Genomic DNA, 69,096 nt, shown 5'->3' with positions numbered 1-69,096 from the left:
GTGCCTCAGCAGGGGACAGAGCGCCTGGCAGCCGGGCACTCAGAGCAGCACCGGCAGCATGCAGGGCAACGCGCTCTGGGATAGCCTGCCGCACCGAGAATAGCCAGGGCTGGCCCGCCTGGTTACACAAACACCCTTCGGGAGGCCTGGTTCCGATGCAGAACAACAGGTAGGACCTGGCTCTCAAAAAGAATCCTGTGTCCGCTGAGCCCTCTGGCCAGGTGCCTGCCCGCTAACGGTAGCCAGCACCTGGGGGGTGGACAGGTGACGTGGCGAGCGCCAGGCGCACCGAGCTGTTTACCGGATCAGACAAACGTGACAGGCTGTCGCCAGAGCCTCTGGGCAACAGGATACAACCCCCCGGCCAAAACCAGCAGGCAACGGGGTCCCGTTAGACCAGTGTGTCTGTCTGACAAAAGAGACACGTGTGCAACACAGGAGTGATGAATAATTCTTCCACTTGGGCTATGCCAGTCCAGTGATGAAACCTGTTATATGGAGCAGAAACATGGTCCACAGGTGAGTCTCTGTACGCGCGCAGCGTCTGCAGGGGGAGTGACCCCTGGTGTGGGTTCTTGCCTTAGAGCTCTCAATCCATCCGCAAACCCTGTGGTGACAGGGGAGTTACGGATGCTTAGCCGCACTTTGTACCCTTCCAGAGCAGGCAAGTTGGCAGCCAAAGTAGATCTGAGGATCAGAAAAAATAACTTGGCCACACAAGATAATGCACCAAGCCAGGCCATTATAAGCTCACGGCCTGGTCTCTGCGCTTTGTGCTGTGTCCCCCACCCTGCTCTCCCTGCTGCATGTCTGCGATATGCACCAAGCCTGAATTTAAAAACAGGACATTTCGGGGCAACTGTATCTCCGGAACCCTTTGATCAAATGACCCCGGGGTGGCCCCACCGAGCTGAACTAGCCTCTGATCCGGCATGCCAGATTTCACTCTTCCTGTGCATTTCAGAGCACTTTGAAACGTTGCCTTTGCAAAGAAACGCTGCCCCAGCCTGCGTCGCTCAGCCCGCTCCTGCTGGCACGCTGGACCTGTCGCACTCACGTGCACCCCTCGGACAACCAGACACCAAAGGCTCCTCACGGCTGACCCACGGGGTTTTGAAGCTGGCTCTTGGTGGCCAGGGCCAGCTGAGATGAGGGGCAGCGCAGTGATAGAATCTGTATGTGAGTACTCCCTCTAGTTTTCGCCTAGCTCTGGGCAAAAAAGTGTAGTCAGAACCAGCAGATTCTAAAAAGGAGGTCACGGCGTGGGGGCGGAATCTCAAGAACCCCTGTACCAAATGCCCCAAATTTCCAGTGCTAACGCTCTCTGGGCTCTCCATTGGCCCAGCAGTTCTCTGCCCAGTTTGACGACGTGTGCAGATTTTAGTGCACTTACAAAAATCGTCTCTCCACAGAATACACAGAAAGCTCTGTGCAACCTTAATGATGGATCTTTTAACAATTTTCACATCTCTCTCAAAAGCTCTGCTGACTGTATTCCTAGATAATGTCTCTTTCCACAAACACTAACTGCGGTCAGGATTGTTTTGTTTCTGATATTTACACGGCAAGGATTTGTAAGTCACATTGTTAAAACAAAGAAAACAACTTCCATCAGCACCCAAGAGTAAGGTGACTCAGCTCCCTTCCATGACTGAAGGGTCTTTGGTCAATCATGCGTAGATCACAAGTGATTTGTCTGGTTGTCTAGCAAAGTGCCCAAGGTCTCACTGGGGCAGCTGGGACTCAGTGCAGTGGTAACCATTGATTTTAAGTTCCAGAGATTCTACAGGTTTTTGCAGCTCATCCAGCATTAGCTGTAGTTGGTCAGTGGCTCTCCCAGTGAGACAAAACCATCCGCATTGTTCAGATCCTCTAAATTTGATTAATCTTTATCTTTCTCACCTCCTACTTTGGCCTACATCAGCTTTCTCACTGGGTAGTCTATCAGAATATTAAAAAACGAAGGTGAGAGAATGCACCCCTGGAGTACTCCTGATTCTACTGAAAACCGATCTGTAAGGCAGCTGTCGACCCTCACTCTGCTCAACTTATCACAACACAGTTTTTTCATGTGGCACCCTGAGGCCTAAGGCACCCCACACTGGGGTACCAGCATTCAGAGGGCAGACTGATGCACTGAGTCAAAAGCAGCTCCTCTCTCTTTTACTGATCCTGGTGTAAATCAGGAGTAACTCCTCTCTATGTCTGGTATATATCATCATGACTCACCATAGGCACCAATTTTCCTTTTCCCCGAGGGCTCTCCACCCCTGCTCCATCCCAAGGCCCCAGCCCCCTCTGCCCCCCCTCAAGGCCCCTGTCTGACCACCATTCATTGCTTTCCCTCCTCCCCAAGCCACCAAACAGCTGTGTCTGGTGAGTGCTGAGCACCCACTTTTTTTTTCCGTGGGTGCTCGAGGGCTGGAGCACCCACGGAGTCTGTGCCTATGTGACCCACTCGTCAGAAACCTGGGTCAGCAGGGTTTATAGGAGCAGCCCTGCTCCAACCCTCCATCTGACAGCCTGCATACCTGGGACCCATGAAGCCCAGCTCCGCCTCTGCAGTCCTATTGGTGGAGTCCCAAGGCAGCTGATTGGTCTGCTAGCCCTACTTAAGCCAACAGCAGGAACAGGAAGCTGTCCACACTGTTCTGGAGTGTGTGCTCCCTGCCTCATTTCCTGGCATCTGATTTGTGGTTTTCACCTCCAGTTTGTCTCCTGTTTCTGACCTCCTCATATCCTGACCCAGCTGACTCCTGTCTTGCGACCATGGCCTCTGGCTACTAGGTCTGGCTGCCCACAACCCCACTGTGACACTTACAGTGTCTCAGCATCTCACAGTCCTGAATATATTATCCTCACACACTCGTGTGGGGCAGGGCTGGGCTGGAAGTCCCATTGTACAGATGGAAACTGAGGCAAGAGAAGCTAAGTATATTGCCCAAGGTCACACAGGAAGCCTATGGCAGAGTTGGGACTTGAACTCAAGTCTGCCATGTACCAGTCTAGTACCCTACTCATTGGGCCATCCTGGTGCTATTTCACAGTCCCCAGTCATGTGCCAGGCAGGCCCCTCTTGATACAAGGCCCCCTGCAATTCCACTGGGTGGTCTTCTCTCACCCCCTGGTGTAAATGAGGGTCACCCACTGGGTGACACCAGTGTACAGTTGGTGTAAGAGAGATCAGAACTAGATTCCTTGGTTCCACCTTAGGAGGAGTGTGGCTTGGAAGGTGGGGCAGGGGCGGAGCCTGGTTCATTTTGAGCCCCAGGGTCAGGGTGAGGGCCCTCTGAGCAGCTGCCCCGGTTTGCTTGTTAGCATGCTTCCTGCTCCTGCGAGTGCTGGCGCGACCTTCCAGTCATTAGAGCCAGGAGGATTGCAAGGCTGAGCTGGGAGCACACACAAGCCAGGCATCAGCAATTATTTTTAATGTGGTTCAACTCCCCATGCTCTGTAGCAGGGTATCCACATCAATTATCCATCAATTGGTGCTCGTTTAAGAGGATTATTTCACTGTGTGCACCATCACCGCACTGGGCAGCACACACTTGCATTTATCTACTTAACAGCTTTAGCCAGTCCTGGGTCAGCCGATTGCCATCTCTTGCTGTCAGCCCTGCACAATTCGGCCTCTTTTAATTCCTTAATCAGACATTCTGGAGCTAATGTCTTCCAAGGACATCAAAGATTTGCGTAGACTGCCATTCTGGGAACAAGCTTGTCACAGACACACGCCAGTGCCTCCTTATCACATTTTTGGGAGCCAGGGGTCACTAGGGCAAGGATAATTATTATATAGATCATCATGACCCACCATAGGCACCAACTTTTCCTTTTCCCTGGGGGTGCTCCACCCCCACTCCACCCCAAGGCTGGCCCCACTCTGCCCCCTCCCCAAAGCCACCCTCACTCCACCTCTTCCCGCCCCCGCTCTACCCCCTCCCCAAGGGACCAGGTACAGTGACGGTTGGGTGTAGCATTTAAATGCACAGAAGTTAGGGTATTAGAGGCTCATGGTCTCTCACACCAGCCATCTCTCAGCACACCCCTCTCCCCCAACTGGGATATCTCAGCCAAGATTGTCCACAGTAACTAGAGATTTTGGGGACATCAATTTTTGGATGCCCAACTTGAGATGCCTTAAGGGGCCTGGTTTTTAGAAAGTGCTGAGCACCTGTCCTCTGAACGCCATCCCTTTCCTGTGTCTCAAGATCAATCTATCCATCAGTCTCCCTCTCCCGCCACATCCACCCATCTGTCTACCGCACAGTGTGCCAGAGTTACCATTCCTGGGACAATCTCGCATCCATTCACTTTCGCGGATGTCAAAGGTGTTACTCCAGCTTTACAATGGGGTAAGTGACAGTAAAATTGGGTCCAGTAACTCTGCAGTTCCTGGCTTTTGCGCATTAAAATAATTAACAAAATAATCACTGTTACTGTCATTTTTGCACTGCTTTCAAGGAAAGAAAAGAAAGCTGATTAATGACATACTGAAGTGAACCCATGTAGCATTTAATGGGAGAGTGACATAGACAGAGATTCAGACAGAGCCAAGTTGGAGTGCATGTAAATTCCCAGCTGGATGATGGAGCATGGGCCACTGGTCAGTGCTCAGGATTAAGAGTCAGGAAACGCATGGTCTATTCCCAGTTCTAAATCTCCGTGACCTTCGGTAGGTCACTTCCTAAATCTGTCCCTCAGCTTCCCCATCTGTAGAATGGTAATAACACTACTCATGCACCTGTGATGCTAGGAGAGCAGAAAGAGAGTCAGGACTCCTGGGTTCTATTCAGTTTCTGCTGTATGCATACCATGTCACCTTGGACAAAGCATTTCTCCTCTTCTTCCCCCCCCCCCCACGCACCTGTGAAATGGGGATAGTTGATTTAAACTCTTCAGGGCAGGGACCGTCTCTTTCTCTGTGTCTGTGCAGCACCCCACACAATGGGGGCCTGATCTCAGGGTCCTGGGCCACAACTTGTGCTTCTAGGCACTCTGGTAATACAAATGATAAATAATAATTGTAATAATTCCCTGCAATGTCCCTCCTCCAAACATGCGCAAACCCGAGTCACTCTCTGACCTCTGGCACGTCTCACACGCTTGTGACTATGATACCCGTAAGTGTGGAGCAGCAGTGAAGAAGCCCTGAATGTGCCTATAAAGAATTATTATCTCATACTGGCAGAGGCACCTGCCTGGTGGCATTTCAGCACTTCTGTTTCTGACCACCCCCAGGAAATGCATAGGGGGCATACGTTCCCCTCTGGTGTTATGCAGACCAGTGATCTGCTCGGTCACTCCAATCCTTGACTCTGGGAGCCAGCCTTACCCTGCTCTTCTGTGAGAACCCTCACTCCTGGGCTGTTCACACACAGCCTCTAGCATGTAAGCTGCTCCTTGGATTGTGCAACCGAATGACACTAGCTAATATCTCCCATCCCAGACACAACCCTAGGAACCTCCGTCTTGCCGTGTCCAGTTATACCTGCTGGACGCTGCAGGTTTATATGAATTCATCAGTTTAACAAAGAAATTCACAGAATCATAGAATATCAAGGTTGGAAGGGACCTCGGGAGATCATCTAATCCAATCCTATCATAAATATAAAGGGAAGGGTAACCACCTTTCTGTATACAGTGCTATAAAATCCCACCTGGCCAGAGGCAAAATCCTTTAATCTGTTAAGGGTTAAGAAGCTAAGGTAACCTCGCTGGCACCTGACCTAAATGACCAATGAGGAGACAAGATACTTTCAAATCTGGAGGCGGGGGACAAGGGGTTTTGTCTGGCTGTGTGATACCTTTGCTGGGAACAGATCAAGGATGCAAACCCTTCAACTCCTGTAAAGTTAGTAAGTAATCTAGCTAGAAAATGCATTAGATTTCCTTTCGTTATGGAGCTGCTCTGTCCCTAGGCAGAGAGACAGAATCTGCAGCTGCAATCATCTTTTACAAAACCTTTTAAAATCCTGCTGTGCTTCTGGTTCAAAATGATCCCACTGCTCTGCCACCATGTCAAGGTTCCTTCCCCATTCTGAACTCTAGGGTACAGATGTGGGGACCTGCAATGAAAGACCCCCTAAGCTTATTCTTACCAGCTTTGGTTAAAAACTTCCCCAAGGTACAGACTTTGCCTGGTCCTTGAACACTATGCTGCCACCACCAAGCGTTTTAAACAAAGAATAGGGAAAGAGCCCATGGAGACATCTTCCCCCAAAATATGCCCCCAAGCCCTACACCCCCTTTCCTGGGGAAGGCTTGATAATAATATCCTCACCAATTGGTACAGGTGAATGTCACGGAGTGTGGGGGAGTCCAGGCCCTGCACCCCTCTTCCTGGGATTCACTGAGACTCTCAGCCAGCCAGTAAAACAGAAGGTTTATTGGACAACAGGAACACAGTCCAAAATAGAGCTTGTGGGTACACCCAGGACCCCTCAGTCACGTCTTTCTGGGGGAGCAGGGAGCTTAGACCCCAGCCCTGGGGCTCCCTGTGTTCCTCCACCCAGCTCCAAACTGAAACTAAAACCCCTCCCAGCAGGCTCCCTCCTGCAGCCTGTCTTCACATTCCTGGGCAGAGGTGTTACCTCCCCCTCCCCCTCCTGGCTCAGGTGACAGGCTCTCAGGTCTCCCATCCCCAGGGCACATTCCCAGGTCAACACTCCCCCCTCCCTGCTGTGTCACATCGTCACAGTGAACACAGACCCAAACCCTTGGATCTTAAGAACAATGAAAAATCAATCAGGTTCTTAAAAGAAGAATTTTATTTAAAGAAAAGGTAAAAGAATCACCTCTGTAAAATCAGGATGATAAATATATTACAGAGTAATCCGATTCAAAACATAGAGAATCCCTCTAGGCAAAACCTTAAGTTACAAAAAGACACAAAAACAGGAATACACATTCCCTCCAGCACAGCAAATTTTACAAGCCAAAAAACAAAAGGAAATCTAACGCATTTTCTAGCTAGATTACTTACTAACTTTACAAGAGTTGGAAGGCTTGCATCCTTGATCTGTTCCTGGCAAAGGTATCACACAGACAAAACCCTTTGTCCCTCACTCCAGATTTGAAAGTATCTTGTCTCCTCATTGGTCATTTTGGGTCAGGTGCCAGTGACGTTACCTTAGCTTCTTAACCCTTTACAGGTGAAAGGATTTTGCCTCCAGCCAGGCGGGATTTTATAGCACTGTATACAGAAAGGTGGTTACCCTTCCCTTTATGACAAACCCCCTGCTCAAAGCAGAACCAATCCCCAACTTTTGCCCCAATTCCCTAAATGGCCCCCTCAAGGATTGAGCTCACAACCCTGGGTTTAGCAGGCCAATGCTCAAACCACTGAGCTATCCCTCCCCCCAGGCTTGTTATCCCAAGGGGAATCTCTTACATGCTTCAAACCAAGCACACTGCTTCAGGTAGAATAAACAAATAGATTTACTAACTATAAAGATAGATTTTAAGTGATTATAAGCCAAAGCACAACAAGTGAGATTTAGTCAAATGAAATAAAAACAAAACGCATTCTAAGCTGATCTTAACACTTTCAGTGCCCTTACAAACTTAGAGGCTTCTCACCATAGGCTGGCTGATTGTCCTTCAGCCAGGCTCTCCCCTTTGATCAGCGCTTCATTCGCTTGGTGGTGGAGTCTGTAGATGTAGGTGGAAGAGAGAGGAAGAGCATGGCAAACATCTCTCCCTTTTGTCATGTCCTTTCTTCCCTCTTGGCTTTGCCCCCTTCGCTCCTCCCCCCACCCCTTCAGAGTCAGGGGAGCATTACCTCATCATTGTCCCAAACTGACCAAAGGAAGGGGGTGTCATGGAGTCCCTGGGCGATGCTCTGGAACTGCTCCCTACGAAGACAATCAGGACTCTGGGGAAGTCTCCTCTCTGTGAGCAGCCTGTCTTCAGGACACACAGCTCACACAGCTTCCACCTTCCTGGGTCTGACCTTGGAGCCTTCAGCATCCTCTGCCCCTCCGTGCGCTTCCCACAGCGAGTCCACCCAGGCAGAGTCTTGGGGAAGCCAGAGGGTCCTGCCCCGCAACTCCGCAGTCAGCCGTGACTCTCAGCCAGCCAGTAAAACAGAAGGTTTATTAGACGACAGGAACATGGTCTAAAACAGAGCTTGCAGGTGCAGAGAACAGGACCCCTCAGCTGGGTCCATTTTGGGGGGGCAGTGAGCCAGACAACCACGTCTGCACTTCACTCCATGTCCCAGCCAGCCCCAAACTGAAACTCCCTCCAGCCCCTCCTCCTCTGGGCTTTGTCCCTTTCCTGGGCCAGGAGGTCACCGGATTCCTTTGTTCTCCAACCCTTTAGCTCTCACCTTGCAGGGGGGAAGGGCCAGGTCATCAGTTGCCAGGAAACAGGGTGTCGGCCATTCTCTGTGTCCAGACCCCTGCCCACACCTGCCCTCTAGGGCTCTGCAATGATCATACACTCTTACCCCACCCCCTAGAGACTTAAGAACTGCATAGGGGAAACTGAGGCACCCCCACACTATTCAGAGGAAACATTAAGAACAGTCCCACTTCGTCACAGGGGGTGACTCACTCGAGAGTCCAACAGATTCTTTTGTTGCTGCCTAGGCCAGCGTCCTTTGTTCCTGTGAGGCTGGGCAGGTTTGTCCCATACCTGTCCTTATGAGGTGTGAACTGCTTCTCTGCTCTTGGAGAGTTTTTGCCTGGGCTTATTTTAAGCCATGAGGATACATTTTCAGCCTCATAACTATATAGATGAAATTATAACCTATAACATTACTGTAACAATTACTATAACATCACTATAGCAACAATGATCAGTGTATCATGAGCCTTTCGAAGACACCCGACATGACAAACTTTGCATTGGATACCACAGAATCATTTTACAAGGATGAACATGGGGGTGCTGGGTGTTCCCCTGAGGTACAGAGTGTCACAGCATGAACTACAAACATTGGGTTGATGATCCAGTACAGCAGGCGGCAGGATACTGGACTATATAGGCAGCCCAGTTTCACATGCAAATTTGCATCCACCCAAGAAGACCATACCAGAGGTAGCCAAACTTTTCAGAAAGTCAAAGAAAGACTTGGCTCTGGCTGAAGATTCGGTCTGGTTCTTGTTGTCTCCAACCCTGTTCAGCAACCCCTGAGCCTTGCACAGCTATTTATATAATTCTGCTCCATCCAATTCCATCTGGATTCAATAGGTCAAATTGTGCCCTCAACTGCTCATCAAAGTCAAAGCGGTTTCCACTGCTGTCCCTGAGAGAGTTTAGCCCAACATGTCTCCATCAACTCACCGCAAGCCCATGATTTGTAGCCATCCTTCCCGAGCCCTCTTCTGAGAGAGAGAGAGAGGATTAATGCTGTGTTTTGGGGCATCTGTGCTGGGAAAGATCCAGTCCCATAAGTGACATGAAAATTTAAAGGCACTAATAATTTATGACCTTTAGCAATTTCCTTGATGTCTCAGTTAAAAGTAACTTTGGAAACCACAACTAAGATGAAAAGTTGGCTGCTTCCATGGCTTGCCTTTGAGTGATGGAAAAGAAGTGAATATTGCATGGCTGTCTCTCCTCCAGCCTGCTGAGCAAACTGCAAAGCACACCCGCTGGGCTACAGGAGGCCCCAAGGGGCAGGAGACCACCGCAAAGGCACCAGAGGTAACTCAAAGGCAAACCTCGAAGTGTTCTAAGGGTTGAGACTAGTAAGAACCCAAATGTTTCCAGGCTTTTTGGGCCCTCTGGATCTGCACACAACACTGGGCTGGCTATGCTACTCTCCTGCCTCCTGCCGTACGGCGTCAGACCAATGGTCCATCTAGTCTCCTCAAAATGCAGACTGGCCTCATCCAGTATCTTGCCTATTGCAATAACTGATGCTTCAAAAGAGGGCAAAATATGCTTGGGGGGCTATGTCCATTTTGGATGCACAGACACTGCCTGGGGAAGAGGGGGATGCAAACCTGGCCCTGAGAAATCGGTGCTGTTCCCTGGCATTGGGGTCCTATTGCCCATGTGGGACCTACAGTGGGAATAAACTATATAATGCCTGCCCCTCAGTCTGGTCCAGCTCTCTAGTACCAGAGTAATGGGGCCCTGCTACCGGGAACCTCCCCCCAGTTTGCAGTTAAAGCTACATAAGCAAACGAAAGCTTCAGAACCAGGGCTGGGTTGTTTTTCCCATGAGAAATTTCAACCAAACCAAAAATATATTTGTTTTTGTCAAAAAAAAAATCTTTGATTTTTTTCTGACTTTTAAAAAAAATAAAATATTTTGGTTTAAAATAGAAATATTTCAGGTTTTGGATAAAAAATATCCTTTTTTCCAAAATGGACATTTTTTCCCCAATGGGGAATTCTCCATTAGCTCAATTGCAACCCCATTTAGAGGCATGCACACCCCCCCCTCTGGCCCATCTCCTTATCTAGTGCCCACCCCCTGCCCACCCTTTCCCACCACCCTCCGCTTCTTCTCCTGCTCTCCATGTGCCATCTCTTATCTAGAAGGGAAGGTGCTGTGAACCTGCTAGCGCAGTCGAGTAAAGAATAAGATCTGGCTCCCTCAGTGGAGCCTGGCATTGCGAATGCTTCTCCTCTGGCACCCTGCGAGTTGGGTGGCCACCCATCCCTTATTTCTAAGAGGCAGGAAGTGAATTCAGACTGGTAAGTACATTACGTTGACGCTGGTGACAACTGTCTCGAGGGCAGTAGAAATGTACAAGTGAGAGGCAAAGGCCTGCTCTGCGAAGGGACATGGTGTTGTCCCTTATTTTTCATGTGGTTTCCCCTGATCCCCATGCCACCCAGGAGGCCACCCACCCTCCCGGCTGGACGCAATGCCCGCAGCCAGCCCAGAGTCTGCGCGGGGCGCTCCCTTCGGACAGCTCTGCTCATTCCGACCTAGAGAGGGGCCCGAGTCAGCCGGTGCTGAGCTGCCCGCGTCCCCGCAAGGAGCGCACGGGCCGGGCCGGGCCTAGCTCCCCGGCCCCGCTCCCGCGGCAGCGGGGCTGGGTGTCTCTGCCGGCAGGCAGCGCGTCACAGGCTACAAGCCAGCGACGGTTCATTGGGCTCCTGCGGCGCAGCCCCAGCCAATGCCGGGCCGCGGAGCGCGGGGAGCGGCCGGGGACTGGTTCGCGCCGCACCCCCCGGAATAATACGATCCGAGTCATGCTAATAAGGCGCCCGGGCCCGTCAAGGCGGAGGAGGATCCGGAGCCAGAACCTTTGCAAAGCCAGGCGGGCGCCGGCTGCGGAGCATCCAGGAGCGGCCCCCGCCTCCCTCCAGCCGGGGACCGAGCCAGGGTTGCTGCAGCGTCCGGGCTTCCCGGCTCGCTCGCTCCCGGGCTTCCCGGCCGGCCGCTGCCCCAGGAGCCCCCGGCCGCGGCGGGCGGCGATGAGCACGGCTCGGGGCGGGCAGCGCCGGCCCGGCCCCCCGGCCAGCCAGCCCCCCGCGCGGTGACAGCCGCCCCCCGGCACTCGGGGCCCCCCGCGCTCGCTGCGCCCCGGGCAGGCTCCTTGCCGCGCCGCGCGGCGCCGTCCGAGGAGCGGGGCGCGGGCTGCCCTCGCCAGCGGCTCGCTCGGCCCCGGTGCCGGGAGGGGCGAGGATGGGCTGAGCGCCGCGGGGGTCTCTCCCCGGACGGGAGGAGCCGCGGCCCGGCCCGCACCCGCCCGGCTCGGAGAGGGAGCGGTGGCGCCGCCTGCCCGGTGCGGGGCTCGGCGCAGAGCAGCGAGGCGGGAGGAGACGGACTCCGCCGGGCCAGGCTCCGCTGCCGCCGGCCCGATCCCCCGCCGGGCAGCCCGTGGCAAAGAGCAGGTGGATGCGAGCATGACTCGGGTGATTAATATTCCGGCAGCGTGCCAAGCCTTCCCCGCGCGCTGCGCCAGAGCCTAGCAGCCTGCGAGCCCGAGCCCGAGCCCGCACCAGCCTCGGCGCTGCGCCCATGGTCCCGGCCCTGCGGCTCTCTGCGCCTGGCACCCCTGACCATGTTAGCGCCGGGTCACCGCCTGGCGCTGCGCTGCGGGAGAGTCTGGCTCCTGCTCCTCTTGCTGCTGGGTTGCGGCCTGGCCCCGGAGGCTGGGTCCCTCCTGAACTGCCCCCCAAGATGCCTGTGTGCCAGCAACATCATCAGCTGCTCCAAGCTGGGCCTGGGGATCATCCCCACCCAGCTGCCTCGCTTCACAGCCATCCTGGACCTCAGCCACAACAACCTGACCCGCCTGCGGGCGGACTGGACCCCCGCCCGCCTCCCGCACCTCCACTCCCTGCTGCTCAGCCACAACGCCCTGGGCTTCATCTCCACCGAGGCCTTCTGCCACGTCCCACACCTGAGGTACCTGGACCTCTCCTCCAACAGCCTCAAGGCGCTGGAGGAGTTCCTCTTCAGCCAGCTGCAGGAACTGGAGGTGCTGCTGCTGTACAACAACCAGATCGCCCAGATGGACCGCAGCGCTTTCGACGACATGGCCAGGCTGCAGAAACTCTACCTGAGCCAGAACCAGATCTCCCGCTTCCCGGTGGAGCTGGTGAAGGACCGGGCCAAGCTGCCTGACCTGGCCCTGCTGGACCTTTCCGCCAACAAAATCAAGGGCCTGCCAGTCACGGCCCTGAAAGGCCTCCCCGCCTGGATGAAAAATGGCCTCTACCTCCACAGCAACCCGCTGAACTGTGACTGCGGGTTGTACGAGCTCTTTGCTCACTGGCACGCGCGCCAGCTAAGCTCGGTGGTGGACTTCCGGGAGGAGCTTGTGTGCAGCCTGCCCCAGGCCAAGCGCAGCGTCAGCGTCTTCACCCTCAACCGCCACGACTCCCTCAACTGCAGCGAGTTCAAGGAGCACATGCTGGAGGCCTACCTGGGGGACACGGTGACCATCGACTGCGACACCAAGGTCCGGGGGGCGACCACCAGGGAGTGGGTGACCCCAACCAACGGGCGCTTCCCGGAGGAGTCCGCCAACAGCACCATGACCGTGCTGGGCAACGGCAGCCTGCAGATCCGCCCCATCCGGGTGGAGGACATGGGCACGTACACCTGCTACGCGGTCAGCCAGGCCTTCAACGAGACCCTCTATGTGGACGTGATGGTCCACAACTTCACCCAGCATGGGCCTCACGACACGCTGAACACGGCCTACACCACGCTGGTGGGCTGCATCCTCAGCGTCATCCTGGTGCTCATCTACCTGTACCTGACGCCATGCCGATGCTGCTGCCGGAGCAACGAGAAGCTGGCCGCCCTGCCGGAGGACAGCATCAACTCCTCCATGCTCAGCACCACGCCCAACCACAACCCCGAGGCAGGCGGCCGGAAGGGAAGCCTCAGCCAGCTCGCGGCTTCCGGCCCCATGCAAGGCCAGAACGGCAAGGTCAAACCCCACAGCACGCCAGAGCAGGCGGCCAGAAGGGCCCAGAAGGCCCACAGGAAAGTGTCAGACCCAGACTCTGTCAGCTCTGTCTTCTCGGACACGCCCATCGTAGTGTAAGTGTCGGAAGACATGGAGAGGTGGGAGTGTTGCAGAGCGAGTGGATGAGGACAGGTAGTGACCCTCCCCTAGAGCGAAGCTGGCCAGGGGGGCAGGGGCTGGGCCCAGCAGTGGGGTGATGGATCTCCATGCACATGGCACAACACTGTTGCCAGGCGCTGCCTCCCGCTATGCAGCACTGATCCTGCTATCACCCCAATTGTCCTCCCATCCAGCAGAGCCCAAGTGGCAAGCAGAGCCCGGCAGTCTGCTCCCTGCAGCCACCCCCAGCCCTCGATGTGGAATGACAACTGCAAGTTCCTCCAGCCAGAGCTTTGCAGAGTCCCACCGAGAAAGGAAACGTGAGCAGGGACACAGCGCCAGTGGCCCACCCAGCTAAGATGGGATGTGGGGGGTTGCTGCTGCAATGCCGGGGCAACCCTTCCTTACTCCTCAAGGGACATCCCAGGTCTGCTCTTGACTACTGTGGTGTGAAACCATGTTCATCTCTGAGGTGTCCCAGCACCACAACCTTGACCTGGATCCGCCATTTGAAGGTCACCTTCTGCTTTCATAGCTTGGCCACTGAAAGCCTTGACATCTGTTGGGGACCTGCATGTGGGAGCGGGGGTCTCTCTCCTGCTACCTACCAGCTTCTTGCTAGACACCCCCTTTTGGAACTAATGCAACCCAGAGATTTTCAGCTCCATCAGGATGAAAGTGGCAATTGATCACTCCTGGGGTCTGTAAGATGGCATGTCAGCTGCCCCTCCTGCATCACGAACTCAGGACACAGTGGGGCATGATCAACACCAGCTGGTCCCCCAGTGCACTCTCTGGATGACAGCCTAATGATCCGATTCCCATTCCTAATTACAGTGATACATCAAGGCACAAGCTGGGTTTCTGGGACAGCTATTCAGCATTGCAGAACATCAGCAACCCCTTGGCGGGCTGTGCCGTGGCTGCCAGGGAGGCACTGCTCCTCTACCCCTCTGTACGGCGCTTGTGTGGGCTGTCCCAGCGAGCCGAGGGGCTGCGTGCTCCAGGGATGGTAGGAAGGAGAACTGGTAATGGAGGCTGTTGAAGGCAGCAGGCAGCGCACAGGAGTCCTGCAGGGAAGGGGGGTTGGGAACTACGTGATCAGACGTAGCAGCACTTCTGAGCAGATAGGGGGGTTGGGGCCCCCAAAATATGCTCCTGCTCCTTCTACATCTCCCTTCCTCAAGCCTCCTCCACCCCCTGATCCTGGTGGCTTTTCTCTCTGCCGAGCTACAGATTGATTCTTTCCATCCTATGTTTCCTTTTCCCTTCTCCTTTCACCGGGGAGAGTCTGGGCCCTTCCCAGGGAGAGGATGGGCACAGAGAAGGAGTGGGGGCAGTAGAGCAGTATGTCCCCTTGTAGTGGTCCCTTTGCCTGCCTCAATATGAGATGTGGTCTTGACACAGATCATCCCAGCTCTGAGCCTGCTAGCAACAAACTCGCTCAGCCCGGGCCAACTGGAGGCAGGGTTTGGTCTATGCACCAGGTGCAGCCAGAGGACTCAGCGCTTAGCAGAGGAGATAGCAGGGGCAGCGACCAGGGTCGGGGGTCCCAGAGGGCGGGTGCTGCTGTACATGAAGGTGGGGGAGCTAATCAGATACCCAGGGCTGTCTGGGCAGTACCTTGCGGGGGTCCCACCCAGCCTACAGCTGTCCGTGCTACTAGTGGCTCCCTTAGCTTCAGACAGCGGGGGCGTGAACAAAGGGAAGAGAGCAGCCCGGAGAGACTGGGACAGAGGGAAGCCCCCACTGATCTCTAGGGCCTGGCCATGAATAGCATCATCCCCAAAGAGTGGTGAGCTCCATGGTACGTCGCTGTGGACTCTCCCTGGAGCCCTAGATCTCTCCATCACTGCCCCAGCTGGCCTCGTCTTGGGGGCTGTCTGAGCCTGCCAGGGCCTGAGGTGATGGCAAGCAGAAGGAGCGCAAGGCGCCATCTCTTCCATCCTACTCATCAGCCCGAGAACGGGGCCTGGCTCCGGGACTCGTCTAAATGCTTTTCCTGGCATGTTATTGTGAAGCATGAGTCCTCCAAGAGAAGCATGCGATCCAGGTGAGACCAGCCTGCAAGCCACACAGCGGGGAGCTCGAGGGGAGGGGGCAGAGCAAGGGCAGGGTGCGTGTGAAAGGGATTGTGCTGGGGGAAGGAGGAGGGGCGATTTGACTCTAATGAGCAGGATGTGTGTGACTGAGATTCAATCCTGGCACCTGTGGGACCACAAGGCTGCTTCGCTGGCGGCCCTTTCCTCCCACTCTGTGCAGTCTCTTCCCGTCTCCACCCCGCAAAAAAGCCCCGCTACCTTGTAGCCTCCTTGTGAGCTCCCTGAATACCACAGCCGCCTGTGTGCTGGGCAGGGAGTGCCCCGGGCAGGCCAAGGCAGCTGCAGGAAGGTAGGAGGTGGGGAGGAAACAGGGAGATCTGACTCGGGGGAGGTCAGTGCCCTCCACAGGCCAGTTCCCATCTCTGCCTAGCCCTCCCTGGAGTGACACACACGTATGCTGCCACACACAGCTTACCCCTGTACAATCGCTCTTGCACACACACCCATGCATCCAGTCCAGTTCGCACGCTCAGTGTGTGGATCTGTGAGCTGTTGCGTGGCGTGGCACAGAGGCTGTGAGCGGCTGTGCTGTGTGCGTGGAGCTGGAAGGTTGCGAGTGTCTCTGCCGGTGTGTGCCCCTCTGGGGGAGAGCAGAGATGGGGAGTGAGACTGAGCTTGTTGGTACCTTGCTAGGGGTGCGTGCATGCCTCCGTGTGTAGGAGCGCACAAGTGTGCACGGCGGTGAGCACACAAGTGTGCATGGGAGCGTTGCATACCTGTGTGTATGGATGCATGTGTGAACTTGAGAGCACACACAAGTGTGCATGGGTGTGTACATGGATGTGTACATTCACACACACCCCACTCAAAGACCCAGCCTCCAAACACAGTTGCTCCCCTTCCCGCTTGCCTGCCAGAAGATGTGGGTACTTCTGCATGTGACAGGAAGCAAAGGGGATGAGATCCCCTAAGGCCTGGTGAGCACAGCCCACTGTCCAGACCTACGGTCGGATCTGCCAGGAGGAAGCTATGCCTAGCTCTCCCGTGGCCCCTACAAGGGCCAGGCTGCCAGAGGGAGAATCAGACCAGGAGCTGTCCCTGGCTGGAGAGGTGCGGGCTGGGCTAACTCATCTGTTAAGAACAGTTCAGAGCTGCATGGCGAGTGTGAGGCTGCTGGCTGGGCTCGTGCCCCTTGGCTTGCTGAGAGCCCCACATGCAGGCCAGGACATAACTCAGTCCCCTGGCAAGAGCCCCACATAGGGGCTGGGCCACCACCCAGTTGGGAGATGCCAGCCTGCTGCATCGGGGCTAGAGAACTGAAAAGCTCCCTGTGGCACTGCCCAGGAACAGAAAGGCAGGGGCAGAAGCAGAGAGCAGGAGCCCTGGGTTCTATGCGCCAGCTTGTGCGCTGGGTAGGGTGACCAGATGCCCTGATTTTTTGGGTCTTTTTCTTATAGAGGCTCCTATTACCCCCATCCCCACCCCTGTCCCGATATTTCACACTTGCTGTCTGGTCACCCTAGCGCTCGGCTGTCCCACGGGCTGTGTGCTGTGTCCTTGCCAGGGGTTGCCTTCCTAGAATGTACATTAGGGAGCTACTGGTGACCCGCAGCAGGGCCCGACAGGCAAACTTCAGCATGCTCGAAGGTGCAGCCTGCTCTGAGCGCCTCACCATGGCTCTGGGCTTTGACGGGGCCGTGCAGGAGGATGCAGAAGGGAAGACAGGACAGCTCTGGGCAGTCAGATCTCCAGTGCCCTGTATTCTATTCCCCTGAGCTGGCCAGTCCCCCAACCCTGGGGCCATATCAGAGCCAGTGCCCCAGAGAGGGAAAAGGCCCAAGAGCCTATTCCCCACTCCCAAGCCAGCCAATGTCTTTTGCATCTGACCAGAAGATCATGTCCCCGTAGCCTGAGCTCCCAACTCTGCAGCCCCTCGGTGAACAGCTAGAGCCTTGCCTGCTTTCGTGCCCCCAGATGACACTGTGCATCATGAATAATTCCAAAGGCAACCTTCCCTTCCCTTAAACCTGTGCAGGCAGAATGGGAAGCCCCCCCGCTCTCTTTCCCATTGTAAATAACAAACAAGGGGCTGGAAGATTCGCCCACTGGCCGCACAGCTGCCTGCACAGAAACGGGCCCGGGGCATTGGTCTGGGCAACCCCCCGGCATGTGCCTGCCACAGGGGGATGCCTGACAGGCAAATGCAGCCCATAAGAGAGCTCTGCCCCCCACATCCCTGCCACGTCCCAGGAGATGTAGCCCCCAAAAAGACAGGACCGAGATCATGGCATGCAAGAGTGGCCACCCTTGTGCTTGCTAATCAATGGGCAGATCCTAGAAGGTGCTGAGCACCCTCAACTCCATCACCCAGCACCGCGAAGGAGCAGGCCCCATTTGGACACCTGTCTCTGCTAGTGCCTGACAGCTGATGCTAGGGAGGCAGGACACCCCCTTCCCATGTCCAGAGGTCCTCCATGTGAGGGTATTGATGGAGAGGCACAGCCCCCCAAGCATCCTCGCAGCTCCGTGTGGATACACCACGGATACAAGGAGCAGGGGCTTGGGGGCAGCCAGGAGCGGAGCGGTGGTTGCTCAGAGGAACGAAGCTGGAGAGGGAAACCCACAGGGCAGGGCAGGGGGCCCAGCGTGCTGAACAGAGAGCCTAAAGAGGCCCCTGGCAGTGGACAGGAGCCCCCAGGAAGGTAAAGGGAGAGCAGAGAGGGGGCAGGGGGAGCTCTGGTTCCACGGGGTGTGTGTGTGTGTGTGAGAGAGAGAGTGTGTGCGCGTGCGTGCAGAGTCTGGGGAGCCTCCAGGCCAGGTCTGTGGCAGCTGCTCTGCTCCCACCGCGACAGGGGGCCAGGCAGAGCCTGTCCACTCCTGCCCCACCCTGAGGGCTTGCAGGCCCCATGGATGTTAGTCTGCCCTGCACGGGATGCGCATTCTGTTCTCCATTCCAGCCGGAGCCGCCCGGCCCGCTGAGCACCAGGCTGCAGCTCTCTCTGGTAGGCTGTGCTCTGACGCATAGACATAGGCAAAAATAAACATGTTTTAAGGTTCTGCATTCGCAGGCTTGCCTGGTTTGTCACTGGCCTGGTGAGTAACGACAGGATGTCTCCAGGAGGTGGAGAGAGGCCTGAGACAACGGACATGCTCCCGTAGACAGGGCGATGGTGGGGGCTTCAGCCATCAGCTAGGGCAGCTCTAGCATGAAGCTGGCGTCTTGGTGAAATGGGCAGCGCTGGGTTTACAGTGGTGCCAGAGGCTCCATGGAGCCGGGCCCATGCTCAGAAAGGGCCTCGGTCTGCTCTGCCTCCCTGCACCCCGGGGCCCCGCGGGCTGCCCCCACCCACCACTTGCTCCTCTCGGCCTGCCTGCCTGCTGCCTCCTTGGCCCCACTCCACTGCTCGTCTCTGCCCCTGGCCAGACCCCAGGGCACTTCTGGCTCTGGGCAGTCTCTGCTTCCCACCACTGGTGGGGCCCCACCTGTCCCCCCGGAGCTGAGCCACCTGGGACTGGTGCAGAAACCTGGCCAGTCTCGGCACCATGCTCCATTGCTCCCACGGGGCCCACAGATAAGTTTGGCACCAGGCCCAAGAAAGGTTAATCCAGCCCTGGGAACAGGCCTGGGGTTAGGTGCCCCAGGACAGGTCATGGTTCCCAGCAGTGCCGCTCTAGGGCACCCCAGTGTAGACAAGGCTGCGGCTGGGAGGGAGGAAGGTCTTCGGGACTCCAGCTGGGAAGGCATGTGCTGCCGTAGGCGGATCTCTAGCTCACCTTGGCAGGCACTAGGGTTTCCGCAGGACCCACGTGGTCCCAGTGGGGAATGAACAATGGGAGAGATCAATGCCTCACTTAGGCGGGTGTGTCTGTCCGCTCGGGAGCATTAGCCGTCTCGGGCAGGGTAAGCTGAATTGAATAAGCCATGCTGGGGAGCCCCCAGAGGACAGTGGTGTGGGGTGATCGAGGGGGAATGTGACAGAGCCCCGGTGGGAAGCAGTCACAACAGCCCTTCAGTGACAGCGTGGCTCGGTGTGGATGTGGTGGTCTAACATGGAATTTGGTGATCTGGCACCGCTGGGGGCTGGCGTGGAGGATACAAACCCCGTGATAGACCCCTAGTGTCAGTGACACAAGGTAACCAACCATTAAAGGTCTGACTTGGTGCCAAAGGCCCACAGGCTGAAAGGATCCACTGGGAAAGGGTGGGGACCCTTTGGCAGTTTTAACCCTTCTGCCAGGTGCTGTCTGGAGCAAAAAGGGCCAGGTTCTATTTTCTAGGAGTTCCTTCTAAAGACTTAAATAGCACTGACTTCAGCCCCCACCCAGAAACCTGGGAGACTGTCTGAACCCCCCTTGGTGCCCTTGATGGGCAATGCTTCCCTGCCGCAAGCGCTGAGTCTGGGGGTCTAAAACAAATAGAACTTAATGGGGGTGGGGAGTAGGGGACAACAGGCTGAACTTGGGAGAGCCAGCAATTAACAAACTCTAGGAGGTAAGACTCCCCCACCCCTTAACAATAGTCTCACCCTTACTCCTCCTCTGGTTGCTGTGACTGGCTGATGTTTCCCCAGCTCCCTGCTCGCTGTTAGCTGGCCTGGAGAAGTCCAAGGATGCTGGCAGGCTGATGCAGCCTGGGCTGCTCTGGGGGCTCTGTCTCCTGACCTGGATGGAGCAATTTGAGCAGGGAGACTGCTACTTTCTGTACAGCCAGAGCCACCTCCGCATTGCACCTGCTGCTGTCTTGCAGCAATCTCAGCTCAGCTCTCTAGAGAAGAATCCGTGTCTCCAGCCCTCCACGCAGTCCTCCCCCCAGACAGGCACTCTGCACGCTGCCCCACTGTCTCTCTCCCTTTAGCTTTCTGCTCTTCTTGCAGCCCTGGGCAGGGGCCCAAGGCATGCTTGCTGCTGCTCTCTTGTCCTCGCATCTCCCAGCAGGGTCAGTTGCATTCTGTTGCCCTCAAACTCACAATGGACTTGGATTTCCACCAAAATGTCCCCAACTGCCACATAACTAAAATGCCAGAGACGCTGGGCCCACTTAGTCAATTCCCACAGCTCTCCACCGGAGGCCGACAGAGAGCTCCCTGCCCCACAGTGTCCCTGCCTAGCTGGAGTGTGTGGGTCATTTGGAGCTGTGTCATGGAGTCCCCGGGCGATGCTCTGGAACTGCTCCCTATGAAGCCAGTCAGGACTCTGGTGAAGCCTCCTCTCTGGGAGCAGCCTGTCTGCAGGGCAAAAAGCTCACACAGCTTCCACCTTCCTGGGTCTGACCTCGGAGCATTCAGCATCCTCTGCCCCTCCGTGTGCTTCCCACAGCGAGTCCGCCCAGGTGGGGTTCTGGGGAAGCCAGAGGGTCCTGCACCCCACAGCAGTCAGAAGTGACTCTCAGCCAGCCAGTAAAACAGAGGTTTATTAGATGACAGGAACATGGTCTAAACCAGAGCTTGTAGGTGCAGAGAACAGGACCCCTCAGCTGGGTCCATTTTGGGTGGGCAGTGAGCCAGACAACCATGTCTGCCCTTCACTCCATGTCCCCAGCCAGCCCCAAACTGAAACTCTGTCCAGCCCCTCCTCCTCTCGGCTTTGTTCCTTTCCCGGGCCAGGAGGTCACCGGATTCCTTTGTTCTCTAACCTTTAGCTCTCACCTTGCAGGGGGGAAGGGCCCAGGCCATCAGTTGCCAGGAAACAGGGTGTCGGCCATTCTCTGTGTCCAGACCCCTGCACATGCCTACCTGCTAGGGCTCTGCAACGATCATACACCCTTATCCTACCACCTAGATACTTAAGAACTGCCTAGGGGAAACTGAGGCACCCCCACACTATTCAGAGGAAACATTAAGAACAGTCCCACTTCGTCACATCTCTCCCCCCTTCGAGACTGAACTGAGTGGGGTCACTTTAGCCAGTGACCTGGGGAAGTTCGAAGCCACCAACATTCCCATGGATGCCCCAGCATCTCTCCTGTTGCTTGGTGGGAGTTACACAAGGCCCTTCCAGTTTCATGCCTCCCTTAGGTCGGGGGTGGTCGATAGCACTCGCATGCCACATGTGGGAAGGTTTATGCGGCCCGTGCCCTTCCGCCACCCCAAAACCCCCAGGGGTCAAACTGGGATCGGGTCTTCTCCCAGCGCTCCAGTCTGGAGGGCTGCAATTCCGGCTGTCTTGGTTAAGAGCCCCCATCTTGACCTGGGCCACATACTATTCACTTACAGAACTAGCATGGAGACATTCCTTTCTCAACAACCTTGTCTCCCCAACAAGCTGGCCAAACACAGCCACTTGGTTATAGGACTGTTTAACTTTCTTAACAGTTTTCACTTCATCTGAAACCTTCTCAAAGCTATCCACACTGGATCTTTCAACAGGAAAGTCAGTGGATCCATTCACAACAGAAAATTTATGGCCATTAGGAACTGCAACTTTCTTGATTAAATCACTTTCACACCCTTCAGTTGCAGTAAACTGTTTGCAAAGACTCCATGAGGATTCCTTTCCCTAGGGCTTTTCTATGCAACAATTCACCCCTCCCAGAAATTCTGCTCTTACCCTCTTTACCTAGGGCTTGCTCTAGAGGAACACTTTCCTGAGCAACAACAGACTCTATCTGGGTCTCACTTACATCCAGAATTACCTCTGGCCCATCCAGCGGATTCCTACACAATCTCCTTTCAGGCAAACTCACAGACTTCCTAGATAAAAGGTCAGAAGCATTCTCCTTCCCTTTGCCACACACAAGTTCAGGAATCTTTTCCTTCTTGCTACAGGTTTCCACACCCTCAGGAGGTAACACAATCAAATCACCTTCATGCTCTCCTTGTGCCCTGGCTAGGATCTCACCCTGATTAGACAGAGTTGCTACACCCTTTCCCAACAACACACTAGCAACAGGCAAAATACAAGCACCAGAATTGTCTGGTCTCTGGGATTTTACATAGACACTAACTGGATGCGACCTAGTTACAGGGCCATTCTCCCGAGCAGATACAAACTTAGGACCCTTCCCTTCCTGGGCTTTAGCTGAATCCAGAACCAACTCTGAGACAACTGCACGACCCTCAACCATCACAGGCTGAAAGGTCCCTTCTGTCTGCTCCACAGACAAAGAAGAGCCGGACACACTTTCTCCTTTACCAGACACACAGCTTGGGATCTCATTCCCCTTGTCCCAGCACACAAGGCTGTTCACAGACAACTGCTTGGAGATCAGGGTAGCTCCCTCCATAGGCAAGTCAATACCCCTGACAGACACAGGCATGTTTCCTTCCCTGTCCCAATTCTCCACCCAGGTAACAGGTAAGGTCCAGGGACACTCATCTTCCACTCTCCTCGCCTTCCCACCCTGCTGACTAGACACAGCCATCAGCTCACAAGGCTGCCTAGGCTCCTCCAGACTTTCCTTACCCAGCACCTTGCCACTCCCAACAGATACCCTGCCCTGCCTGTGTCTCCCCACACTCAGCTGGGGTCTCAGCTCCCACTGTGCTCAGCACTGCCCTGGCTGTCCCAGTGGGGGTAGGGAGCGAGCTCCCTGCTTTCCTCATTGCATCAGAGCCAGCGTGAGCCCCTCTCTGCTGTGTGTGAGGGGGCGGGAAGCATCTCTCTGTCCCACCCAGTCCCAGGGGTCTGGTTACAGGCAGGCAGGTATCCTGAGCCTAGCAGCTCCTCCCCGCTGCCAGCCAGGTCATCTGCATTTTCACTTTAGAGACTAACCACGGCTGTTACTCTGAAACCTGCATTTTCACTGACCATTTCCTCCCCCGATTGGTTCCCTGGATTCAAATTCAAACCCTTGGCAGTTACCGGAGCAGGGCCTGGATCCTGTCCCAAAGAGACACAGTCACCCCACAGCAGGGTCTCACAGCTGGTATCCTGGAGAACCCCAATGACCAGGCAGTCCCACCCCTCCTGGGTCTGCACAGGGATCTGGGCCATAGGCAGGGCAAGAGACTTCATCCCTGGGACCCTCACCCAGCTCACACAGCCCCTCAGCATCTGAGGCTGCACCACCCGGGGCCTGACAACCGTTCTCTCTGGCCCAGGATCTCGCCACCCCAAGAATGTCTCCCCATTGACCATCACCTTCCGCTCCCACTGGGGGCCCAAGGGGCCTGGCCCAGGAGACTCCACACAGACATATAGGTTGGGACCAGGAGTGGGAGCCTGTCCACCGCCCCACCCCTCTGGTTGACGGAGTCTGCGGCCTTGGGACCCAGCAAGGGAGCTAGACACCGGGGCTTTTCCGCAGGGTCCCCCTGGTTCAAATCGCCAGCCTGCTCAAAGGCAGTGAGGTGGGCATCCACATCCCCCGCCCCTTAACCAGGGGCAGCAATTTAATCTCGAGGTTCCCTACAGAACTGGCCCCCCGGGGTCTATCCCCACTCACCCCTGGGGGGTCCCCTAGGCCTCTCCGCACCACCACCGCCAGTTCATGCTGCTGCTGCTTCTGCAGCTCTTTCTCGGGCTCTCGCTGTCTCTCACAGTCCTCTTGCTCTCTCGGACTCAGCTCCAATCCTGTCCATCTCCGATCCCCGGATGGGGAACCCGATCGTGAAGACCCCCATCTGGTCGGGGACAGGAGTCTTGGGGATGCCTGGCTCCCACTCCAGCTGCTCCCAGATCCTGCTATAGCCCCATTTGGGGTCAGGAATCTGTTCCTTAGAGTGATCATCCTCCTCCAGCTGCATGATTAACTGTGCTTTGGTGAACTTTCCAATGCGCAACCCTTTCTTTCTGCACAGGGTTACAATGTCCTTCTTCAGGAGACAGTGACAGGCCATCACTCCGCTCTTCCCAAGTTGTTGTGGACTCACAGGCCTGTGTGCTCTCAGCTCCCCACGGTTTCCAGGGAGAACCCCTAGTGTGCCAGCCCTTCTCGAGGTCACCACCTCTTTGCCAGGGTCGAGCTGCAGACTCCTTCGCCCCTTGGACTGCTCGCTGCAATCCCCAAGGGAACCCTGTTACTGCAAAAGTCCTTCTCTCTCCCAGGGCCAAGCCGCAGGCTCCTCCACCCCTGAGACTGCTCACCGCAGTCCCCAGGGGCACCCCATTACTGCACAGTCCTTCTTGCTGGTCACACACTCTCAGGGGTTAACCGCCCCCCAAAACCACTCCTCTCTGAGCCTTCAGCACGCCTGGTCCTCGTCAATTCCCTTTCGTTTTACTGCTCCCCAGTCACTTACTGCAGGAAGCGCCATCCGCGGGGTGCAGTACATCCCACCGCTGCCACCAGTTGTCACGGAATCCCCGGGCGATGCTCTGGAACTGCTCCCTATGAAGCCAGTCAGGACTCCAGGGAAGTCTCCTTTCTGTGAGCAGACTGTCTGCAGGACACCCAGCTCACACAGCTTCCACCTTCCTGGGTCTGACCTTGGAGCATTCGGCATACTCTGCCCCTCCGTGCGCTTCCCACAGCTAGTCTGCCCAGGCAGGGTCCTGGGGAAGCCAGAGGGTCCTGCACCCCACCGCAGTCAGATGTGACTCTGAGCCAGCCAGTAAAACAGAAGGTTTATTAGATGACAGGAACATGGTCTAAACCAGAGCTTGTAGGTGCAGAGAACACGACCCCTCAGCTGGGTCCATTTTGGGTGGGCAGTGAGCCAGACAACCATGTCTGCCCTTCACTCCATGTCCCCAGCCAGCCTCAAACTGAAAACTGTCTCCAGCCCCTCCTCCTCTGGGCTTTCCCCTTTCCGGGGCAGGAGGTCATTGGATTCCTTTGTTCTCCAACCCTTTAGCTCTCACCTTGCAGGGGGGAAGGGCCCAGGCCATCAGTTGCCAGGAAACAGGGTGTCGGCCATTCTCTGTGTCCAGACCCCTGCACACACCTGCCCTCTAGGGCTCTGCAAGGATCATACACCCTCATCCCCCCACCTAGATACTTAAGAACTGCATAGGGGAAACTGAGGCGCCCCCACACTATTCAGAGGAAACATTAAGAACAGTCCCACTTCGTCACAGGCTGCTCTACTACTCACCAACAGGGGTCAATAGTGAGCGCTCATCTCTCTAAGGCTTCAGGCCACAGGGCTTATTGTGGTACTTGCTTCTTGCCCCCAGAGCCTTCTCCTCAAACATGGTCTCACCAGAGTAAGGAGCAGGTTCAGCTTACACATGCACACCACACACAGGTCCCAGACACCACACTCACCACACATGCACACTGCCCATACATCAACCCCGCAAACACCTCACACACCCCAAGCCATGCACACCCCAGCCTTGTTGGCTACTGGCAGATGCCCAAGAGAGGGGCACAGAACCAGCACTGTGGTTCTACAATTCTACAATACACGTGAGCCGCCCTTTGGATGGGCCTTGCTACTGTCAGCTCCGTGGGAAAGGGGAACGCTTACCCTGACAGGCCTGTGGGCATCCTTGCAATGAAAGCGCAGGGTCAGTCCTCTCAGAAATGTGCCGACCGAAGCAGCAGGGCCCTTTCGCGCTCCCAGCCCCCACCAGCCACGTCTCGCCCTCCGGCAGGCAGAGCTCTCAGCTTGTATGATGCAGCCGTCAGTTTTGCTGCATTAGCCTTTCCCTTTTAGAGGCTCAAGTTAAATTCTACAAGCCCACTTTTCTGTCCTACCCTGTGTAAAGGTACCTTACACACACACACCCCTGTGCAAAGTGCAGCCCTGCCGGCACAGAAGATCTGGTGCATAAGGGCTGGCCTAGATCGACACCAAGGTAGAATTTGGCGGTAGGCTTGCAGAATTTAACTTGAGCCTCTAAAAGGGAAAGGCTAATGCAGCAAAACTGATGGCTGCATCATACAAGCTGAGAGCTCTGCCTGCCGGAGGGCGAGACGTGGCTGGTGGGGGCTGGGAGCGCGAAAGGGCCCTGCTGCTTCGGTCGGCACATTTCTGAGAGGACTGACCCTGCGCTTTCATTGCAAGGGTGCCCACAGGCCTTTCAGGGTAAGCGTTCCCCTTTCCCACGGAGCTGACAGTAGCAAGGCCCATCCAAAGGGCGGCTCACTCACTCAGGGCTGGGAGACGCCAGCAGCTCAGGAGACAGCCTGTGGAACTGGAAGGTAAAATCTTTTTCAGCCACGAATGTTAGGCAACGGAGTCGCTGGGGCAGGCTGATGGGAGCATTGTGTATGGAGAAAACACTACGGCCTGCTGGGACATTCTCTCGGCCAGACCCTTCCGTCCACCGCAGCTAACCACGGCTCTGGGCCATTCCAGCAGCACCAGGGCCAGCTTGTGGCCCCGGGTGTCACCTCAGTGACCGGCTGCCTGGACAGCAGCATTTGTTTGCATGTCTGTACACGGGGGGAGCTCAGAGAGACCTGGCTTCCAGCCCAGCCACTTTGGGAGGCTCTTCCACAGCCTAATGGATCTCCACCATTAAGAGGTTTCTCGTAATACTCCGCTTTCTTCATTTCCTCCAGTCCCTCATAGCAATTCCCTCGTGTGCCTCTGTTTTCTTGATGCTTAGCCCATGCAAATACCTGCAGCGTGCTATCATGTCTCCCCCAGGGCCTGATTTGCAGAGTGCTCACAACTCCAGTGGAAGCTAATGGGAACTGATGGCAAATCAAGCTCTTAGCTAAGCTGGATCTGTTTAGCTCCTTCCATTCTCACCGTGGGAAAATCCCTCCAGCCTCTGCTCATTTCTTTGGCTCTTAGAATCATAGAATCATAGAATATCAGGGTTGGAAGGGACCCCAGAAGGTCATCTAGTCCAACCCCCTGCTCGAAGCAGGACCAATTCCCAGTTAAATCATCCCAGCCAGGGCTTTGTCAAGCCTGACCTTAAAAACCTCTAAGGAAGGAGATTCTACCACCTCCCTAGGTAACGCATTCCAGTGTTTCACCACCCTCCTAGTGAAAAAGTTTTTCCTAATATCCAACCTAAACCTCCCCCACTGCAACTTGAGACCATTACTCCTCATTCTGTCATCTGCTACCATTGAGAACAGTCTAGAGCCATCCTCTTTGGAACCCCCTTTCAGGTAGTTGAAAGCAGCTATCAAATCCCCCCTCATTCTTCTCTTCTGCAGGCTAAACAATCCCAGCTCCCTCAGCCTCTCCTCATAACTCATGTGTTCCAGTCCCCTAATCATTTTTGTTGCCCTTCGCTGGACTCTCTCCAATTTATCCACATCCTTCTTGTAGTGTGGGGCCCAAAACTGGACACAGTACTCCAGATGAGGCCTCACCAATGTCGAATAGAGGGGAACGATCACGTCCCTCGATCTGCTCGCTATGCCCCTACTTATACATCCCAAAATGCCATTGGCCTTCTTGGCAACAAGGGCACACTGCTGACTCATATCCAGCTTCTCGTCCACTGTCACCCCTAGGTCCTTTTCCGCAGAACTGCTGCCTAGCCATTCGGTCCCTAGTCTGTAGCTGTGCATTGGGTTCTTCCGTCCCAAGTGCAGGACCCTGCACTTATCCTTATTGAACCTCATCAGATTCCTTTTGGCCCAATCCTCCAATTTGTCTAGGTCCTTCTGTATCCTATCCCTCCCCTCCAGCGTATCTACCACTCCTCCCAGGAATTCTTCTCTGAATTCCTCCCGGAAGTGCTGACAGTTTTCTAGCAGTGAGGTGCCCAGCGCCGACTCCTGGCACTGGTTGATGGATGCAGGCCCTCAGTCTCGGCGTGCACGTGCGTGTGATGCTGCCCACGCTAGGTGTGAACCCTGATCTGTTAGGGGACAGGGTGCATCCCTCCACCAGCTCAGTCAGAAGAAGGATGCGTCCCAGAGAAGACTAGACAGTGCCAGCTGCTTTTTAACCCTGTCCTGGTCGCCACGATTCCTTGGCCAAAACTGGCCATTTCTCCCTTTGGCTCTTGTCGAGTTGCTCAGTTGCCAAGAGCCAATGGGACAAATGCCCAATTTTATCAAAAAGCGGGATGCAGAGCACAAGTGTGACGAAGTGGGACTGTTCTTAATGTTTCCTCTGAATAGTGTGGGGGTGCCTCAGTTTCCCCTAGGCAGTTCTTAAGTATCTAGGGGGTGGAATAAGGGTGTGTGATCATTGCAGAGCCCTAGAGGGCCGGTGTGTGCAGGAGTCTGGACACAGAGGATGGCCGACACCCTGTTTCCTGGCAACTGATGGCCTGGGCCCTTCCCCCCCTGCAAGGTGAGAGCTGAAGGGTTGGAGAACAAAGGAATCAGGTGACCACCTGGCCCGGGAAAGGAACAAAGCCCAGAGGAGGAGGGGCTGGAGGGGGTTTTCGGTTTGGGGCTGGCTGGGGACATGGAGTGAAGGGCAGACGTGGTTGTCTGGCTCACTGCCCCCAAAATGGACCCAACTGAGGGGTCCCATTCTCTGCACCTACAAGCTCTGTGTTAGATCATGTTCCTGTCGTCTAATAAACCTTCTGTTTTACTGGCTGGCTGAGAGTCACGTCTGACTGCGAAGTTGGGGTGCAGGACCCTCTGGCTTCCCCAGGAGCCCCGCCTGAGCGGACTCGCTGGGGGGAAGCGCACGGAGGGGCAGAGGATGCTGAATGCTCCGAGGTCAGACCCAGGAAGGTGGAAGCTGTGGGAGCTGTGTGTCCTGAAGACAGGCTGCTCACAGAAAGGCAACTGCCCCAGAGTCCTGACTGGCTTCATGGGGAGCAGTTCCAGAGCATCGCCCAGGGACTCCGTGACAACAAGGTTGCAGGGACGCAGGGTGGAGGTGAGCAGCAAGGCCAGCTCTGTGCAGGGGAGGAGGGGGGCAGGGCTCGGGAGAGGAGTTCTGCCAGCCCTGTGGGGGAGGGTGGGGGGCAGGGCTTGGGTGAGCGACTCAGGTCAGCCCCACATGGTGAGAGGACTCGGGCCAGCCCCATACGATGCCCCATTTTCACTTGGGGAACTACGGTCACCCTAGAACTGCTAGGAACTGGCAGGAAGAGCAGCTGCAGGGGAAAGCCAGCACTGGAGAACTGGGAAGAGAACGCACCCCACATGGGGGACACAGTCACACCTGCAGGCATGTTCACCCTCTGAAAAGAGCAAGTTCAGCCCCTGCCAATCCCCTGTCATTTACTCAGGCGGAACCCCCCCCCCCCCGCCCCCGCCCCCAGCCCCAGGTGAGCCTTGGAAAAAGGTGGGGTTGACAGGCGGAGCATCAGCCACTCTGCCCGAGAGCCCTGAGCTAGTCTTGCCCACTGCCATGGTACACAGGCTTCCAGATTTAAAAATGAGCCCACTGCCTGGCTGTGTCTCAGAGAGGAGTCCCAGGGACCTTCCAAATCATCCAGCCCACATGCAATCACATTTGTCACGTATATAGCCTCTGACTCGGCGAGCCACGATTGCTCCTCACAGCTCTCCGGCAGGAGAGGGAAGTCGTATTATCCCTATTTAATAGATAGGACCACTAAGGCACCAGGACATGTCGTGACCAATTTCTCAGAGTGTCAGTGGAAAAGCCAGGAATAAAACCCAGGAGGCCTCACTTCCAATCACTAGACCCCATTCTCCCCCCAGGGCTGGAAATAGAACCCAGGGTTCCTGACCCCCATCCCTCTGCGCTAATCGTTAGACAACATCTCCTGGTACCTGCCACCACCTTCCATGGTACAGCTCAGCCTGTGCTACGAAAGCAGCTCTCCCTAAGGCAGCTCCACACCCAGGGTCCCCTCCATCAATCCCCGGGAGGCGATACGTTATCAGGCTTCTCCAGAGACCCTTCAAGCAAAGAGAGAGAAGTTGCTGAGAGATGCAAACTAGACACATTGGGCTCCCTCCGCCTGGCCCTGGCAGCCGAACACTATTATAGCCATTAGAGCACCCAGGAGCCTGCAGGGGCACAAACAGAATGACAAAAGCCATGCCCCAATGAGCAGCATTCCTATCCCCTGGCTGCTGGAATCACTGGCTGTGCCCTGCTTGCTAATACAGTCAGCGCTCAAGCCAGGACCCTCCCAGTCCCCAGGTAACAGTTCTACCTTTGGAGACCAATGTGGGGTTTTGCACCCATTTCCAGGTCTGGTGCATTGCAGCTTGGGAGCTGCAGGATCTGGGGCCCATGGGGCCAATGCTGCCCAGTGATGTGGGTGCTGCACGGTGATATAGCTGCTTTGGAGGAGCACAGACCTCCCTTTCCTTGCTACTGCCCACAGGAAGGTTCTGAGCCTCTCTCCAGAATGCCAAGCAAATCCTGGGCAGCAGCAGGTGCTGATCTCGGGGCACCATGGAGAGCTCAGGGCCCTGTGTGAACTGCTCTGTGGGGTGGATGAATAGGTAGGCAGCACTGTATCCCTGCTGCAGAAATCCACTCAGCTCTCTGGCAGGTATTAGAAAGGCTTTGGAGCCAGCTCCATATGAAGGGGATAATACCTTTTAGCAATGATATTAATGCCTAATTTATCCTCTCTGGGCAAGGGTTTTATGCTGCTCCGGCTGCTCCTGCAGGCCCAGTAGACTCTGCTGAGGTTCCCATTTCCTTTTCTCTTGGGAACTAAAAAGTGTCTTCCCTCCCCCATGGCCTGCAGTCAGAGAGGGGCAATAAGTACGCTCCTGTGCCAGGTTTTAGGGGAGGATTCTTTTTCTCTCTGTCAAAGCCATGACTGCTTCTGAAGCAGCAGCTGGGGAGAGGGAGCAGCCCTAGCTAAGCAACCTGCCTTCCTGCAGGGCCTAGGGTTAAAATGAGCCCCAGGCATGGGGCTTCCTCCCTGCCCCCTGCCAAACAGAGGTGTCACAGCGTCACTGCACCAGCAGTCTCTCTTGGGATGATGTTACCTGGGCCCCACAAATGACTTCAGAGCCAGGCTCACAGGACTAGGATCGCTGTCCCCCCCAGCGCATGCGCACACAGACACACAGAGCCAGAAGGAGCCCAGTGCTCTCCCTTCTCCAGCATTGCAGGGGACCTCTCCGTATCTGGCACACTCTGGCTTTCAGATGGACCCAGACCAAAGCCCAGACCACTGTGCTTTGCATGGGTTCTGCCTCAAATCACAACCTTCCCCAAACCTTGGGGGCCTCAAGGTAGGCAACTAATGCCATAACAAAGCGGCTGGATTTTCAGAGATATGGAGCACCCCGGTTCCCACTGATTTGGGCTGGATCTGGGGGTGCCCAGCACCACAGAGGAACAGGTCCCCTGGCACACAGGGGCATAAGCTTGGGCCCCATGGCTTAGAAATGGTGGCCTGTGTATTCAGTGACCTTGCTGGGGTCAGGCACCCACGCGGGAGAGGTTACTGGAAAGCGAGGTGGCAGGAAGGAGTGCAGAGGAGTTGAAGCCTCTAGGCACACATCAGGAGAGGAGCTGTTCCGGGCTTGAGTGGGAGGTGGGAAACCAACTGCAGAGTGCAAGGGGCAGAGAAGGGCATGCAGGGGGCAGCCGGAGGAGGCACCCAGGCAGGGGAGGATGCCACAGAGAGCCTGGGAAGCCAGGGTGAGGAGCTGGAGCTGACATGCAAGGAGGTCCGGGTGAGGCCCAGGGCTGGGGGTGTGATACGGTGGAAGCGGCAGGGCAGGATGGACATGTGAAGGGAGAAGAGGAGGCTGTAGTAGTCCAGGCGGGAGGTGGCGAAGGCCTGGAGAAGGCCTTGGCGGTATGGCTGGGGTGGATTTGGGAACCCAGGTAGGAGGGGGTGCTGGCCAGGTACGGGGGGGAAGGAGCCAAGCGAGAGGATATCTGTGACTGTGCAAGGATAGGTGTGGCCTGGCGGGCAGGCTAGTAGAGTGGCAGCCCAGATGCCAGGCATGAGACGCTGACCTGTTGTAGCAGGAGGCCGCCCAGGAGGCAGGACCAAGCCATGGCAGAGACAGCGGGAGGCTGGGGGCAGATGTGCGCGCACACAGAATTATTCTGGTTATCAGGCTGTCAAAGCCAGCCTGTCCTGCCTGCAAAGCTGACTCCTGCAGGGTTGGACTGTCCCTTGCCATCTCGTCCACTCTGCCCCAGCACAGAAGTGGCTCAAGGTGCTGCCATGCCAGCAAGGAGCCCTCGCTGCACTGAATTTCAGGCCAGGAGAATTTACATGGCTCAGGATCTGTGCTGAATGCATCCCCCCGCCCCCTGATACTTCTCTGGCCTAACTGTGCGCCCTGGCAGAGCTGCCCCTGAGCAGGATGTGGTTTGCTGCAGAATCCTGATTAACTACACAGCAGCGCATCGCCCCCAAGGCCCCCCATTCACAAGGCACCTCCAGCCAGAGGCCTGAGCCTGCTCTGGGCAGCAATGGGATGCTGGGTGGATCAGCACCAAGCAAGACACCCCACCCCACATGGGGATTACTAGAGACCCTGGCCCCATGTTAATGAACCGCTGACGTGTGGCTGCCAAGCTGCGCCTCCCCTACCACAGAGCGAGGCCTAAAGGAAGTCCTGTGCCAAGGCTTTCCAAGCTCACCCCTCCCATCCATCCTCTACCCTGTGCTCTGAAGGCTAGTGCAGCAGGTGTGCAAACAGCTTGAGCTCCCTGCAGCACCAGACCTTAACCCCCACGCAGCCTCTGCTCACACGAGCGCTGGAATACAGGAGCCCCACCCCCAAAGGGCCTCCAGCATCAGAGGCTGCAGAATTTTCCCCAGTGATCTTATAAGTGCATGGTGGAAACGCGAAGAGAAGCCAGGCCACCTCGATGGCACTGCAGCCGCCAGCACAGGCTCCTCTCGCTATTGCTTCCCCTATGGAAGCGCCCACATTTCTCCTTCCCAAAGATCCCCCCCCGCCCCCCCCCCACACACTCTAATCGTCTGGCTGGACCAGCAAGCTGGCATCTAGCTCTGTGCTGGAGCTCCTGGGGCAGTTCTGTTCTCAGAATACCCAGGCGCCCCTCCCAAGCTGTGAAGCAGACACCAGCTGCTGCAGCCTGAGAAAGGGATGTAGGGGGACAGCGGGGAGGAGAACCCTGGGAGTTTCCTCTGTTAGGAATTCCCCTCACAGCACTCCATGCCACCCTCCCCTTTGGTGACCACGTCCCTGGCCCATTGTCTTGTTTCCTAGGAAACTTGTCTGGAGCTTCCCCCCCACAACCTACTTCTCCTCCTGCTCTGCCTGTACATCAACCAGCCACTGCTCCCAGCCTGAAGAGCGCAGCACACCAGAGCTGTCACAGACATAACATCATCTGGCAGCAACACCACTTTCATCCTCGCTCCTCCTGGATGGGAGACTTGAAAGGATACTGTCAGCTAGGTGCAGGCACCATGCTTAGATGCACGGGGGGTGGGGGAGATAAATAGAAAAGAGAACGGTTTGCAAAACCCAGCACAGAGACATCTCTGCACCAGCTCGCCCTAGGGGAGAAACCGATGTAAACATCTCCCCCCAGGGCTGAGCACCCAGCAAGAATGTGGAGGTGAAACTGATCAGCCCAGATTCAGCATCTGCACTGAGTGATCAAGGCTCATTCATAGATTCCAAGGGCAGAAGCAACTGCTGGGATCATTTAGTCTAACCCGCTGTGTTACATAGGGCAGAGAACTGCCCCAGAATCATTCCTAGAGCAAAGCTTGGGAAAAACATCCCATTTTGATTTACAAATGGTCAGTGATGGAGAATCTACCATGACCCTTGGTGAGTTGTTCCAATGGTTAATCACCCTCCCTGTTAAAAGTTAGCTTTAACTTCCAACCATTGGATCCTGTCATACCTTTCTCTGCTGGACTGAAGAGGCCTTTTAAAAATATTTGTTACCTTCTCTTTTTTAAACTAAACAGATTGATTCCTGTAAGTGTGGCCGACGTTCTTTGTTCCCAGATGGAGACACTTACATTTAGCCATATTAAAACACATTGCAATGTTGTTCCCAAACTTTCCAAGCGATCCAGGTTGCTCTGTTTCAGTGACCTGTCCACTTCATTATTTACAAAAAGAAAAGGAGTACTTGTGGCACCTTAGAGACTAACCAATTTATTTGAGCATGAGCTTTCGTGAGCTACAGCTCACTTCATCGGATGCATACCATGGAAACTGCAGCAGACTTTATATATACACAGAGAACATGAAACAATACCTCCTCCCACCCCACTGTCCTGCTGGTAATAGCTTATCTAAAGTGATCATCAGGTTGGGCCATTTCCAGCACAAATCCAGGTTTTCTCACCCTCCACCCCCCACACAAATTCACTCTCCTGCTGGTGATAGCCCATCCAAAGTGCAGTTTCCACGGTATGCATCCGATGAAGTGTAGCTCACGAAACCTCATGCTCAAATAAATTGGTTAGTCTCTAAGGTGCCACAAGTACTCCTTTTCTTTTTGCGAATACAGACTAACACGGCTGTTACTCTGAAACCTTTCATTATTTACGACTCCCCCAGTCTTTGTGTCATCTGCAAACTTTATCAGTGGTGATTTTATGTTTTCTTCCAGGTCACTGATAAAAATGTTGAACAGTGAAGGGCCAAGAACCAATCAATGATTCCCCATGGAACTTGGTGGGCTGAATGAGGGGCCTTACAGTCCTAGCCTCTGCTTCTTGCAGCCACGGGGCTGGGAGGGCAAAGGTGCCTTCCTGATTGATTCCAGGGTGGTTTGGGGACTGATATGAGTCATGGCAGGGGCACCAGAACAGGGGGGCACAAGGGGCCAATGCCCCCCACCTTTACAAAGACTCCATCACCCCTGGGTCATGGCATAATTTAGGGCAGCCTTGGGGTCTGCTCTATTTTATGCAAACCATGCCAGACTGCCCAGAATCCCGACAGATTCAGCTGTGCACCCTCTCTCCCACATCACCCACACCTGCCTGGATCCATCTGTACACGGGCACCTCCATGTACACTTTCCCTCACACTCCAGCATACATGCACCACCCACAAGGCTCTGCACATATGCACCTATGCCACACACATATGTACCCCTGCACAGAGACACCTGGGCGCACACACGTGCACCGGTCCATATTTCTGCTACCAGGCTCCTAATAAAACTGGCTCCCTAGCCAGAGAAGGGAACTGCCAGCCCGCCCCGGGGAAAAGGCTGCTCCTGACCTCATTCCCTTTCACTCCCGCTCCCTGGGCTCCCCCAAACACTCCAGCTACAGAATGATGTGGGACTGCGAGCAGGGTCTTTGTGGCTGCCATGGCAGGCGCAGTGCCCAGGGCTGCTTCCAGCTGCTGCGTGTCCAGACTCTGGCTTGGAGGTAGGTGACCTCAGGGCAAGACGGACACCTGAGATGGCAGCTGGAGCCCAGCAACGCTCTCCTGGGAGAGATGGGGACAGGCATGCTGGATGATGTGCCAGCGGACAGGCTGAGAAACACCAGGAGGCTGGATCATGGGCTGAGCCTACAGGGGAGACTGACTAAAAGGCAGAGTGTGCTCTGTAGCAGTCCGGAGCACTACAGGGCACTTGGCAGGGCAGCGAGCAGTGGGGGCTGGGCCAGCTGACATGTGCCAGGAAAAGTGTAAACAGGGCAGTTCACAGCTCTGGGTGAAGATCAGACAGGGTATGAAAGGACACAGGTCTGGGTATAAAGGCACCATATGGGGTGGGCTGGGTCCAAGCCCTGGGTGATCTTGGGCAAGTCACTGAATCCCAGGGTCCCATCTCCTGCTTGTATGGTGTATCCCTTTTTCTCCCCTCCGTTCCATCTGCTCTGTTTAGTGCCTCCATTCCTCCTCTTCCTATGCATTTGGACTGCACCTAGCACAAGGTGGCCCCATTCCCAGTCGGGACCATGAGGCACAGCTGTAACACACATTTTAATGGGTCAAACAGAGGAGCTTCCCAAGATCACCTCTCTGGAGGTTGTAACATAGAATCATAGAATATCAGGGTTGGAAGGGACCCCAGAAGGTCATCTAGTCCAACCCCCTGCTCGAAGCAGGACCATTCCCAGTTAAATCATCCCAGCCAGGGCTTTGTCAAGCCGGGCCTTAAAAACCTCTAAGGAAGGAGATTCCACCACCTCCCTAGGTAACGCATTCCAGTGTTTCACCACCCTCTTAGTGAAAAAGTTTTTCCTAATATCCAATCTAAACCTCCCCCACTGCAACTTGAGACCATTACTCCTCATTCTGTCATCTGCTACCATTGAGAACAGTCTAGAGCCATCCTCTTTGGAACCCTCTTTCAGGGAGTTGAAAGCAGCTATCAAATCCCCCCTCATTCTTCTCTTCTGCAGACTAAACAATCCCAGGTCCCTCAGCCTCTCCTCATAAGTCGTGTTCCAGTCCCCTAATCATTTTTGTTGCCCTTCGCTGGACTCTCTCCAATTTATCCACATCCTTCTTGTAGTGTGGGGCCCAAAACTGGACACAGTACTCCAGATGAGGCTTCACCAATGTCGAATATGAAGAAGGGGGAGTTGAAGCAAGCATGTTATCCTCTGCACGAACAGTCACCAGAGAGGGCTTAACTCAGCGGCACAGCACCAGCGCAAAGGCCTGAAGCGGCAGGGGGGGTCCCCTCTCTGGACTCCAGGGAGACACCGTTGGGCTGGAGGGCAATGGGCTCCTTACAACAGAACAGCAGAGGGATTCCACCACCGGAGGCCTGCGCCCAGAACTCCAGTTGAAAGGAGCGTGGGATCAGAGTAGGAGTGCGGTCAGCTCTCCCAGATGCTCTATGCAGGGGATGAAAGTGACTCGGAGCCTTCTAACAACAGGAGCAAATCCAAGCACCTCTCGGGGGACGAGCCGGGCCACATCTCGGGCTGCTGAGCGGGCCAGAGATCAAACGCTGCGTGGTCCCAAGGTGCAGTACTTTCCCTGAGAGCTGAAAAGAGCAAGCCAAGCAGCGCTGCTCACTTGTCTGAAAGGCCCTGCTGAGCTCCTTTGTCTGCGCGTCCGTCAAAGCTGCTGTTCAGGGCCAACCCTCAGGCTGCTGGGCTCCGAGCCTGAACAGCAGGCACACCATGTGCATGGGCGAGGGGGGAACCACTCCCATGCTGCAGGGCCGGGGCTCTGGCAGCACTAACATCCGGAACCCTGCAGGACTGACTTTGACAACTTAACTAGGGGAGGAGGGGAAGGAGGCAAGAGAGACCCTGGGAATAACAAAACTTCCCCATCCCACAGGGGTCTGCAAGGGTCAATACAGTAACGACTGCTACTGCTCAGACACTACCGTACCATGGCCCAGATCAGTCCCATAGATCTACTGATCCCAGTGTGCTGGGGGCAGGGAGAGAGGCTGAGTTGCACCCCAGGGAGGAGTGACCTGGGGCCTGTGCTTGGGCAATGCATTCCGGGCCCAAAGCAGACAGCGTTTCTAGCCTTGGCTTGGTGCAAGATATGGGACTTCACAATCACACCGTCTGGTCCTTCCCCACCACCCCCGCAGGTAAACAAGCTGCTAGCATGCGGGATTGACTCGGGGCCACAGGCAGACTGGGATCCTCACTGTGTTTGACAGGACACAAAACGTTTGCCGGACGCTTCATGAGATGTCGACCTTTGTATCAGTCATCAATCCCTGGGTCTAGCGGGGGAGTTGGGATCTGGCAGCGGCCTACGGTCAAACATAGCTAGTCCCAGCATGGCACAATTTGTATCCCCCAACAACCAGAGCAGCCACACAAGCAAGGCCCTGGGAAACCAGCTTGGACTGTCCCGGGGGGTCGACAGCTGGAGAGAGGTGACACGGGTCCCTCAGCTAATCCTCACCTTTCCTCCTTGGCTTTCTGGATGCTGCTGTTAAGGTGACCTCTGGCTGACTCGATTTTACACATTATTTAATCCTCCCCCCCCGAAACATCTGTAGGGCCAACGTCCAAGCTCCTGTGTTCACACAGCAATGGTACCGGCTCTGTTCCAGGGACATAGGCTGAGCCTGGAGCATTCAGACAGCTTGGCTGCTAGCCTGAGCTGGTGCTGTTGGGGTGGGGGAGAAAGGGGCACATGCTCGAGGGAAGGCGAGGCAAGCTTGGCAGAACCGCAGCCCAGGGCTTCCCTCCAGTTACCCTAGTGGCTCTGTGGCTGGATGGGAACACAGAAGCTTTCGTCCAGCCTGTTACTGCAGCAGCCTCTCCCTGCACCTGGATCAGGAGGTTTTAGGGGCGAGACTGATGAGCGTTCAATTGCCGAGCTGTGAAGTATCCAGGCCCCCACAGACCAGTCCCGGCGAGCTCTGGCAGCTCTCCCTCCTTTGCAAACAGCTCCCCCGTGTGGGCAAACATCACCCCAACATTCACTGGTCCTGGTCCGTGCAGCTGAGACAGGGATGCTACATTTCTTCGGGGCAGCTGGTGCCTCCATCCCAGCAGCGCGCAGGGGGAGGGGCCGCTAGGGCGCATTCGGAACGCCCCCAACTCACGAGCACGGATCACTGCACGGCAAAGTGCTGGAGTCACAGGGCTTTGCACAAGGACGAGGCTGTGATCATGTATCACCCCTGTGATGCAAGGCTGGAGTGGCCCTGGTAGGGCAGAGCCTGACATTTAGGAGATCCTGGGATCAATTCCCTGCCCCGCTGCAGACGGCCGGGGCAACCTTGGGCAAGTCACTTAGGTCCCTATATGTGCAGAAGCACAAAGAAACGATGGGGGTAACGGCACTGCCCACCTCACAGGGGGTTGTGCAGTGTGAGGTGTTCACAGTCCAGCAATGGGGACCATGTAAGTACCAGAGACAGCCAGTCTGGCCACCACATCCATCTCAGTTATGCCCTGGGACCCACTAGCTTCCCTCTCTTCATGGGGCAGAAGCTGATTTCCCTTTTCTCCCCGCCACCCTGGTGCCCATCAGAGGGGGCGTGGGCAGACGTCGCCACTCAGTCATTCTAGATCAGTGGCTCTCAAACTTTTTTTACTAGTGACCCCTTTCACACAGCAAGCCTCTGAGTGCAACCCCCTTCTAAACTAAAAACACTCTTTGATATATTTAACACCACTATAAATGCCGGAGGCAAAGCGGGATTTGGGGTAGAGGTTGACTGCTCGCAACCTCCCATGTAATAACCTCCCGACCCCCAGTTTCTCTTCTAGATGCTCAGTGCCACCCACGCTGGGCCTTCTCTTCCCTTCCATCTCAGGCCCAGCCCAGTGGTTTGAGCAGCAGGACTGAAGTCAAGAGATCTGGGTTAGCTGTGGGACCTTGGGCAAGTGTTGTTTCCTTTCTGTATCTCAATTTGCCCAGCTGTAAAATGGTAATAAAAATAACCGGGGGGTGGTCATGAGAATTAAGTGATTAGTGGCTGTGACATGCTTGAGATGCCACACAAGGCACAGTGCTGCTCACTCTTCACTCAGACCCACCGGCTTTGCGGCAGCTGCATGGGCACTCCTGCCCCGGAGAAATGAACGAGGCCAGACCACTTCCCGACAACACTCTGCCCGCCTTGAGCCCACCCCTGCCAGCCATGGGCATTAGCAGTTCAGTTAGCCCCCACCAGCCTTGCGAGTCAGGGAGGTGTTCCCCACATTTTACAGATGGGAAACTCCAGCACACAAGGGTTTGCCCATCGTCACCTGTCAGCAGCAGAGTGGGGAAAGGAGCCAGATCTGACTTTCAGGCCTCGGCTTAAGCCATTATCTTGTCTCATCCTACACGCCCCACCTCACAGATAACACACAAATGGCTGAGCTTCAAGCTCACAGCACCAGTCATGGCATCCCAGTACCACCCTGCCAGCCATGCCGCACGCCATCCATATGCGCCGCAAACAGAGCACACATTGGGCATAGCTGGGATTGACTGAGGTTTCATTGTTACACACATGAATTACATTCCATGACTGAGCCCCAATTACTGCAGAGCTGTGTATTCAACACACAACACAGGCTAAGAGCACATACAAACGCACCAGCCACACAGATGCCAAACACTTCTTACCCATTACAATGCTATTTGAAAGGTAGAGGACTGACAATGAAAGCAATAGCAGGGTGACAAGGCCTCTGCCACAGCGTGATCTAAAGTAACCTGGAGACTGAGATCATGGAAAATGAACCATTTGTGCCCTATTCACCTGTGACCCTCTTCCACTGGAGTTATTGTGTTTCAAACAGAATCCAAATCCTGCTCACGGTCTCTCCCTCCCACCCCATGCTGCTGACAAATTTCTCTGTGCCTTTTAGACACCTCTAATTAGATGAACTTTTTCTCTTACCCGTCCCCACAGCCACCCCCTTTCTCCCCTCCCCCCGAAGCTGGCAATCACAAGGGCAGAATGCTGGCTTGCTCAGCAAGCTGGAATCAAAGTTTGAACAGCAAAACCCAGCAGGTGTGGGATGTGATCAGAGGCCCAGAGAGCCTTCACTCCATCTGCACCCCTCCCAATCCGTCTGCCCTAGCAACCTTCAGTCCAACGCAGCCACTCATCTGTCTGCTCTCCCTCTCCCCCAGGCTACAGCGCTTCTGGTTTATTTCCACTCCTGCTATGATCTATAACAAGATGTGCCACAAGGAGGTCTATGGAGTGAGATATCGTGAGGCTTGCTGCATGCGATGGTGAGCCAGACAATGTGCGACTGTACAAACCCCAACCCTACCTGGCCCATCTCTGAGGACAGCAGCTGCTGATGGAACCTGTCAGAACAAGGTCCCAGACTGAAGCTCTCCCAAGAAGTGATCTCAGAGAAAACAGCTGCTTTATACAGGTTTCCATCCCAACACAATGCAGGGGCAGCTCGGTATTTGTACAGTGCCCAGAGGCCCTCCCCAAGGTCAGCACCCCATTGTGTGAGGTGCTACAGACATGTAGGGCACAATCCTGGTGCTTGGCTCTGCCCTAAGGAAAAGCTCGGTCCGGATTCTGACCAGTGCTGCAGGGAGACAGTTAGGTGGGGGTCTCCAGCTCCCATGAGGTGGAAAGTTCCCTCCAATGGCTCTCAGCTGGAGTGCAGCTGTACATACATGTTTTGTGTCCCCAGCATCCAAAGCCTGAGCTCACAGGGCAGGGCGGGGTGGCCGTGGCTGTCCCACGGCACGCCAGGAAGCACCCAGCATGTGGAAGGCTCCGTATAACCAGACAGGAATGTGGCTGTCAGCATTTAGGATTGCACTTCATTAGCTCCCTGAAAGACATTCCCAAAGCCAATGCCTTTAGCTCACAAGGCATGGACTTGGCCTGGCTTTTTGGACCCATAACACAACAGAGAGAGGGGATTCAGCTGGGTTAAGGGAGCCGGAGCCACTCAGAATGCAGCTAAAAGGAGGAATGTACTGAGCTTGGGAGATGCAAGTATTGCTCCTGCCGGCTGCTGCCCACTCCGGCTTCGCAGGGCTAATCTAGAGTGACCCTGCAGGTGGGGTTTCAGAAAGAGTCCTTGGGGAGGGGAAGGATAGCTGGCAACCAAACCCTAAGTGCACAAAGGAATTGCACAACTCTTCCATTTTCCAGTCAAGTGGGATTGAGCAGAAGGGTTTCAGCAGCATGTTCACAGCAAGAGCCATCAAAGGACTGCACAGCCCTTCCATGGGTCTCCGCCCCTGCTAGCACATCTGCCTTGCCCCTGCTCCACCCCCACCCAGGCCCACCGCATGCGGACCCCACTAGCATAGTGGCTGATCCTCAGGAGGGACAGCAGCCTCGCAGAGCTACTCTTTAGCCAGGGCTGCGGTGCGGAGGGTCGCAGGAGAAACCCCCACGGGGGGAGGTGTGGGGGGCACGACACTGGACGTTCTGTTGGTGTGGTACCAGCACCCCGGAAAGGGAAGTGCAATGCAAGCCAGTGAAGCACCTTCCCGGAGATACTGGAGACAGCTGCCCCCCCGGCAAGTCCTGCCATTGAAATGGCTAAATATGGGAATAGTGAAGTCAACCAGCTCCCACCCCAAACACGACCCTAGGCGCTTCGCTGCTGACTGAGGCTACGTCTGCACTAGGGGACTACCGCGACACAGCTCCATCGCCGCAGCAATGCCAACACACCCCCGCAGCAGCAGCGCAGCCTACAGCTGGAAGGGGTTTTCCATCGGCGTAGGAACACCACCTACCCGGGCGATGGTAGCTAGCCTGATGAAAAACAGTTTCCGTCACCCCAGCTGTGTCAACACCGGGGGCGTGGTCAGCACAGCCGTGGTGCTCGTGAGCTCCGGAGCCATGCTGACCTACATTTTCAGCGGAGCCCAGGTCCAAAGCCCAAGTCATTGCGAGTTATGAAGCCCACACAGCTAGTAAACCTGCCCCCGGGCCACACCTGCAAAGCCATCCCCAGCCCATGAAAACCCCAGGGCCACTGCAATCTTGGTGCTTTCCCATTACAACCCACTGAGCTAACCCAGGGCCTCTGCCCCAAAGCGACACGCAGATACAGACCTGCCACTGCAGTGGGGGACAAACAAGCAGAAGTCAAGTGCTGCAACTGGCCTCTGAAACAGCGGCTTCTCAGGATGTGGAGGGTGCCAAGCAACCACCTCTCCGGGACCCCCCACGTCCTTGGCTAAGGTGAACTCAGTGCTTGTCAAAGGGGTTGTGCTGATGACCATGCAGAGCCAAGACCTTTGCTTACCCACTGGACGGGTCCAGCTTGGGCAGCAACAGTGCAAGTTTCCACGCCCAATGCCACCTGTCTATGGCGCTTCCCCGCAGGCCTCAGGCACAGCTAGATCACCAACTCATCTCACACAGGCCCATTTCACACCCCACCCGGTGAGAATCCAGGCAAAAGGCCCCATATCCTTCCAACTGCTCCCTCAGCCTGCTGGGCCTTTGGGGGGTCCAACTACCACAGAATCCAACCCTCCCGCCTAGGAAAAGCCTGGGGTTCTGTAAGGGCCTGCATGGGTCAGGGCCAGGGGGCGTCGCAGGGGGAGAGGGCAACGGGAAGCCCAGAGTAACATTAGGAACAATAATTAATCCAGTTTGAAGAGAACCTGGGGCCTATTGCGACGCTGCCAGCAACCAGATGCACCCAGGTGCTCTTCTGCCTCATTTACATCCGGGTCAGGACCAGCAGTGCTAAGGGGCAGGGACTCCAGTGTGAGCCAGGAGCTCAAAACCGAGCCCCTGGTCCAAAACCTGAACAAAAATACATGAAGTGTCTATCTTAGTTGTGATCAGAGAGCTCAGGATCTACGCCCACAGGGCAGCTCTGCTAAACACACAAGGGGAAATGCTCGTTAGTACAGACAGCGAAGGAATGTGCCCCCTATGCACATGTACATTGTGGAAAGGTAGAAGGGCAGGTGGGAGCTCAGACCCAGAGAGTATGGGTGGGAGGGGGGAGGGAAGAAGAGAGGGGGATGGGCACACCGGAGCTCAGAGGGGTGGTGGGGGAGAAGAGATGGGGATGGGCAGGCTGCAGCTGGGGTGGGGGAGGGAAAAGAGAGGGGGGTGGGCAGGCCGGAGCTCAGACCCGGGATGGGAAGAGGTGCAAGGAGAAGGGGAGGCCGGAGCTCAAACATGCACCCTTTTCTTCGGTAGCTGAACATCAGCGGTCTGGTTCACGATCACCAGGGCAGGGTAGAAGGGCAATGCCAGACAGAAATACCAAGCCACCCCTTTGACCTGTGCCTGGAACCAATCAGAGCAAATCCCGAGGACTACAGTGAAGGTGGCCAGCAGACACACAACCAGGCCACATGTGACATGGTACAGCCTTAGCTGTGCCACAGCGGAGATCCTCAGCAGCTGGGGGAAGCGCAGGCTAAGCCCGCACAGAGCCTGCCCACAGGTGGCAGCCAGAGTCAGGACGCCCAGGAGGCTGTGCCAGGAAACCAAGTGCGGGAGCTCGCTCCGATTCTTGCTGGAGACGATGAAGACCAGGCCCAGTGTGGCAGCCACGACCACCAGCGTCTGCGCGGTCCAGTGCAGCCACACTTTCACCAGACGGGAGCAGAGGCAGAAGGGGGAGTTCTCGGGCGAGAAGAGCAGGATGGCTTCGGGCAGGCAGAGGCAGAACTGGGGACACAGGAGACCATTAGCAACATGATGCCTGGTTGCCCCCCATCCTGCCTGGCGGGAACACTGGCCAAGAACCCTGTGCGGGACAGCACGTTAGCCCAGAGACAGAAGAGTGCAAGGGGCCTTTAGGGGAGGAAGGAAAAGTTCATGCTTCCAAACCTCAGCTACTCCCGTGGGTAGAGCCATGAGATGGCCACCACCAGTGACAAGAGTGTCCTTCCAGCCAAGGGCTCAACGTACATAAGGGGGAACTGGGAAACTCGGCCTTGTCCCTGTGAGTTAGTTCAATCCTAGCAAATCATGCACACTCCTGCTCCCACCATTAGCATCAGGGCTTTGCAGGCCGCAGCATTAGCATGTCACATGCGGATACTGCACCCACCACCAACCTCTTTCCAGGGGTTGTTTTGAACCTAAAAAGCTCCTATTGCATGTTCCTGGGGACTTTCGAGACCCTCCTCTCACTCCAGTGGACCTCAGGTGGGATACGCTCCTGCAGCCCCCATGTTTCTATTCTGCGGGGTGGGGGGAGATAATGGTCAGAAGCAGGGCATTCCGGGCTCAAATACCTGTCCCACTTTTTATTATTATTTTTAAACCTTCAGGGCATGTTGCAGGATCTAGCTACTCCCTAAGGCCTGTCATGGGAAGAGGGTTTTCTGGGGAGGCAGAATTTGCCATTTTGTTGTTTTCATTGAGCTATGCTTTTAAACTAGTGTAAATGTGTTTGGAAAATGGTAACTGGCAGCCAGTTTATCAATCAAAATAAATAATTCTCATCTATTTCATATGTAATGGAAACCATCTTTGACTCCTGGCAGCGTAAGAGGGTCTGCCTCCTACTGTATATTCAGAATTCCCAGATACACATACTTCTCTTACTGATGTTACAGAGTCCCACTCTGATCCGGAAAAAGGATCACCCCGAACCCTCGCTCTCAGCCACTGTCACAGCAGCTTTCACTCCAAACTGACACTGAACCACTTCTGGAATCAGCCATCTGCTCAGGGCTAAGAACTACCATTTGGGGGCATCTTGCCAATCAGGAGAGCACCTACTTTAAAGATGTGGGTAATAAATTCATTGTTGACACCAGATCAGATGCTGTCGTCTGCGCTTCCCTCCAACCACCATATCCACCCACTGAAACGCTGGAAACCAGAGCTCAGGCGTGAACGGAAGCCAGCTAGGACCTCAGGAAGATAGCACTTGCTGCAATGAATCATGGATAAATGAGTGCATGCTGCTAAGGGTGGCTCCATCTGCACCAGTGGGGCCCCGGGGGAGGGAAGCCAGAGCTACATGCTAACATCTCCAAAAGCAAACCGAAGTGGCTATAAACCTGGGGACATTTCTAGTAGATAAACAGAAAAAAAAGAAACTTACCGCTATAGACATGAAGACAGGGTGCCAAGAAAACAGACCTGGGAAGGAAAGAGTTAACACTTGGGGTTGGGGCAACACTAAACAGAAAATGATGCTTCATTTACCCATTCTGTACCTTAGCACTTCTTATCACCATTACAGTTCCTCTCCCCTGGCTGTGGAGCCCGATGGGGACAATCAAGTATGGAGGGTGCACTGAACTGTCTGGTGCTCTGGTCTGAATCCTGTTTCCCTGATGGATTTGGGAAGGCGCGTGGAATACAGGGTTTCAGTCCCTTTCTCCCCCCCTTGGCAATGTTTATTTCTATCCTTTGGAGATAATATCCCTTCTCAGAGTTAATCAGTGGTTCTTAAAAACTACTGTGTGTTCAAACTGAGCAGAAGCCAAGATGAGTGCAGTCTTTTAAACAATGTAACATTGGCCTGAGTCTTTGCACTGCAACTCTTCCCAGATGCATCCAATTTCGCCCAACTTCTGCCCTCCCCCACCCCACACATGGACCTTCTCTAAGGCAATAAGCTGACCCAAACACAGGGAATGCTGAAACTGACGTGCTGGGAAACTTCATAGATGCTGAAAAACTAAGTGGTCCATAATTTCACACTCCCTCCCTCTCCTCCTGTGGAAGAGAAGAGTGAGGGGGGAATTTGATAGCTGCTTTCAACTACCTGAAAGGGGGTTCCAAAGAGGATGGATCTAGACTGTTCTCAGTGGTAGCAGATGACAGAACGAGGAGTAATGGTCTCAAGTTGCAGTGGGGGAGATTTAGGTTGGATATTAGGAAAAACTTTTTCACTAGGAGGGTGGTGAAGCACTGGAATGCGTTACCTAGGGAGGTGGTGGAATCTCCTTCCTTAGAGGTTTTTAAGGCCCGGCTTGACAAAGCCCTGGCTGGGATGATTCAGTTGGGGATTAGTCCAACCCCCGACTCAAACCAGGACCAGATGACCTCCTGAGGTCCCTTTCAACCCTGATATTCTATGATTCCTCCCATTCTCTGCTAGGTCCCTCCACACTTTAAAAGCCAGCCTCACCCATTTTAGTGAGGAGGAGCGACTGACAACACAGTGGAGAGCAAGGAATAAAACTGCTGGCTCCTGCTCTCCAGTCCCTGGTTCCCTCTCCCAGAGGCAAGAGGAGATATGCACATGAGTAAGGCTGGGACAGACAGGCTCTGGCCAGCCCCGGGGCAAAGACACCCCATTTCAGAGATCCTGGACAGGGAAGATGTGGAATAGGGGTCCGGAAGTGGGTTGGGAACTGACTCAGTGCAGACCCCAATGCCCCAACACGGGGGTACTGTACTATAGGGAGCAGGGTGGAGGCTTAGGAGGGGGAGCTCAGGGGTTCTGCAGTCCACTTACCAGTAATTACTAAGAGGGGACCCCTGACTCTGGCCCTGCGTTCCCCGCCCTCAGCCTGCTGCATCCCTACAGCCCCATCACTTCCTCTCCCGCCACTCCGCCTCTGGGCTCCTGCACCCTCCATCGCCCCCCAGGGGCCAGGCCCCTCATCCAGCTTCACCCCAACTCTCACCTGGGCCCACCCAGCCCCTGGCCCAGTCCATGCCTCCCCTACCCTGCCCCCCCACAAACCCCCCTCAGCCCCCTCCCGAGATCATGCCTCCCCTACCCCAGCCCTCCGCACTGACCACCCTCAGCCCCCTGCCCAGTCCATGCCTCCCTCACCCGGCCCCCTCAATCTCCACCCCCCTTAACCCTTTCCCCACCCAGCCCCTCCCCAGATCCTTTCCCACCCACTGACCCCCCAGCCCCCGCCCCCTTAACCCTTCCCCACCAGCACTCACTGACCCCTCGGCCCCTCCCCAGACCATGCCTCCCCTGCCCCAGCCCCCTTAACCCTTTCCCGCCCACTGACCCCCCCCAGCCCCCCCCAACCCTTCCCTCCCCCCACCCCAGCCCCCTTAACCCTTTCCCGCCCCCTGACCCCCCCCAGCCCCTGCCCCCCTAACCCTTCCCTCCCCCCCGCCCCCACTGACCCCTCGGCCCCTCCCCAGACCATGCCTCCCCTACCCCAGCCCCCTTAACCCTTTCCCGCCCCGTCCTGTGCCCTGCCCACTCACTGGTGCCGGGCCGGGAGAGCAGCAGCAGGAAGAGGGTGAGGCCCAGCGCCACCAGGTGCGCCAGGAGGCCGGTGCCCCGCCGCAGCCAGCGGGAGGCGCGGGACCCCGGGGGCCCGACCTGCATGGCGGGCCTGGGGCGCCCCCGCCCCCGCCCCCGCCCCCGCCCCCAACACCGGCCTGCGGGGTCCGAGCGCGAGACGGGGCCGGGGGGAGGGGCCAGGTCGGGGAGGGGCCCGGGCGGGGTGGAGCTAGAGGGATCCGGGGGGGCGGGGCCAGAGGGGAGGGGCCAGAGGGGAGGAGGGGGCGTGGCCAGAGGGGAGAGGAAGGGGTGGAGCTAGAGGGATCCGGGGGGCGGGGCCAGAGGGAAGGGGAGGGGTGAAAGGGGCCAGAGAGGAGAGGAAGGGGTGGAGCTAGAGGGATCCAGGGGGAGGGGCCAGAGGGAAGGGGAGGGGTGAAAGGGGCCAGAGAGGAGGGGGCGGGGTCAGAGGGGGTGGGGGGGTGAAAGGGGCACAGGGGAGAGGAAGGGGTGGAGCTAGAGCGATCCAGGGGGGCTGGAGGGAGGATCTGGAGGACTGAAGTCCTAGTGGTGGAGCAGGGGTCGTGGCACCTTCCTCTCCCCCCACCCACAAGCCACTCTACTTTCTCCCAGGAGCCTTGACCTCCGCCCTTTGGGTTCACGGGGCACAGCCCCTGTGCAGCGTGTCTTCTAGGAAGGCAGTCAGCCTGGGGGGCCAAAGCCCCATCGCCCCTTTCGTCTGGCGTCTCTGGGGCCGGTTCCCTCCTGTGCCGGCTGGCAGCCAACATAGGCCGGGACACCAAAGGGGGCAGCTCCATGGGTGTTTGAGACCCAGCCCACACCCCGGCAGCACGAATTCAGCCTTCTCACACGCAGGGACGTCGCCCAGGGCTCCTGGGCCTGCCCCGTGTACACTGGGCGCGCTCTGCTGCCCCATGGCTAGCAGAATGAGGCGGGGGAAACTCCACGAAGAGGGCTCTGGTGACAGACACCCCCCCCACCTGGAGGAATGGATGTTGAGGGCTTTTTCTAAAACACTGCCCTGCCTGCCTGGTCCTGGGCCAGGATCAGCTGACGGCTCCTAGGGCTCCCTCCAGGCCTGCTCCAGAAGAGCTGCCTTCTCATGTGCAGGGCTGGCGCCGCCTACCAGTCGGGTTCTCGGACGTTTCCCATTTTAAAAGCCTATTTTCAGTTGCTTATAACTTTGCCAAACTTTAACCAACTGGGCTGAAATTTTCCATGCTGGGTGTCTGCTCCAAGCTGATTTTTGTGGGGGATGAGGTGGGATTTCACACAAAACAGTTCAGCTGCTTCTGAGAAGGCTAGTGAAAAATACCTTGTTTTTCCCATGTTAAAAAATTCTGGTCCCCTTCTCTTTGGAAAGCTCTAGCACCTCCCTGCTTTGGGACAGGGACTTGAAGTTTGAGAGGGTGTTAGAGATGTGCCTTTTGCCATCCCTGGAGAAATCTGCCCATATTTGGCCAAGTTATGAGCATCTGAAAAATGGTGGTTTGCACATGCTCAGCTGAGACTTTGATTTTTGCAGCTCAGTTCTCCAAAGATTCTGTCTGCGCTGGGTCCATTCCAGGCTGGGCCTCACAAGCAGTTTCCCTGCAAGTGCAGTTCTGGGCTGCTGTGGGTCATGCCGAGGCCCAGCCAGGGTGCCCGAACTGAGAGCAAGGAGCCTGTCTCTCCTGTGCTGTCAGTGACCCCTCCCCTGGCTGGGGCCAGGCAGCTTGGAGGAGGAAGCTGCCTGATGTGAATGCAGAAGGAACGAGAGCTAGAACTGTGAACTGGGGCTGGGGAGAGCAGATTGAGGCTATGTCTACCCTGCACACCAGTGTCGGCAGCGTGTAGGGGACGTGTAGCGACACTGCAGTGAAAAGCAGGCTGTGTAGCTAAACACGTCAGTGAAAGGCTGGTGGGGCAGGCAGTGCGGGAAGGCTCCAGTAGCTGGGAGACAGTAGGACATGACATGGCTAAAAACGGCAGTACAGACTGGGAGGCACGGCTTGGGCCAAATAGAGAGACATGTATTACCATAGTGCCCAGCAGCCCTTGTTATGGACCATTGTGCTAGGCACTGTACATACATTAGCCTGAGGCACCTAAGTCACCACTCCCAGGTACCCAGTTGCAGCCTGTTAAAAGAACAGCCATAAGCCGAAAAGGGTCTCTATCCAAACCGCCTGTCTGGGCTCTCCACGGAATGCCAGCCGAAAGGAGCCAGCCCTGCAGCCTTTCCCCAGGATCTCACCATCCAGTTACAGACCCGACACTAACAAGCTTTCTTGGAAGAGGGGAAAAAAGGCAGCTGGACTAAGGACCTGGACTGTGGGTCAGGAGCCTTGGGCGTATTCCCAGCTTTGCCACTTGGCTGCTGGATGACCTTGGGCAAGTCACTTTTACCTTCTCTGCACCTGTTTTCCTTCCCACCCTTTGTCTAGTTGAAATTGGGGCAGGGACTGTCTCCAGCGATGGATTTGTACAATGCCCAGCCCATCGGGGCCTCGAGCCGTTAGCCCAATACAACAAATAATTCATCATAATACACTGGGGGGAGTTGGACCAGCACAGCATCGGCCAAGCAGCAGCTACAATTCTCAGCCACACCATGACTGGCTCAAGCCACCCTTCTGGTCCTAAGGACAGTGCAAGGTACTAATCTTCTCAAATGAAGACATGGGCTGGAGGAGAGTTACACAAGAACATGGGTGCCGGTTCAGAGCTGTCCCGTCGGGGTGGGGTATTCCTGTCTGTCACACAACCACTCCACTGGGTGCCAGTCGCTGCCCAGGGTTAGAACAGGAAGGGGGCACTGAGGCAGAGATTGGGCCAGGCACAATGAGCAGCAGAGGGAATCAGAAAAAACAGAGGCCTCATGAAGTAGCCAAGACGTTGCACTAAGGGATTGGTGTGGACATGGCACGATCCTGACATAAGCTCCATTCCGGAGGAAAACGCCTGCGCCACCAAACACAGCTTTGGGAGAAGAGAAGTGCCTACAGGCCAGGGGACTGCCAGCAGGGGGAGCCACCCATGGGCCAGGCATCGGCCAAGCACTAGCAGCAATGGGCGATGACGTGCAACCGAAACGCACGTCAGGGCACAGCCTGCAGAGGGATCCACCCCAACTGTGGCTGGCTGGAACATCCGCTTCCCAGCCCTGCCAGGAGGGGGCGCTTGCCCCACCCCCTCCCCCAGGCTGAAAGCCACAGGCCGCACCACCCTTTCAATACTGATTTTTCTTTTTTAAAAAAAGAAACAAAAGCAGCAATAAGAATTCTTATAAATATCCCAGCCCGGCTGTGTGGCTGCCTCCAGTCCAGTCCATCCGCTTCCAACCTCCTCCCAGTGTGGATCGGGTTTGCGTCTGGATTTTTTTCCCCCTTGGGATTTTGTTCGTTCGGGTTTTTTAGCAGCAACAGAACAGGAAAAGAGTCTTGAGGTATTTTTATAGAGTTTTTTTTCTTTTAAAAAAAATAATATAAAGTTATAAAAAGCAGTGGCCTCTGAATCCGACCCAGGGCCGCCCAGTCCTCAGGACCAATGGCTCCGTCTGCACTGCACAGGCACTTGCTTGTTAATGCGCTTTCGACTGCAAGGAGACAAGAGGACAGGGGTCAGCACAGAGGAACAAAGGAGCAGAACACACGAGTGCAGAGGGCCAGTGTTTCTCTGCCGCAGGGGCTCAGGGACGAGGGCGACTTGTCAGAAGCCCAAGGGCTGTGTCTAATTGGTGTCTACTTATAATAAAAGCACACCCTTGTGTTTGCATCTGAATAGCTGAATAAGAGCTCTCAGTGCCAGAGCCCTTCTGAGAAGTGCAGCATGCCCTGTGCTGCTGGAAATGGCATCGCGTGGCCCTTGTTAAGATCTGCGACTTCCCAGCGAATGTGCCCCCTCCCACAAAAAGGTGATTCCCTCCCCCACAAACTTCCCCAGGAGACCTGAGAATCCAGCTGGGCTCTGTCTTTGTTGCACATATCAGTAATAAAGGTTCGACAGGCCAAGTTAACCCCAGTGGGTTTCCACAGAGGTCACTGGCTGATTCTATTGATGCACAAAAAGGAATAGACTCTTTCCGGTGGCCAGGCCGGCCCCACAGGGCTAACAGGAATAGACTCTGCCCTGCAGGGCTAATGGGAGTCACAAGCAGTAGAAACGTAATAACACCAAGAAGCCAGCAGCTGTGACGGACACAGCCAGAAAGCAGGTCGGCTGAGTACAGAGGGGATGTTTTTCACCTTTCAGAGCAGAACAGCACATCATAGCTCACAGCCCCTGAGAAGCAGGTTTAAGATCATTCTCCCCATTTTACAGATGGGGAAACTGAGGCCCAGAGAGGGGAAGCAATTCATGCAGCGAGTCTGGGGCAGAGGTGGGAACAGGAACTGTTTCTTGGCAGAGTTCAGCAGCTGATCAGCCCTGTTCTCACCCCACAGTCCCACAGACCTGGGGGTACCGATCGTGTACCCAACACATACCAGCCGTGACCTGCATGCCTCCTGTTAGGAGAGGCCACAGTCCTTCCCAACAGCCAGCCCCAGCCCAGGACCATTCCCTGCAGTACTGTGAGCTCCCACAAGGCAAGGCCCCTGCCTCAGTCCCACAGCACCTCCTACTGGGAAAAGCATGTCCTCCTGGCTGTCCTTAGCCTAAGCCCCTGCTGGGAGGGAGCACTGTGGGCACCCCCAGCCAACTCCCAACAGTGCCACCCGCTGGGGACGTGACATCTCCGAAGAGTGCTTGGAATACAGACCACTTTGCACATAACCACAGTCCTATTAACCCGTCTCATGCTGGGGATCTGCACTGTCTAGTGGCCAAGGGATGAGTTGCCAGCCAGCTGGGCTTCAAGGAGCCTGCTTGCCAGGCACTGCCCCAGAGCAGAGGCTCCCATCCTGTGGCAGCCACTCCCTGGGGCTGCTCTGCTCAGACCCCTGCAGCCTGGTCCAGTCCCCCAGAGCTCAGAGGGGCCCCATGAACCATGAGGTCCATCTGGGAAGGCTCCGCGGGTCCCAGGACGCAGCCAAAGAGGATGGGGAGGGGGACTGTGGGAAAAGAAATGCTGTGGGGTGGACGACAGAGCAGCAGGGGGAGACCCAGGTGGACAGGGCAGGAGGATCAGCCTGCAGTGGGGGTGCACAGCGGCAGGGGAGTGGGGGGGAGACATGTACCTTCAGTGCGTTCCGCTTCTCCTCGAAGCCCAGCGAGGCAACAGCCTTCTTCCTCCGCACAGCGCAGCCCGAGTCGGAGGTGGCGGCGGGGTGCTTGGCCTTCACCGGCCTGCAGTAGGTGGCAGTGTTCTTGCGCTTCTTGGCCTCCTCCTCCGAGAGGCAATTTGCCTGTAGCGCTTTCGGCCCGTTCAGGGGGGAGCCCCGGTTCTCCAGCTGGGAGGCTTTGACTTGAGGGTGGCCGGGAGCCCTGCAGTCCAGGTGGCTGGCCCGCTTGACTCTGGAGCCTGGTGAGATGGCGCCGTTGAGGGAGGCGGCGGAGGGGGAGCCCAGGGAGGGTTTGGTCTTTGCAGGCGGGTGGGGGACCTGGCAGCCGGCCACCTTGCCCTTGCCCGGGTCCAGGAGGCAGGTCCGTTTGTACGGGGGGCCGGTAGCAGCACCCAGAGGCTGCTTGCGCTTTCGGGCCGAGGCCTCTGGCTCCGCGCTGCCCGTCGGCTCCTTGGCTTTGGAGGACTTGCTGGCCTTGGTAGAAGGCAACTTGCTGAAGGATGGCGAGGGGGTGTTGGCCGGGAGTGGGGAGGTGATGGACTGGCTCCCGCCCGTGCAGTCCGACTGGCTGCAGGCGGCCGCAGCAGGGGGCGAGCCCACCGTGTAGCTCAGGCTGGGGTGGCCGCGGTTCTCCCTGGCGGTCGTCGCTGTGCAGGACAAGGAGGTCCTCCCGGGGGCGCCGTGGGGAAGGCTGCATGCCAGTGAGGAGCTGCTGGTCTGGGAAGTGCCGGATGTGGAGGAGCCCGGGCCGGCGGGCGACGGGGCTGGGTGCAGCTGGGGGTCTGCGGCTGGAGGGATCTTCCTGGTGAGGCCAATGAAGCAGAAGCAGAATCAGAAAAGTTGGGGGAGGGGCGGCAGCTTATTTAAACAACACCGCACAACTCTCACCCCATCTGATCCCAGGCTGTGTCCCTCATCCACTCCCCCGACCTCTCCCCAATCTGATCCCAGGTTGTGTTCCCCCATCTCATCCACCTACTCTTCCCCCGTCTGTTCCAAAGCTATGTTCCCTCATCCCCTCCCCTGACCTCTCCCACATCTGATCTCAGGCTGTGTCCCCCGCATCTCACCCACCTACCCTTCCCCCATCTCATCCTGGGCCATGCCCCTGCATCCCCACCCCACACCTTTCCCCCATCTGATCCCGGGTTCTTCCCATCCCATCCCCTTCCACCTGTCCTTCCCCCATCTGATCCCAGGTCGTCTCCCCCCATTTTCCGCCCTCCACCTCTCCCCCATCTGTTCCCAGGCCATGTCCCCTAATCTCCTCCCCCAACCTCTCCCTCATCTGTTCCCAGGCTGTGTCCCCCGCATCTCACCCACCTACCCTTCCCTCATCTCAACCCGGGCCATGTCCCTGCATCCCCACTCACCTGCATCCTCACCCCCTGCCCTTCCCCCATCTGATCTCCAGCGCCTGCCAGCCCCCTCCCACATCCGATCCCAGGCTGTCTCCCAGTACTCCCCACCCACCGGCCCTGCCCTTATCCAATCTCTGGCCTCTCCCCCATCCAGTCCCAGACATTCTCCCCCCACATCCCACCCACCTGCCCTGCCCCTATCCAATCTCTGGCCTCTCCCCCACCCAGTCCCAGATATTCTCCCCCCACATCCCACCCACCTGCCCTGCCCCTATCCAATCTCTGGCCTCTCCCCCACCCAGTCCCAGACATTCTCCCCCCACACTCCATCCACCTGCCCTTCTCCTATCCAATCCCAGGCTGTCTCCAACCCCTGCCAGCCCCCTCACCCATCAGATCCCAGGCTGCCTCCCCCACTCCCCACCCACCTGCCCTTCCCCCATCCAACCCCAGGCTGCCGCCTCCCCCATCTGATCCCAGGCCATGTCCCACCTCTCCACTGGCCCCCTTGCCCTTCCAATCCCAAAATGCTTCCTCCTCTCGTCCCCAACCATCTCGTCCCTACTCTGACCCCCAGCCTCGCTGTTTCCTCCCCCTCTGATCCCCGGCTGTCTCTCCCATGCGCCTGTCTATCAGGGCTGTGCTTCAAGCCCTTGCTGCAGCCCCACCTGCTGGGGGAAGCTGGGACTGAGAGTCACTGCAGGTGGCGGGGATTTGGGGGGTGGGGTAGGAACAGGCCAGGGAGGTGTTAACCAGCCTGATAAAGGTTAATAGGAATTATTTACGTTCCTGACAAAGCACTTTATAAGGACCCTGCACTTAATACTCTCTGCTGCTGAGATCTCAAAGCACATTCCGAACGCTAGCCCAGCCTCAGCCCCCCCGACAGACTGGGGACGTCACCCCTGTTATATAGATGGGGAAACTGAGGCACTGGGGCTGGCTCAGGTCACTCAGTAAATCAGTGACTGAACGCAGGTGTCCTGGCTCCCCAGTGCCTGCTGTAACCTCTTAACAGGCTACCGCTCTATTTGGGGTTCTGCTCACAATAGCCATCCTCTCTTGCTGCCCTGGATGCCCTGAAGGGCATGGAGGGACCCCACCTGCCACTCCCACTGCGGGCAATAGGGAAGGGGGGCTGGGGCAGGCATTACCGTACAGACTGAAATAGAAGCCACCCTCTAAATTTAGCAAGGCCGAAAGGAACAAAAGTGATTGACACATCAGCTGACCTCCCTTCCTGAAAACTGCCTCCTCAGCGCTTCCTTGAGTCCCCCAGGACTTCCTCGCAGCCTGCCACAGCTCCCCTGGCCTGGGTTACAATAATGGGGTCACGACACCCCCTCATGCACATAGGGTGAGCTTCCCCCATGAACGGCTGGAGATCTTACCATGCGTTTTCTCTGCCCACACGTGTCTGCGTGGGCTTCCCAACAGACTGAAGGCCAATTGCACCCAATGCAACCAAGGCGCTAGGCCAAGGCTGGGGGGCAGAGGTGCTGATGCTCACCCACCCTCTGGAAGCCGACTGGGGAGGGGAGTGGCTGGACTGGGAACTGCCAACTGTCCAACCCAGCCCTGGGCTGTCCCCACCACAGGGAAACGCAACTCTCCCAGGAGCTCAGCAGGGGCAGGTGCCACTTGGCCAGTCTCTTATCTCAACATGTGAGCCGGGAACAATTTCCTCCCACACTCCCGCCCCACTCTGGCCCAGGCGCTGCCTCCCCCAGCGGGACACTCACTTCCACATGTGTGAGCTGAGGTGTCTCTCCAGCATGGAGCTGAGGGCCGAGCAGAACCGGTCCAGCCGTCGGTTGAACACGTAACACCCGGGGCTGACCAAGCGGCTTCCAAAGGTGCAGAACTGGTTGGAATTAAGAGAGGAGGGGGAGAGAGCCATCAGGGAGGCCGAGACCCCTGTAAACCACATAGCGGCACCCTGCCATGGGTCAGGAGCCCAGCCCACAGCATGGCAGAGAGGACGGACTGTTGGCTGCATCCCCAACCTCCTATCTCCTTTCCAGCCCCAAATGTGGCAACTCCGCATGGGTGCCAGCTGGATTCTGAGATCCAAGCAGCTCCGTGGGAGCAGGATGCTGACAAACAGGCCTGAGAATCACTGAACAGGTCATTGTCCCCAGTGCCACCAGGGGGCACTGGTCTCCGCCCAGAGAGGGGCAGAGACCCACCTCACCTCACGCCAAGCACTCACCGCCTGAGGCCGTGGTGGCCGTGTTGCATAATGACAGTCCAGCCTGTGGGATTCCTCGGCCACGTCCTCCTCACTCTCCTCGCTGGATCCCCGGCTACTGCCCTTGGGCATGGGGAAGGGGTAGAGCCCGGGCTCTCTGTCGCCACAGGTTGTGGACGGCTCCTCCGGGTCGCTCTCTGAGGAAACCCTGGACCTGAACCCAAGGAGAGGCGGAGGAGTGAGAGCTGCCGTCTCTGGGGGCCTGCAGAGGGATGGGGCTAGGCCAGGGGGGATCTGTGTGTCAACGGCACTGCTGGAAAAGGCAGACTGTCCCCACTGGGGCCTGGTTCTGCTGGGATCTCTGCACGGGGAAGGTGGGAGAAGCCAGCCCCGGAGAGGTGCCTGCACAGCACCCCCTCCTACGCCAGGGTGGGGGAGTCTGCCTGGACTGACACACACAGGTGGTAGCTGGAGGCAAACCCGAGGTTCCCTGCTGCTGTGTTACCTGGGAAGTGCACAGAGGGAGTGGGGCTGCTTTGCTCGGCAAGGGGAAGTGCTGGGTAGAACCAACGAGGTCTGCGCTCCGGAGGAGGCTTCCTGGGAGAGTCGGTCAGGAAGCACTTCCTTCCTCACTGGGCTCTTCTCCTTGGGGGATTCCCCCTTCCTGGAACTGGCCTTCAGCTCCGCCACCAAGACGTCAAAGTCCTTCGCCCGGCCCTGCACTTCGCGGCGCTGGTGCACGGAGTGAATCTGTGATGAGGGCAGGAGGGGAGAGCGTCACAGCCTGGGCTCACCACAGGATGCTATCAGACCCCCGGGGGACCTCCCCCTCTACTGCCTAGAGGCTCGCAGGAGCTACAGACCCTCTTACTAATTCAGCTAGTGGAGATTCTCCTGGGCTTCCCGGGGGGACAGGCCTGAGGCTCCACATTTCCCTGTCTGCATGCATGTTGCTGAGCCATGAGATGAAGCGGTGTCTCTAGTCCATGGGGGCCTCCTAGAGCCAGTCAGCACGAATCTCTCACCCCCTCTCCTCCAACAGGCTAGAGCAGTGGCTCTCAATCTGTGGCCTGCGGCTGCTTGAAGCCCAGTCAGTGCACAGTTGCGGCCCATGTCCTCTGGGCCGCACACCTAGTACTGCATGGATGTGTGTATTGTATGTATTGTGTGGATGTGGCCCACATAACACAAAGAGCGGCATGTGCAACCCACAACGGTAAACAGGTTGAGAACCACTGGATTAGACCTTCACAAGGTGGCACTTTATAGCCATGCAACCAAACGCTTCTCTTCCCCAGGGGGCTCGTCAGCCTGGGGCCTCTTGCAGAGCCCTTCCTCCAGCTGGGATGTAGGGGGACAGGAACTCACCCCGCCTCCTACTGTTCTACCAGGAAACAATCTCACACATGACAGTACCTTGCAGGTCAGCAGCCGGGTGCAGATCTTTTTGGTGTCAGGATTCACAACTCCACACTGCCTGTTCAAATCACACTCCTTCCCTGCAGGGCAGAAAGACAGAGCTGAGATGCATGAGGGGAAAGCAGTGGTGACAGGGCCTGGCTGGATCCCCTGGGCTTGCCCTGCTCTTTAGCGTCTTCACCAAACTTCCTAAGATCCCTGCGTTTGGCCTGGAGCTTTGGTTGACTGTTGGAACAGGCTTTGTGCTGGGAGGTTCTCGCCATTTCGAAAAGGAAAATCTTGCTTCTTGCCTCTGTTTTAAAGGAACACTGTCATCACCAGCTTTCATGCTCTTTGAGGTTGGGCAGAGCTCAGGAACAATTGCAGTAGGTGCTATATAAAACCTTACCCCCAAGAAATGAGGCCCAGTACTTAGGGTCTGTTATTATAAAGCAAGGTGGGGATGTGGGCTTACTAACCAGAGCAGAAATGGAAAGGTTTCCATGGGCTTGCCGGGGTGGATTGAAACATCCCGAACCGAGACAAAAGCAGCATTGGGCCAGTGCAGGAGGTGCAAAGATATGCAACCCCTTCCATGCAAGGATCTCTGAACACTGCAAACAGCTCCTTTGGCCTCACAATCTCCAGGGTTATTCTCACTGGCCAGACGGGGAAACCAAGGCACTGAGCATTTAAGTGACTTGCCCAAGTCCGCCCAGTGGGTCAGTGGCAGGGGACTAGGTCACAGCTGGCCTGACTCCCAGTTCTAGGTTTGAGGCACTGGCCCAAGGCTCTCTCTCACGGTACCCACCGGACAGCCCCCTAGCTGTGTGCAGCTCTTTAGGTCTATACAGGCACCAGATGAGTCCCAGGATCTGGTTAGTGGCCTTCTCACTCTTTTGGGCTCCAATCAGGGGAGCACTCCTTGGGCTGGGAAGGTGCATGTGTGGCAGGAGAGAAAAGGAAATGCCAGGATCCCTGCTCCCACCATGGGACAGAGAGGAGGCCGGCCCACTCGCCCAAGGAGAGAGGCTGAATTGAGCTGCTAAGCGATCATGGCTGGCAACCAGTGCTGAGCCACGCAGCTGCGTCATCGCACAGGGCTGCTGAGTCGCCACCACCCAAATGCCCTGTCGAGCTGTCACCTTGGCCTGATTCAGCATCACTCCCACTGGGCAGCAAAGGAGGAATAGCAGGACTCACGCGCCATCTTCTTGTGGGATTTGGGAGGCGGTTTGGTGGTGCCCGGCTCCTTCTCCCCCGAGGCAGAGGTGCTCTCTGGTTTCCTGTCCAGGCCATCGGCGGGCACAACGGAGTCGACTCCTGCCTTGGCTGGCACAAGCGGCTCTTTGGGCGACAATGTCAGGGACAGCTTCCCCATGGGCTCTTTGGAGCTGGCGGGTGGCTGCCCGGGGGCAGAAGCAGCAGCAGCCTTCGGGGGCACCTTGATGCCATGTCCATCCGGTTTGGGAAGGCTGGAAATCTTCTCCAGGTTCACCACTGGCATGAACAAACTGGAAGGAGAAGGGACAGGCTCCGAGAGCTCAGCCAGGGAATGCACTAGCGGCAGCTGCAAACCTCCCCAGCAGCAGAGGGTGACTGAGGCCTGTCTGGGCCAGGTCCCAGCCCCCAAGCCACATCCTGGGGCAGGTGCTTTGGGCTTGTGAAACCTGGACTCTGGGCTCCCCTTCTGAGTCCCTGGACTGGGCCTGCTGCCCACCAGCCTTGCGGTCACGTGTGCTCCGGCCTGCCACATACCTTGGGCTACCCCTGCGTCGCACACAGACACCAGTCCGACCAGCCACGGTGGCTGGGCTAAACGGGAGGTGGCAGGCACTGGCAGGGCCGAGGCTGGCTGAGACAGTGCAGGTCCCTCATTCCCTCATGCCTGTCCTCGGAGGGGACCATCGGGCTGGAAAAGCCATCCCTCCTGAGCGCAGTGCGGGTGAGCGAGCCCTGGCGCATGCAGATGGAGACGACACCCTGCTCTGGAAACGCCTGTCCACTGAGGCCCAGGCAGCCGGGGGCAAAGGCGCAGTCTCCATCGAGACCCTGCCACACAGCCGGAACAGCGCATCTCCCGAGCCCCACAAAGTGGGGTGGGGCCCCCCCTTTCCCAGCACATCGGGGAGGTCAGGTTCCCTCCACTGTCTCCCTTCATCCCCCTCCCCACGTCAGAGCCAGCAGGGGTTTCCCTGCAGCCCCTCCTCCCATGTCAGAGTGCAGTGGGGCTCCCCATGACCTCCTCCACCCATATCTGAGTGGGGCTCCCCCATTCCCCCAGGTATGAGCCAGGTGTGGCTTCACCTATTGCCCCTCCCCCCATGTCTCTCTCCATTGCCCCCTTCCTCCTCCCCACACAGGAGAGGAGGTGCACTCTCCCCAGAGTGGGGCTGCCCCCCAATCCTTCTCACATCAGAGGAGCACAGGGTCCCCCACACCCACATGAAAGTGGAGCCAGGCTCCACTCAACCCCTCTGTGTTGAGCCCACCCCGCTCCCTACGTGAGAGCAGGCTCCCCCTTCCCCTGTTCCACTCACCAGAGGTTATCTTTCTGCGCCTTGTCCGGCCTCTCGGGCAGGTGCTGGGCCCGGCTGCGGGAGCTCTGCGACTTGTCCCGCGAGGCCTTGGCGCTGCTGTGGCCCCCGCAGGCAGGGGGCTGCCCATTGACCGCCTGGCACTTCTGGGCATAGAGCTTGCTGAGAGGTCCGTGCCGTCTTTCTGTGGGGGAGGTGGAGGCTCTGTCAGTGATGCGCTCACATGAGGCCCTGCCCATCAGAGGAGCGGGGCAGCCCTCATTGCCCTCCAACACCCCGAGGGAGTGGGGCTGCAAAGGCTGCCTGAGTCTGAAGCCAAACCAGCCCCATAGGAAAGGCCTCATTCATCTCAGCGTGTTGTTCACTCTGAAGGCTAATGACGACAACTGAAACAGCAACAGTCATCTCACTGCTGATCATTTTAACAGAACCATGAAGCTGGCCTGGGGTGTAGCCTGGGCACTGCCACTTTTCCCATCTCCAGCCTGCTTGTCTGAATTTAGCAGCAGTACTGGCTAAGAACCCAGGAGTCCTGGCTCCCGGACCTGTGCTCAGCCCAACATGCAGTCCCCTCACTCTACCAGCCTGAACTGCCCTGTACGTCACCTCTGCATGCAAAACCATGTGTTTGGAAGCCAGCGCAACAGACCCCAGCAGGTCCAACACGTGCTGACAGCTATCAGACCCTTCAACGCTGCTCCACTCCACCTTCCTGCGGGCCCCCGGAGAACCATGCTCAGCACCAGAACCAGACTAGGCAGAGCAGCCAAGCACCCCTTGCTCTGCCCACCCCAGGAACATGGCTCCCTGTGCTGCTCTTCTCCCCACTGTCCTTTCCAGGATGCCAGAGGTAGCTCCTCCGCTCTCCCACCCTGCCGCTGATTGCCGGGGGCCTCCCAGCAGCAGGCAGCTCCTGCTGCGAAGGAGCCGGTGGGATTGTGTCGGTCACGAGAGTAAAGAGGACGACAGCTGGGTTGGGAAACAAGTTGCCAGCTAATTACTCACGGATGCTTTTGAAGGTCCCCTGAAAGAGCTTTTCCCAAATGGCGGGTCCTGACCGAACGGAGAGTCATGGGAAGGATCTAAGTGGGTTGCCAAGGCCTAGGCAAACATACAATTCTCCCAGCCCAGAGAGCAAGCCCTCCCCACACTCTCCCCATAGTGGCAGCTCCTGGTCCCATGGGGCCAGGCCTGGCTTGCCACAGGAGTTGCAGCCTGGCACGGGGGTCACAGTGTCACTCAGGTTTGGCCCAGCTGCCCCTCTCTCACAGGCATGCGCAGGTTCGCAATGCCACTCATTCGAAGGTGGTGGGGTGGCCGGGCCAAACCTGAGTGATGTTGCGACCCCCTACACCCAGTCACGATGCCCAGAGCAGGGAGCCAGGCCCAGCCCCACAGGGCAGGAGCCGCGGCTGCACAGTGAGTGCGGGGGACTCCTCTCCTAGACCTTCACCCCCCGGGGCTGCCCCTCCACACCAGGCCGCATTAGGGCTGCGGGGCCAGGGCGAAGGGTACATACGTGTCGCAAAACAAGACCAAGTGCGGCCGATGGGTGGCCTCAGTGGTCTGCAGCTTCCTGCACAGCCCCACACCGCTGCCTCTGCAGCATTTCTCTTCTCACGGCAGACGGAGGAGGCAGAGTCTTCCCTCCAGACCCACGCAACCCCGGCTCAATCAGGAACACAGCGGCTGTGGCCACGACACCAGCCGAACTGTCATTCCAGAGCCGCTTTGGGTCGGCACCTGAGGGCCCAGAGAACGCGGGGGAGAAGAATAGAACCAGGTCCCCATTGCCGGCTGGCGCGGAAGGGGCCCGGCTGCTGACCTCACCCCGGACATTCAATCGGCTTACCGCAGTGCTTCTGAAAGGCTTGAGGCTTGACCACTTGGCTACAGTGGTTACACACCACCAGGTAGAACTCGTCGTGGGCGGGGCAGTGCCCAAAGATAGACATGTCTGCCAGGGCAAGAGATAGAGCGGTAAGGGAGAGGCCACGAAGGGCCCCCTGCGGCCTTGTGGGGCTGTGGCTGGCCAGGCCAAAAGACACGCCTAAGGAAACCCAACTTTGTACCCAATGCAAATGGACAGTCACTTCCCCCCTCCCCAAAGGGAGACTACAGGGGCTCCAGCTCAAACCCAGCCCAGCTCAGCGCTGCTGCCAGTCAATGGCTGTTCACGGCCTGTGTGCAATGAGCGTGGCGGGTCTCAGATCTCACTGGACACAAAGCAGCTGCTGCCACCACGAGTGGGGCCCCCTCCGGGCAGTTTCAGCAGAGGCCAAAGGTCAAATGGGTCATGGAGCCTGACCTCCCCACTCAGTCCTGGAGAAGGCCCCTCAGGGCAGGCTAGCACAGAGGAGGGGCAGCTGCCACCTGTGCGGATGCTGGGGCTAAGGGCACCTTGGCGTCCGGTTTATGGGTGCGCTGCACAGACGATCCAGAGAGAAGGGCCTCGCCAGGGGCTCCAAAACCTCTGCCTCTCAAGCCTTAAACTGGGGGACATCCTGTGGCCCCCACACTGCCCCACCCTGAGAGCGACTGGGCCAAAGCGACTGACTTAGGGCTACGCTGGGTTTCTGGGGCTCATCCACTCGGATCACAGGACTGCCTGGTGTGATGCTAGGGGGGATCACAGAGCACTGGGCCAGCTTTCAATATCTGCGGGAGCCTCCCTCGCAGCAAGCCAGATCGAGGCCCCAGGCTGCCAGGTGAAGCTGGGGATCAGTCAGGCCAGGAGTACTGGAGCTACACCAACCTTGCAAGGGATGTGGGGATCCCAGACGAGCACAGCCCCCAACAGCCATGTTCTGTGCTTGGGCTCCAGGCCAGCTCTGCAGAGCTCCACAGCGAGCGAGGCCAGAGGCGCAGCCTGGGCTGAAGTCTGCCCCGCGTTTGCTCTGTGCACTGAAGCCCATTTCTCCCTGACCAGCTCCACCCAAAGGGGACGTGGTTTGCACAGCCAAGAGGAGCTGCCGCGACGAGGACCAGGACTATTTAGCAGCTCTCTCCTCCGAGAGGGCCAGACAGGTCTGAACGGCCCAGGCCAAGGGAAGTGATGCTGAGAGCCTCAACCCATGAGCAGGGCCACAAAGTTATCTGCTGATGCCAAATTCACAATAGCTCCTGTGCTAACCACCCCCCACCCCTGGCACTCACAGATAACAAGAGCCTTGGCCAGAGCTGGGCACCTTCCCCTCACACCAAAGGAACAGATCATGCTCACTACAGAATTGGGCAGCTCCCTGAGCTGGAAGGAGCCGGACAAGCTCTTACCTTCCTTAATGAGTGTCATCGCATCCACTTTCTTGCTGCCGTTCTTGCTGCTCTCCTCCACCTCAGACCCTGCTAGAGACAATCAGCCCCATCAGTAACAGTCAGGACCTTTCCCCGAACCCCAGAGCCCCCTAACCCAGAAGCCAAGAGAGCCTGCTCCCTACAGGCTGACAGGGGGGTTAATTGCTTGCAAAGTGGGAGGATGGCAGGTCGCCAAGCTACCAACAGACTGAGGAGCCCTAAGAATCAGCCAATTAACAAGGTGCAGGGCCTTGGTCCCAGGGACTCTCCCGCTTGGCCTCCCTGAATCAAGCAGAAGATGCAAACAGCACCATCAGTGGGCTGTTTGCCACACGACAGGTGGGGGTGGAACCAGGGTGCGGCCCCAGGGCAGAGAAGGGTCTTTATCTGGTTCTGTGAAGGGCCTTTAGCACAGCTCCTTTCCCTGCAAAGCATGACAAACTCTCTGCTCGCCCTAGCGGATCCTGCAGGACTCAAGGATTGTCTGCATGGGGAAGTTATTTCAGATTAACGTGAATTCCAAGGGCAGTACTATTCTGGAAGAGCTCCCTTTGGGGACACTCTTATTCCGTCTTTTTCCAGGTTGGTATAGCCCATTTCCGAAGGGCTCGCTCTTTCCCCACTGACCATCTCGGCAGCCAATGTGCTCAGCCAGGGCGGCTGGAGATCAGAGTCACTTCCAGGGCTTAGCCCAGACCTGCTTGAAGAGACCTGAGCTCTGGGACTGCCCCCACCACACCTGGGACATGATCCCCCAGCCAAGTGGATCTTCAGAGGGTGCGGGAGATCCAGCAGATTCCACATGTTGGGACATTTTCCTTTCCTTGAGCTCATAGATTCCAATGCCAGAAGGGAGCATGTGACCATCCAGCCTGACCCCCAGAGACCTGCCCCCAAACCATCCCTACAGCAGAGCTCTGAGAGAGCCATCCCCTCTTGATTTATAAATTGCGAGTGATGGAGAACCCACTCTGACCCTTGGTATCACTCCCAGTTCTACCCCTGTGCACCGAGGGACGGGGGAATGGGACAGCAGCCACAAAGGAAAGGTAAATGGATGGGGGCCAGCAGCTGGGAAGAAAGGTGGAGAGGATCAGAGGGATCAGAGAGAGGGGGACATGTGGGCATGAGTAGCGTCCCACCACTCCCTCCTCCCGTTCCGGTTCCCATGGACACCTTGGGGTTGTGCCATAGACCAGCCGATCGAGCAGCGCCCTGCAAACACAATGGGGTGCAAGGTGCAAACACACCAGCTCCAGGATTCCAAGTATCCCTTCGAATCAGCCCCATGGTGCTGTCTGAATGCAAGCAGGGCTGGCTGGGAATGTCTAGCGGGGAAGAGAGCTGGGGCTTTAGGGACAGAAAGAGAATCCACTGCGGTCGCACAGGTTGGAGTTGATGCACCTGGTTATTGCAGCTCCAAAACTGGTGGTCGTGTGGCTAAAGCACCAGACTGAGACTCAGGAGATCTGGGTTACTCCCCTGCTCCCCAAAGGCTCCCTGTGTGATTCCGAGCGAGTCACTTAATCTCTCCATGCCTCAGTTCCCCCCATGAGATGGGGCAGACGGTTCTTCCATTCACCCACCCTTTGTCTAGCTGGGCTAGGTCGACTGTACATGCTTCAGGGCAAGAACTGCCTCTTAGTGTATGTCCAGGCAGCCCTCAGCACACAGGGTCCTGACAATGCTACCGTACTACACACAACAACAAGATTCACAATCCTCTCCCCCACACTGCACCCTTCTCTAACAAGTTTCACCCAGGCATCCCCGCACAATGAAACCTCAACAAGCCCCATGGGAAACTGGGCCTGAAGAGGTGAATCTGCCCACGATCACACAACAGCAGAGCCAGGTTCAGAAGTCCTGACATCCAGGGCCTTGCTTTCTTCACTCAGCCATGCTCCCTCTGCATCCGATAGTCGGACACCACAGCCTGCACTCGCTGCAGACAGAGCTCAAAACACGGACCGACTCTCACGAACCAGCGGTTCGCAGGATGGGGCTGCGTTTTGATGCAGGCATCAATGAGACAGTAAAGCATCCACCCTTCTCCCAGCGCTGTCATTTCTCTCTGGCACTAAACCCAGCCAATGCTTTTTAAAAAGTAGATTTGAAAATGATCCTAGAAATTAAAGCCAACCAGGGCAAATCCACGGCCCAAACTCAGGGAGAAAATGCCAACAGGCTCCCAGAAACGAACAGCCTCGAGAAGGGAAACTTCATATTTTTATAAAGCAACAACTTGCAAAAAGTTGCATGGATATTAAACGCCACAGTGTGAGTTAGTTCAGACCAGCCAGGACAAACCCTGACAAACACACTGTAGGGAGAGTCCTGCCCTGCACCCTACCAGGAGGAGACATGAGATACGAATTAACAAGGCTTTCTCCAGCTCTTATTGCTGTACCATTTTCAATCTACAGGGAAAGAACTTAGCCGACAGTGTGAACTTGTCTGCAAAGGGAATTTGCTTCACAGCCCAGCTATAAATCCCTGAAAACACAGGAGTCATTATGCAAACTCTGCCGGAGCCCTAAGTAGATCAGGAAGCACGATGCTCTAACTACATCTAGTGCAAGGGAAAGATAATGGAGGGGGAAGGGACACCGCTCCACAATGTAAGAAGCGTCACCAGGGACAGCTCCACCGTCCTCCGCTCCCCCACTTCCAGGGCCTTTCCAGAGTCCAGCCTCAGACTGTGCTGGAGAAATCAAATTATCCGCCCCTCAAATGATGATGCTTCTGAACGACTCCTGGGATTTCAAGGGCAAAAGTCTCAAGAGACAGCTATCAGCTCCATCTCCCTGGGGAAAGAGGGCAGAGGGGCGCGAGCAACATGGGAGTGAAGAGCAGCATGGGATGAAAGAGGGCTCAGAGGGATGGTGAAGTGGCTGGAGCAAGCGCAACAGAGGCAGGATGCAGGAGTTGAGGGTGCAGAGGTGCAGGCTGGGGGCAGCAGGGGTTGGAGCAGGATGGGGGTGTGGCAGGAGGAGATCAGGCTTGGTAAGGCTCAGGGACCATGTTCAGGGAGGACAAAGGTCAGGATCCTGGTGCAAGGGGAACATGATCAAGTTCAGGTCTGGTGGGGAATCCAGTGGAGGAGAAGATCCAGGGAGAATCAAATCAGAGGACCATGAGAGACTCTGGGGTGGGGTTGAGAGATCAGTTTCAGGGCATACCATGCTGGGGGTTCAAAGGTCAGGGACAATGTGGGGGGGGGTCAGGGAAAAATCAGGGGGCATGGAGATGGAGGCGGACAGATTCAGGGAGTCAAGTGAAAAGTTCAGGGGGTGACAGGGCAGCGAGAGGAGACACCAGGAGCAAGGAGCCTTGAGGGCATGGGTTTGTGAGGAATCAAGGCTGGTGTGGGGGCACAAGTGATGGGTGCAAGGGACAGCGGGGCAATAAGACAGGCCTCACAGAGCGCAGAGGATCAGGGTGGCTAGGGAGCTGAGGACAAGTGTCTTGGTGGGATCTGCTGGGCAGCAATGGGTGAGAAGGATCTCCATGCATCTCAAGAAGTGGGATTTTTACCCACGAAAGCTTATGCCCCAATAAATCGGTTAGTCTTTAAGGTGCCACCGGACTCCTCGTTGTTTTTTTTTGGTTCACGGGGTGAATCTGTGTTCAGGGGCCACAGAGGAGGTCAGGCAAGCAGGGGTCACAGAGAACATCCAGTGAGATCAGGAATCCACGCCGTCAGGGTCCAGAGAAAGGATCAGGGCTCTCAAGGATCACAGCAGGATTCAGTGGATCAAGATGCAGAGACCCTGGGGGATGCCGCGAGGCCAGGGGTCAGGGGGCGCCCCGGATGCACAGAAGGGATCCAAGGGGATCGGGCAGCGCTGGGGGTCACAGCATGCACAGAACGGATCTCACAAAAGGGATCAGAGGTCGCAGGGGATCCAGTGGGGTCAGGAAACGACACGCGCTCAGAACCCGCATCAGGGATCACGGGTGCGTGGGGGGCAGCCACGGGATGGCAGGGGACCCGCGGGGTTGGGGCATCCAGCGGGCCCGGGGATTGCGGGGTGCTCAGAAGGGACGCGGGGACCCCGCGGCGCTAGGACCCGGCGGCGCGGCCGGCGCGGGCGGCGCTAGGACCCCGCGGCGCCTTTGTTCGGGGCGGGCGAGCGGGCGGCCGGGCGGGGGAGAGGAGCCGGACGGCGGCGGCAGCTGCCCCGCTCCCCGCCCCGGGCCCCCGCCCGCCGGCCCCGCCCCGGCGGCGCGCGCGGCCCCTCACCTGGCTCGGCGGGCGGCCCCGCCCTCTCCACCCAGGCGCTCCAGCTCTGCCCCGCGAAGTCATCGAGGCTCGGCAGCCGCCGATCCACAGCGGCCATTGCTGCCGCCGCCGCCGCGCGTCCACGCACCGCCATCACCGCGCGGGAGCGCGCGCCCCCCCCCGCCGCCCGCCCGGGGCGGCCCACGCGCAGGCGCGCCGCGCATCCTGGGAAGTGTAGTCCGCTGCGCCCGCGCCACGGCGGCTCTGCGCAGGCGCGCCGCGGCGGGCGCCACGCAGCCGCCCCCCCCCCCCCTCCGGCGGAGGTCGGGGGTGTGTAGGGAGATGCTGGCTGCGGGGCCGGACGCCTGGGTTCTCTCCCTCCCCTCGGGGTTGGGGGGGGCCGGAACTGGGAGCCGGGACGCCTGGGTTCTCTCCCTGCCCTCGGGGGGTGGGGGGGCACTGGGAGCCGGGACGCCTGGGTTCTCTCCCTACCTTCGGGGGTGGCCCTGGGAGCCGGGACGCCTGGGTTCTCTCCCTGCCCTCGTGGGGGGGGCACTGGGAGCCGGGACGCCTGGGTTCTCTCCCTGCCCTCGGGGGGGGGGGGCACTGGGAGCCGGGACGCCTGGGTTCTCTCCCTGCTGTCGAGGGTGGGAGGGGCACTGGGAGCCGGGACACCTGGGTTCTCTTCCTGCTGTCGAGGGTGGGAGGGGGCGTACTGGGAACGAGGACGCCTGGGTTCTGTTTAAGGGTGACCAGATTGCTAGTGTGAAAAATTAGGGCAAGGGAGGGGGGGGTAACAGGTGCCTATATGAGGAAAAGCCTGGAACATCAGGACTGTCCCTATAAAAGCGGGACAGCTAGTCACCCTATTCTGTGTCCAGCTCTGCCTGGGCTCCCTGCACGGGAGGGCGTTTCACCCTCAATCTTTGTACAGCACAAAAGTTATCTCGAGAGTCATAATAGCCCCTGGGGTTTCCATAGGGCCCTACACAGCACAAAGATCACACATGCTCTGCGGACTGTTTCTCCTGGGCGGGAGGGAGCGATTCCTCACCTACCTCTGAAGTGCAGCGGGTTCTGGCCCAGAGCCCAGCAGCTGTCTAAGGCCGCACAGCAAGACAAGAATGGCCGGGGTGGGCCAGCCCAGTG

General features: G+C 56.8%; 3 protein-coding genes across 5 annotated transcripts; 1 reads left to right on the top strand and 2 right to left on the bottom strand.

Annotated features, from left to right (window-relative positions):
• Positions 1–11,062: 11,062 nt before the first annotated feature.
• Positions 11,063–18,596, top strand: AMIGO1 (adhesion molecule with Ig like domain 1). Its single transcript, XM_084611301.1, has one exon. It carries the CDS (start codon positions 11,976–11,978, stop codon positions 13,470–13,472), a length of 1,497 nt encoding a protein of 498 aa, XP_084467427.1. The 5' UTR covers positions 11,063–11,975; the 3' UTR covers positions 13,473–18,596.
• Positions 18,597–40,067: 21,471 nt separating this feature from the next.
• CYB561D1 (cytochrome b561 family member D1) lies at positions 40,068–47,884 on the bottom strand. The gene is made up of 3 exons (XM_084611447.1): positions 47,701–47,884; positions 45,617–45,654; positions 40,068–44,226 (listed from the first exon to the last, which is right to left on the bottom strand). The coding sequence occupies exons 1-3, from the start codon at positions 47,822–47,824 to the stop codon at positions 43,723–43,725; spliced, it is 666 nt and encodes a 221-aa protein (XP_084467573.1). The 5' UTR covers positions 47,825–47,884; the 3' UTR covers positions 40,068–43,722.
• Positions 47,885–50,991: 3,107 nt separating this feature from the next.
• Positions 50,992–68,104, bottom strand: ATXN7L2 (ataxin 7 like 2). 3 transcript variants are annotated; one of them, XM_084611395.1, is made up of 11 exons: positions 67,969–68,104; positions 63,702–63,773; positions 62,281–62,385; positions 60,432–60,612; positions 59,095–59,405; positions 57,910–57,992; positions 56,999–57,243; positions 56,515–56,707; positions 56,045–56,166; positions 52,897–53,743; positions 50,992–51,314 (listed from the first exon to the last, which is right to left on the bottom strand). In XM_084611395.1, exons 1-11 carry the CDS (start codon positions 68,099–68,101, stop codon positions 51,300–51,302), a joined length of 2,307 nt encoding a protein of 768 aa, XP_084467521.1. In that variant the 5' UTR covers positions 68,102–68,104; the 3' UTR covers positions 50,992–51,299. The 3 variants fall into 3 exon arrangements, with proteins under 3 accessions (XP_084467521.1, XP_084467522.1, XP_084467523.1); XM_084611396.1 differs by having other exon boundaries at positions 63,702–63,770; XM_084611397.1 differs by lacking the exon at positions 62,281–62,385.
• Positions 68,105–69,096: the final 992 nt, after the last annotated feature.

The sequence above is a fragment of the Lepidochelys olivacea genome (assembly GCF_965140295.1).
Source record: "Lepidochelys olivacea isolate rLepOli2 genome assembly, chromosome: 21".
NCBI classification, from domain to species: Eukaryota; Metazoa; Chordata; order Testudines; family Cheloniidae; genus Lepidochelys; species Lepidochelys olivacea.
The sequence above is the reverse complement of the archived record's forward strand: the minus strand, read 5'-3'. Positions and strand labels throughout refer to the sequence as shown.

What these genes read in the sequence shown, in the direction of transcription:
- AMIGO1 (XM_084611301.1), top strand. Translation starts at nt 11,976, where the DNA reads ATGTTAGCGCCGGGTCACCGCCTGGCGCTGCGCTGCGGGAGAGTCTGG.
- CYB561D1 (XM_084611447.1), bottom strand. Translation starts at nt 47,824, where the DNA reads ATGCAGGTCGGGCCCCCGGGGTCCCGCGCCTCCCGCTGGCTGCGGCGG. An exon ending in GCTCTCCCGGCCCGGCACCA is followed by an intron (nt 45,655 to 47,700) that starts GTGAGTGGGCAG and finishes TTTCCTTCCCAG; the next exon opens with GTCTGTTTTCTTGGCACCCT. An exon ending in CTGTCTTCATGTCTATAGCG is followed by an intron (nt 44,227 to 45,616) that starts GTAAGTTTCTTT and finishes CTGTGTCCCCAG; the next exon opens with TTCTGCCTCTGCCTGCCCGA.
- ATXN7L2 (XM_084611395.1), bottom strand. Translation starts at nt 68,101, where the DNA reads ATGGCGGTGCGTGGACGCGCGGCGGCGGCGGCAGCAATGGCCGCTGTG. An exon ending in ATCCCACAAGAAGATGGCGC is followed by an intron (nt 57,993 to 59,094) that starts GTGAGTCCTGCT and finishes TCTGCCCTGCAG; the next exon opens with GGAAGGAGTGTGATTTGAAC. An exon ending in TCCCTCTGTGCACTTCCCAG is followed by an intron (nt 56,708 to 56,998) that starts GTAACACAGCAG and finishes CCTTGGGTTCAG; the next exon opens with GTCCAGGGTTTCCTCAGAGA.